The sequence below is a fragment of the Malania oleifera genome, chromosome 10 (genome assembly GCF_029873635.1).
Source record: "Malania oleifera isolate guangnan ecotype guangnan chromosome 10, ASM2987363v1, whole genome shotgun sequence".
Taxonomy (NCBI): Eukaryota; Viridiplantae; Streptophyta; class Magnoliopsida; order Santalales; family Ximeniaceae; genus Malania; species Malania oleifera.
Window position 1 is genome coordinate 21,331,657 of NC_080426.1, and position 56,529 is coordinate 21,388,185.

The 56,529-nt window shown below is 36.5% G+C and overlaps 1 protein-coding gene across 1 annotated transcript; it reads right to left on the bottom strand.

Annotated features, from left to right (window-relative positions):
* Window positions 1-20,166: 20,166 nt before the first annotated feature.
* On the bottom strand, window positions 20,167-38,848 carry LOC131166210 (uncharacterized). Its single transcript, XM_058124556.1, has 4 exons — window positions 38,593-38,848; window positions 33,402-33,491; window positions 32,153-32,414; window positions 20,167-20,617 (listed from the first exon to the last, which is right to left on the bottom strand). The coding sequence occupies exons 1-4, from the start codon at window positions 38,633-38,635 to the stop codon at window positions 20,350-20,352; spliced, it is 663 nt and encodes a 220-aa protein (XP_057980539.1). The 5' UTR covers window positions 38,636-38,848; the 3' UTR covers window positions 20,167-20,349.
* Window positions 38,849-56,529: the final 17,681 nt, after the last annotated feature.

The following is a 56,529-nucleotide window of genomic DNA, read 5'->3' on the forward strand; positions in this document are numbered from 1 at the left end:
AATTCTCCACCTGAGGGCTTACTGAGTAAAGTGAGTGCTATGGTAGGTATCTTTTAGGTACCAGAGTAGAGGGAAGCCACTTGTATGGGCGGGTAATCTTCCCTATCCTCAAAGACTTTTGCCTGCACAAAAATTATGTACTTGTGCATATTGGATGTGTGTATGATATTAAATGTCAGTGATGTTATTGATGATATGTTTTCCCAATTGTTATTGATGTTATATGAAAAGCAGTTTATTTTGATATATAAATATTAAAACTCATTTGTCATACACTATTATAATTTATTTCACCCTTATTAAGAAGTGTGGCACCCTAGTGGATTAATAACTTTTTAGGTTCTTCTGGAGATTGGACTTAAAGGCCTAGGTTAAGACTGTTTTTGGTGGTTTCTTTTTGGGATATTGTGAGATACTGATATATATACAGATATATTTGTATTGGGTTATCTTTTAAATATTGGTTGTAGATACGGATATTTGGATGTTGTAGTGTTCGTTTTTGGATTGTTGTATAGAACTCTGGTATTTATTTGAGGTTATTTATTTGTATTCCGCTGCGTGTATGTTAATTATGGTATCAGATACAGCTAATTGGAACACATGGCACCCAGACCCCATTTAACGAGTTCGGTGCGTCACACTTATGACCCATATGCATATTTTCAAAATCAACTTGTCTAAATGTTAGAATTAGTTGTTCTTAATATTTAATTGTTTTACCATTACAATTGATCTAGGGTTGATGTTAGCATTTTGTGAGGTGTATATATTTTTTTTACTATGGGAAACCAAAAATATCAGTGTTGATTTTCTAGGATTTCTCAAGTGGACCATACATATTTGAGAGATACCTTTCCCTTTCTTTCCTTTTCCATTAAGTGAACAGAGAATCTATTCAAAATTTCCCAGAATCATCAACCCATTATGCATGCTTTTTGACACGTCCAAAACCCTAGTCTTGTCTTGGTTCAAATCCAACTCATTTCACCAGCATGCACACAAGCTGCTGAGTGCTTCCTGCCCACTGCCCAGCGACCATTCAATTCACCAAAAGCAATAGTACTCCCCCTGTTCTTCACCATTGTTGTTGGCACATACCCCACAAGAAATTAATTGAAGGCAGCAACTTTTCTTTTCAGCTCTTAAAAAAAATCAAATGTAATTCCACAGAATCAATTTCACAACTTGAAATTCATACTCTTTAAGCATAATTTAAGAGCTCAAATGTAATTCTCAAATCCCAAAGTTGTCAGCTATCCTCTATCATGAGATATGGTCTCCACCCTTCTACCAATATATATGTATATACACATATATGTGTAGTATGATCTTCTTCTCTTTTTTTTTTTTGGATTATCTTGAGGACTCTAGCCATCGACAAGCCACTCTTTGGACCCTCCGATGTGACACCAAATTCACGGGTCGGCGGCCTTTCCCCTTGATTCGCCAGCCGAGTTAATCAAATGCTACTACGGTTTTTGGCATCGATTAGATGTTTGTCAAATCCGAAACCAGGAACACCTCGAGGCATCAACTGGGAACACCTTCAAGAATGGCATCACCAGGAACACTCAAGGGCATCAATTGAAATTGAACACACGATTCCCCTACTGGAATGTCAGTGCTTATCCACCGCACCAATGATTCTTTTATTGACTATCTGTGGCTAGTTTTCTTTCTTTATAATTGATGATTGCTCCTTCTATTGAAATCTAAAGACAATGTTCTTATACATTTAGCTTCATCAAAATATTTAGCTAGCCCAAAGTGGTTATAGGATAAACTTCAAATAAGCTAGCCTAGCAACTAGGTGGGAAGGGGAAATTAATTCTCCTACAAGAAGACTCCTCTTCATATTCATATTCACATGTCAATTTCTGTTGCTTCTATGCACTGAATTTAAAATGAGAAGTGACTGCATGCTCTAAGGAATTCTTTAATTTTTTTATGTGTGGATATTATTATTGTTTTTTCTATTTCAATGAAATTGAGCATTGCTTATACAAATGGTTGAAAAGTAGTGGTAAAAGTTTAACAACAATTTGAAGGAGTTTGGTCATTGAGGATACATTTGATTCAATGATCAGAGGAAGATTTTCAAGAGACGGCTCCACAAAATTAAGAATTGAACTCTACCAAATGTAAGATGTCACATTAACACTTAAACACATATGTACTAGTGTGAGGTAATAGTGATTGGGGGGTTTCAAATCCACTACATTGAATTGGTTACAAAAGTTTTCATGTCCCATCTAGAAAGAAAAAGATAAATGCATGCTAATTAATCATTTAAAAGACTAACATGCCTTCAATAAAAAAAATCATATTTTGAAATTCAATTATATTAGCCAGTTTTTTATTTAGCTATCTCTACCCATCATCTATCATAATCAATCGAGCCACCATCCACATCAATTGTATATCATTGTTATTGTCAATCAAGTCATTATCATTATGAATTAAACCACTGTAGTCATTAATTGAGCCTCCACCTCCCCAACCTCTCTCTCTCTCTCTCTCTGTAAAAACCCAAAAAAGATATATAAAAAATTAGCAGATTGATTTCCAAAAATAAAAAAAAATAAATAAATAAAATAAAATAATAATAATAATAATATATTATTAATTAATTAATCAGATTTTAAAAGAAAAAGAAAAAAAATATAATTAATTAAAATTTATTTTTATTTTATTAATAAAATATATTATTATTAATATAATAATAATAATAATTATTATTATTAATTAATTAATTAATCGGATTTAAAAGAAAAAGGAAAAAAAATTAATTAACTAATTAAAATTAATTTTTATTTTTATTAATAAAATATATTATTATTATTAATTAAATATATTATTATTATTATTATTATTATTATTATTATTAAATTACCTGAAGCTTGAAGCTTTAGGTAACTTCCTTCCCCCCCCCCCCACCTTTCTTCTTCTTCTTCTTCTTCTTCTCTTTTCTCTCTTTTCTTGCCCTCTCTCTCTCTCTCTCTCTCTCTCTCTCTCTCTCTCCCTCTCTTTCTCTCTCTCTCTCTCTCTCTCTCTCTCTCCTCACGTTCTCTCTGCCTCTCTCCTCGATTACGTGACGGATTTTCGCCCAATCGAAAATCCGAAGATACCACTGGACTCCATTCGTTGCTGCCGTCATTTCTACCGAAGCGGATCGGTGGTAGGAGCGGCAAAAGCGTATTCCCTGGGGTAAGCCATTTTTCCCTTTTTCTTTAATTTCTTACAAAATATAAGTCCAATTGACGAACGGACACCACCACGAGAATCTAGGGATGATTCTCTATAGGTCTAGTGGGACGGAATTCTCGTGGGGGTGTCGGGCCAAAACCCCAAATTTGGGGTGCGGCGATTATTAAGGGGCTTATTTTTAATTAATTAGCATTAATTTAGAAATGTTAAAATATTAAGCATCTAGGATTGAAGTAGGATTTCTAGAATTTAGGGCCCAGGTGAGCGCCGCGGGTCTAATTTTGGGACCCGCAAGCAAAATTTGGAAAATTAAGTATGGATATTAAATAATAGGTTAAATATTAATTTGAGGTATATGGAGTCTAAGGAAGGCTAGATGAGTATTATTTTGGAGAAATAGATTAATTAATCTGGGGAAAATGTAAATTTCAGGAATTAGATTTCGCGTGCCAAGGGCGTGAAATTTTGGGTCCTAAGGAATTTCTCAATAGTCAGGTAAGGGAATAAACTAAAGCAGTAATTTTCCATACAAATTATTATTGATTATGAGTAAATTTATTTTCAGAAAAACATATGTTATATTGTATATTACGAATGAAATGTACGTTGGGAAAAATACTGCTATGATGATTAAAATGTATATGTATGTATGAGATGTAAGTAATTCACGATTTTAGAATATGAAGTATGACTTTTAACAGCATATGTGTGGCATGGATATTATTTTATGTGAAATGTATTATGATGTGAAAGATTTTACGAACAAAGCATGATTTTAGGTATTATGAAAATATGAGTTATGTTGTGATGGTTTTGATGATTATGTGATAAATGATGTATTTTCAGTATATATATACCTGAAACAATTTTGGCGCGAGGCCATATATTTATGTTATCGGCACGAGACCATATTTATGTTTTTGGCGCGAGGCCATATATTTATGTTATCGGCACGAGGCCGTATTTATGTTATTGGCGCGAGGCCATGTATTTATGTTATCGGCACGAGACCGTATTTATACTATCGGCACAAGGCCGTATTTATATTATTGGCGCGAGGCCATATTTACTATGATTTTGGCGCGAGGCCATATGTATGATTTCGGCGTGAGGCCGTATCTATGTTTTCGGCACGAGGCCGTAATGATGTTACGTATGATCATGTATTATATGTTTTCACAACCAGGATGTTAGTTTAGTTCAGACCAAGAGCTCGGTACCGTAGCTATGGGTTAATTTTGGCACGAGGCCTTATTAATGCTACCGTCCCACGAGGGGATGGGAGATGGATAGTCGATATGGCTTTCAGTAGAGTGTGGACGTCCACCTGGCAGTCCGGACCAGGGTGTGGCGGGCTCATCGTACTTACAGACATATTTGATTCGGCAGTGGTCGGCCAGCCATTGTCGGGTCCCGCCTTTGGGCTGCACAACCCGTCATGGGGGGTAATACATGACACCAGCTAGCTATTCATCCTGTGTTTGTTTTCAGTACTACAGTTATAATAGTTGATTTTATATATGTTATGATTTATTAACAGATGTGAAAATATATGTTTACCCAGTACGATATGATGATGTTTATAGATTTATGAAATGTACTATATACGCATAAATGCATTAAATATTCATGTTGCCACACAGCTGTATTTAGTTTATTTTCCCTTACTGAGAAGTGTCTCACCCCCGAACATTAAATGATTTTCAGGAAATCCAGTGAGACCGGCGGGCTAGAGCCGCCATTGAGTGATTGGAGCTTCCCTACTAGAAGGGTAAGCATTGAACTAGGATCGGGAGTTTTTGTTTTTAATCCTAGTGTTATTTTGACTTTTGGAGGTTGTATATAATAATAGTATTTTGATGTTATAGAAAGCTCTGGTATTATATTTTATGATTGGATATTTGAGATTTTATGTTTACTGCTGCTAGATTTTCCGCTGTGTTTGACAGGTGTCCCCGCTACCCACGGGTTTGGGTTGACCACTTTATTTATTATGTGATATTTTATGTTAAGAAATTGAGGGACGTTACATTTGGTATCAGAGCCTAGGATACTAGGTTCTGTAGACTCTAGAGTGCAGCAGTAATAATACCAGAGTATAGGATAAGAGGATTTGAGGTCTGGTTTTGTAGTCTAGATGCAGGACTTCCGTGGTGGTTTGTATGATTTTCCTGGGGTGACGATTTCAGGAAATTCATTGTAAACTATCGTCGGGTTAGGTATCTAGATTTCATGATTGAACCTTGAATTAAGATCAAGAGTGACAAGTTAATTAGAAAAAAAAAAAAAATACCATATGAGTTGAGTGATATGTATAGAGATAGGTTGAGTAAATTATTTCTTCTTCATTCATTCACAGGATGGGACCATGGTGGAAATCGTGCCCCACGCCAGTGGGAGTGAGGGGCTGGACCTCAGGCCGCTGCGGGTAGTGATTCAAATGCAGTCTTACCAGCGTGCACAGCAGGTTATGGCAGAAATTGCCAAAAGTTCGAGAGACAACAGGGTGGTCCGTCTGTAGGCCACGGTTGTCGATCGATGAAGTTTCATAAGATGATCCTCCAAGCTTTCTCAGGAGGAACGGACCCTGCATCTCTGAGAATTGGGTGGCAAGGGAGGAGATGGAGAAAATTTTGCAGTACTGCAAGTGTTAGAGGAGCAAGGTGCTGTTTGCCACCTACAGACTGACTGGAGAGGCCAAAAGACGAAAAGCAAGGGGTGGACGAAAAAAGGAATAAAAAGCCGAGAGATGGTGGTCAGCAATGAGATTGTTAGAGCAGCAGAGGACTATACCTGTAGAGATGACTTGGGAGCGATTTAGAGAGATATTCTCGACAGGTATTTTCTTCCAGCCTCTTCCAGGGAGGGTAAGATTACGGAGTTCCTGAATCTGAAGCAGGGACAGCTGTCAGTACAGCAGTACGCGGCGAGGCTCATCGAACTATCTCGCTTCGCCCCGTACATTATTCCAGATGAGACGAAGAAGGTACGCAGTTTGAAAGAGGCTTGAGGAGAGAAATTTACAAGCAGTATCGAAGTGAAGGTGCAGGACTTCACGAGTTGGTGACCGAGCCACTATTAGCAAAGATTGGTGAGCGATGGAGGCTGAGGAGCAGAGGCAAAGAAGAGAATCCTACTTCTGATTTTCAGCAGGGAGCCGACCGTGCCGCGTGGAAGAGAGGGGTGACTAGTATAAGATCCGGATACGAAGACAGGGAATCACGGTTTCCAGCGTGCACGCCATCTCCCGCTTGCCCATATTGCGGGAAGAGACAATTGGGAGGAGAGTGTCGTGCTGGGCGAGGTGTCTGCTACAGGTGCGGGGAGCTAGGACATTATGATGAGGGAGGTCGACACAGATTCGTACTGTTCCAACACCTACACGAGGAGGTTACAGGCACCAGAGGAGGCCAGACAGAGGAATACGGCCCAGCCAGAGTTTTTGCTTTGAAAACAGGTGATGATGAGGGCGGCCAGGAGAAGATGTAAGTGGACAGGTACTGTTTCAATCTGTCATTTAAAAGCTTACTGTTTTGTTTGATTCTGGGGCGAGCATTCATTTTCGCCTGGGCATATGTTAAATTGTGTGGGTTGAAGCCCAAGCAATTAGAAATTAGTTGTATGTTTGTGGCTACGACGACTAGGATTTGGGGGTATGTAGAAAGTTACTCAGTGGACTGTCCAATGGAATATTCAGGAGGAGGTATTTGGTAGCCTTAATTTGGTGGTTTTAGAACATGCATGGGGTTTGAGGTAATATTGGGCATGGATGGCTCTCTGACTTACTATGCTAGCATTGATTGCCATAGAGAGTGGTAGTGTTTAGACCTCTAGAGGGACAGGGTACAGATCGTGGGATCACGTGTGCACACCCAACCTCCATTATTATCTGCTATTCAGGCGTGTAGATTCTATCAGAGGTGTGTCAGGGATATTAGCCTATGTGAAGGCGTGTCCTCTGGTTGTTTGTAGCCGAGGGGAACTGAGGGTGGAGGGCTATCCTAGTGGTGAGGGGATTTTCCGATGTATTTCCCGAAGATTCTGCCAGGACTACCTCCTGTAGTCGTGATGTAGAGTTTTGTTTATTGATCTGGTTTCGGGGACAGCGCAATTCGAAGGCGCGTATAGAATGGGCACCGGCAGAGCTGAAAGAATTGATAAGAGCGTTGCAGGAGCATGTTAGATAAGGGGTTTATTTGGCCCAGTGGTCACCCTGGGGAGCACCGGTTTGTTTGTGAGGAAGAAGGATGGCTAAATAGAGTATGAATCGACTATCGAGAAATAAATAAGTAACTATCAAGAATAAATACCCGCTCCCGCGTATGGATGATGTTTGACAAGGTACAGGGGACACAGATCTTTTCGAAGATAGATTTACACTCGGGTAACCATAGGTGAAAATCAGGGCAGAAAATGTTCTGACGACGGCTTTAGAACACGGTATGGTCACTATGAATTTCTAGTTATGCCGTTGGGTTGACGAATGCTCCTGCCCCCAGTGTTTATGGATCTTATGAACAGGGTTTTTCACCAGTACTCTGGATCGATTTGTGTAGTATTCGTGAGATATACTAGTGTATTCGAAGAGTCTAGAGGAGCATATGAGGCGCATCTGAGTATAGTGTTGCAGATATGCGAGAGAAGAGTTATATGCGCAGCTTAAGAAGTGTGAGTTTTGGCTTGGATGGAATAGGTTACTTCTTGGACACGTTATATCCAAGGGTGGTATTTCGGTGATCCGAGTAAAATTGAGGCGGGGGGTGGTTGATTGGGTACAACCAAAGAAAGTTGCATGAGATCAGGACGTTTCTGGGATTGGCTGGGTACTACCGCAGGTTGATGAGGGCTTTATTAATGTCAGGCCGTTAACCAGATGAACAGGAAAGGATGCGAAGTGGTGGTCTAATGAATGCGAACAGAGCTTCAGGAGTTTGAAGCAGCGAAATCATCACTGCGCCTGTGTTGACGATTTCCTTCAGGAGAAGAGGGGTTCGTAATTTACAGTTGACTGCGCCCATAAAGGGATCGGAGCGTGGTTGATGCAGCGGGGGGAGAGGGATAATAGCCTATGCCTCACAATAGTTGAAAGAATATAAGAAGAACTACCCCTACCCACGATTGGAGTGGCGGCAGCAAGTGTTACGCGCTGAGATTTGGAGGCCATATCTTATATGGGGGTAGGTGTGAGATATATTGACCCTAAGAGTTTAAAGTATTATCACGCAGACAGGAATGAAATATGAGGCAGAGGAGATGGGTTGGGAGCTAGCTAATAAAGGATTACGACTGCACTATAGCTATCACCCGGGAAAGGCTAATGTGGTGCTGATCTTTGAGTTGGAAATCAGTGGGAAATCATCTAGATCTGCAGTGAGATTCAAGAATCCGATTCAGATGGATCTGGGAGAGGCGCGGATGTGGAGCTGGTAGAGGGCGATCACCAGCATTCATTGCTGACTTGGTTTTGCAGACGACTCTAAGGAGAGGATTAAAGCAGCTCAGAGGAATGATGCAGAACCAGTAGAAGCTTTTTGGGAAAGGTGACAGGATGGTCAGGACACCAGAGTTTCAGGCATTCCAGATGATGGAGCCCTGAGGTTCCATAACAGTTATGTGTTCCTGCCGAATCCTGAGGTAAAGAAAGAAAGTCATTCTGGAGGAAGGAAGGCACATCCGATCCTTATATAATGTATATCCGGGTGGTAGCACCTAAAGTGTACAGGGATCTCCGAGAGTCTTCTGGTGGAGACAACATATGAAGAGGAGATTAGCTAAGTTTGTGGGTCAGTGTTTGACGTGCCAGCAAGTGAAGGGCTGAGGCATCGCGACCGGCGGATCGTTGCAGCCACTCCCCACATTCCTGAGGGAAGTGGGAGCATATAGCGATGGATTTTCGTCTCAGGATTACCGTCTGCATTGCATGGACAGACGGCTTTTGGGTAGGGTGGATCGATTGATGAAAACTACCCACTTTTTCCGATCAGAGTTCTGATACTCCAGGACAGATTGGCTGAGTTATATATCCAGGAGAAGTTAGACTCCACGGACGCCCAGTGTCCATAGTTTGATAGAACCCACGGTTTACATCTCGTTTTGGAAGAGTTTGAAAGGAGGCCATGGGTTCTTAGTTGTCGTTCAGCCACAAAACTTTTCATCTCAGACAGATGGACAGGACAGACGAGGACAATACAGATTTTGGAGGATATCTGCGAGCATGTTGTGCGGCGACTTGGAGGTCGTTTGATGCAGTATTTGCCAATGGTTGGTTTGCGTAAATACACAGCTACACCAGGCCAGGCCATGGGATGGCACCGTATGAGGCAACGGGATGGTAGAGGGCGATCCCGGTGTACTGGGAGAGGTTGGAGAGAGGACAGGTATTGGGGCTAGAGCGGGATACAAGCAAACTCAGGATAAAGTCAGACTCATTAGAGACAGGATAAGGACAGCGCATGAGCGGCAGAAGAGTTATGCTGATACTCGTCGGCGAGAATTGGGAGTTTGAAACAGGAGATCACGTGTTCCTAATAGGTGGTACCACTGAAGGGAGTTATGAGGTTCTGGCTGGAGAAGGGTATAAGCTGAAAGCCCTAGGTATATTGACCATTCGAGATTCTTAAAGAGAGTGGGTCAGTTGCCTATGTTTGGCATTACCACCGGTCTTATCTTAGGAATCCATGACATATTCCACGTGGTCTATGCTGAGGAAGGAAATACATCCCAGACCCTCCCATGTGATTAGATATTGAAGCACTGAGTTAGGTGATTTACTTTAGTTTATGATGAAAGTAGGCCAGTGCCAGATTCTTGACGGGAATGAAAAGGTTTACGTACGAAAAGAGATTCCACTTGGTAAAAGATTTCTGTGGCGCAACCATGGCCATTGAGGAGGAGGCTTCCTGGAACTAGAGATCAGATGCGCTCAGAGGAGAGAATATCCGCCACTATTCAATGGAGTTAGAGGAGTCAGTAATTGTGAATGGAGAATAGTATTGTAGTTTTATTTGATAGTGTTAACGTAAGATAGATAGAGTTTTTAGTTTGAAATGTGAAGGTTTTGGGAAAATTTTGAGTAGTTGTGATCTCCCAGACGCCTCATTGTAACCCGGTATTCCTCCGCCAAAGGAGGGTAATCAATAAAAATCGAAAGTGTTTTGCTAAGGAGGGAAACAGAGGAAAATGACCAAATTTCGAGGACGAAATTTTTAAAGGGAGGGGAGAATGAGAAGGTAAAAACCCCAACAGATATATAAAAGATTAGACAGATTGATTTCCAAAAAATAAAAAACTAAAAAATAAAAAAATAAAAATAAAAAAATAAAAAATAAAAATAAAAAAAATAATTAATAAATAAAATAATATAATTAAAAATTATTAATTAATTAATCAGATTTTAAAAGAAAAAGAAAAAAATAATTAATTAAAATTTATTGTATTTTATAATAAAATATATTATTAGGAAGAGAAGAAGAAGTAGGAGGAGGAATGAAGGAAGGAAGCGGAGTGTGAAAAGAAAAAGGAAAAAAAAGGAATTAAACGAAGGAACAGTAATGGTTAGTGTGAGGAAGAAAAGGAGGAGGAGTATTAATGAAAGAGATTAGGAGGATTAGGAGGATGAAGGAGTAAGGATAAAGGACCGGAAGCGAACTGCCGGCACCCCCCCCCCACCTGGCGCTTCTTCGGCGGGTCTTTTTCTGGTCTTGTTCTGTGTCTTATGCAATCTCTCTCTATCTCTCTATCTCTATCTCGCGTCCTCTCTACTCACGGTTCTTCGGCCCTCTCCTCGATTTAACGTGACGGATTTTCGCCCAATCGAAAAATCCGAAGATACCACTGGACTCCATTCGGGCGCCGTCATTTCTACGAAGCGGATCGGGGTAGGGCGGCATAAGCGTATTCCCTGGGGTAAGCCATTTTTCCCTTTTTATTTAATTTCTTCAAAATATAAGTCCAATGACGGATACGGACACCACCAGCGAGAATCTAGGGATGATTCCTATAGGTCTAGTGCAGGACGGAATTCTCGTGGGAGGTGTCGGGCCCCAAAACCCCAATTGGGGGTGCGGCGATATTAAGGGGCCTTATTTAATTTAATTAGCATAATTTGGAAATGTTAAAATATTAAGATCTAGATGAAGTAGGATTTCTAGAATTTAGGGCCAAGGTGGCGCCGCGGTCTAATTTTGGGGAACCCGCAGGCAAAATTTGAAAATTAAGTATGATATTAAATATATGGTTAAATAATTCATTTGAGGTTATATGGAGCCTAAGAAGCCTAGATTTTTTTAGATTGAGTATTATTGGAGAAATAGATTAATTAATCTGGGGAAAAGTAAATTTCAGGAATGAGATTTCGCGTGCCAAGGGCGGAAATTTTGGTTCCTAAGGAATATCAATGTCAGGTAAGGGAAGATTTAAACTCTAAAGCATTAATTTTCCATACAACTTATTATTGATTATGAGGTAAATTTATTTTAAGAAAAAAAACATATTTGTTATATTGGGTATTACGAATGAAATGTACGTTAGGCAAAATACATGCTTATGTGAGTAAAATGTATATGTATGTATGAGATTGTAAGTAATTCACGATTTTAGAATATGAAGTATGACTTTAACAGCATATGTGTGGTATGGATATTATTTTATGTGAAATGATTATGATGTGACAGATTTACGAACAAAGCATGATTTTAGGTATTATGAAAATATGAGTTATGTTGTGATGGTTTTTGACGATTTTACGGGATAAAATGATGTATTTTCAGTATAATATACCTGAAACAATTTTGGCGGAGGCCATATATTTTATGTATCGGCACGAGACCAATTATGTTTTTGGCGCGAGGCCATAATATTTATGTTATGGCACGAGGCAGTTTTATTATGGTATTGTGTGGAGGCCATGTATTTATGTTATCGGCACGAGGCCGTATTATGACTATCGGTACAAGGCCGTCGTGTATTTATATTATTGGCGCGAGGCCATATTTACTATGATTTTGGCGCGAGGCCATATGTATGATTTCAGAGCGAGGCCGTATCTATGTTTTCGGCACGAGGCCGTAATATGTTACGTATGATCATGTATATATGTTTTCACAACCAGGATGTTAGTTTAGTTCCGGACAAGAGCTCGGTACCTTAGCTAGGGTAATTGGCACGAGTTATTAATGCTACCGTCCCACGAGGGGATAGTAGAGATGGATAGCGAGGTGGCTTTAGTAGAGTGTGGAAGTTCCACCTGGCAGTCCAGACCGGGTTGTGGCGGCTCATCGTTACTTACAGACATATTTGATTCGGCAGTGTCGGACAGCCAGCATTGTCGGGTCCCGCCTTTGGGTGCACAAAGCCCGTCATGGGGGGTACTACATTGACACCGCTAGCTATTCATCCTGTGTTTGTTTCAGTACAGTAATACAGTTATAATAGTTGGGAAAGTGTTTTTTTTTTTTTATACTGTTTTATGATTTATTTATAACCGATGTGAAAATATATGTTTACCCAGCTAAGTATGATGATGTGTATAGATTTATTGAAATGTATATACGTAATAAATGCAATTAAATATTCTGTTGCCACACAGATGTTATTGAGTCTATTTTCCCTTATAAGAAGGTCTCACCCCCGAAACCATTAAATGATTTTCAGGAAATCCAGTGAGACCGGCGGGCTAGAGCCGCAATTGAGTATTGGAGCTTCACTACTATAAGGGTAAGCATTGAACTAGGATCGGGAGTTTTTGTTTTTAATCCTAGTGTTATTTTGACTTTTGGAGGTTGTATATAATAACAGTATTTTGATGTTATAGAAAGCTCTGGTATTATATTTTATGATTGGATGTTTGAGATTTTATGTTTACTGCTGCTAGATTTTTCACTGTGTTTGACAGGTGTCCCCGCTACCCACGGGTTTGGGTTGACCACTTTATTTATTATGTGATATTTTATGTTAAGAAATTGAGGGACGTTACACTCTCTACCTTCCCTAAGCGTAAGTCATGACCACGTATGCCCCTGGGAATGCCCAGGTTAAGTGTATTAGTTTTGTTTTCTTGATTGGTAGTCTTGGGCTCCCCTATCTCGGGTATGCCCAGAGTTTCTATACATATCCATTTTGGTCAATATAATTTATCATATACTGATAAAAAAAAAAAAAACAAATGTCATGACCACGTGCACTAATTTTAGGTGTCTGGCGGTGTGGGGTGTGCCAAAGAAGACAGATAGGACAAACTGATCTATTTTTCTTCTTTTATTAGTTAATGTTAGTCTGTGGCTTAAACTGGTTAGCTCTATCCCACATAAAAAAATCAATTCTAATCTTACTATTTTGCTACACCAAACATAGACTAAGGCGCTTTGGCTTCTCATTATCTAACCACCGAACTAAACATATCTTAACGAACTAAATTCTATTTCGTTTCATATAAATTCACACAACATTAAATTCAAAACTCCAAATCCACTTACGAACATAAGATTAAATTTACATAGATTCCTCTTCAAATCGATCTTCATCGATTTCACCTCAAAAGTGAAAAATAAGCGGACAAAAAACGATTATGGCCACCATCCCAGAAGTGATGGATAATGTTAAAATTTTGGTGAGAGGTGGGAACTCTTCTTTTTGGTTCGACAGGTGGCTATCATCAGGCCCGTTATCTGTGAGCACTGAGGATATTTTGAACAAAAAACTGTGTATTAAGGATTGCTGACTAAATAATAATTGGAACTCTGATTTAGTACGGGAATTTGTTGGTGCTGATAAAGCAAGGGAAATTTTACAACTGGTGCCGACAGATAAAAGTGGGCGGGATATTTTTGTCTGGAAGCCTACCCCAGACGATAATTTTTCTACAAAAATGGCTTGGGAGGCAATGAGGAGCAGAAGTGATAATGTTTTGTGGAATGAATGGTTTTGACTTTCTTTATTGCCCAGAAGAATCTCAATGTGTTTATGGAGAGTCTAGTTTAGATACTTAGCTGTAGATGATAGAATTCAGACCAAAGGAATATCGATGGTTTCAGCCTGTGATTGCTGCGTTCAGAGAAACCAGGAAAATATTGATCATATTCTTTCTTTAGCAAAGGTGGCTTCAGAGGTTTGGCGTCAGGCTAGTGTGGCATTGGAGATTCTTTTCCAACGATCTCTTCCTTGGAAAAATAAAATGGCAAATCGGTTCCACTATGCAAAAAAAAAAATCGTCTATTAAAGGTATTTTAATCGGGTTGAATCCATGTTTGATTACGTGGTGCCTCTGGAATCGAAGATGTAAAGCGAGAATGGAAGGAGTTTATCAAAGTGCAGATCAGATGTGGAGAAGTGTTCGATTCAGGGTTAGTTTTATTGCTGAGAGCATCATTTCTTTTCAAAAATTGAAGAAGTCAGACATAAGGATTTTGAATGAGTTTCAAATTAAGCATTAGGGAGTTTGCGATAGGCCTGGAAAAATTATTTCATGGGTTAAACCTCCAGTAGGGTGGATAAAAGTTAATTGTGATGGGAGTTGTAGGGGCAATCTGGGTACTTCAAGAGGTGGAGGAATTATTCGAGATTGACATGGCATGGTAAAAACGGTTTTTTCAAGTTATTTTGGCAATGGTACGAATAATAGTGCGGAATTAAAAGCAATCAAGAAAAGAATTCGTTTGTGTAAATGTTTGCATTATGTTAATGTGATTATTGAAAGTGACTCGTGAATTGTAGTTAATTGGTTTCGGAAAGGTAGATGTACTTTGTGATATCTTTGGGAATTTTGGGAGGAGCTTGTGGCAGAATTAGAAAGAGTGAATGTCATGGTGATGCATCAATGTAGGGAAGATAATAATGCGGTTGATTTTCTTACTAAAAAGGGAGAAATAAAAAATAATGTAATTTACGAAGAACAATACTTTCTACCACATTATCTGAAAGGTATCTTTTGGATGGATAGGTGGTTCTTGTTTCCGTTCGTCGTTAGTTCATCTCTAGAGTTTCGTTTGGTGTATTTCGTTTTATTTTTTGTTGTTTTTATGTTTTTAACTCCTTTGTTAATTATGTTTAATTTTATTTGTCCTAATTTGGTTGGTTGATTTTAACTTGTAACCACGGTATTCTTTCGCCAAAAGTGAGGGTTTATTAATAAATAAATGGAGGTGTCGTCTTTTACCAAAAAAAAAGGGGGACAAGAAACAAATCACTTTACATCCAACTAAGTTTCCTCTTAGGAATTTTGGGGGAGGGGGGGAGGGTGGACCCTAATCTAGACCACAATTTCCTCATATTCAATAAATACCATTTAAATATTGAGACTCTGATACTATCTAAATCATTGAGAGTGCTTTGAAAAAAAAAAATGTGGAATGATTTCAAAGCTTTGTGGTCCTTCCGTGCAAAGTAAAGCATCATGAGGCCAAAGGAAAGAAGCTCATAAGGGGTCAAATATTTTAACTCATCAAATCCTGATTTTATAACAATTAATTCACAAGAGAATACATAAATGGGGAATCTGTTTGTTTCCCAAGAAATAAAGCAGGGTAGGAAAGAAAACTGTGTGCAATGAAAATGACATGAAGGTCTTTTTAAGATAGGGAAAGCTACAAACACTCATGAAAGCAATGGCTCAAATGAACACGCAAGCATACATTTCCTTTTGGAAAAAGAAAATACAGTTTACAAAAATAATAAAGCTTGATTGTGATATAGTTTTAGCAGCAGTTGGACACATGCTATGCATTTATAATCTTTTTTTTTTACATAATTTTTTTCATAATTTTATTTTTTTATCTATTTTTTAACTTGATTAAATTCATTTCATATCAGATTCACCGTGACGGAAGGAAAAAAGAATTAATTATGAATTAATTGTGGCATATTTATATATTAATTATAATAAAATATAAGCCATTTGATATTTTTTCTAAATTACACGTCCTTATTATTCAACTTAAAGGGTATTTTAAAAAATAAAAAGTGGACATCAACATAAAAATTTCTTTCATAATACTAGCTAGCGATTTGAAACGCATGATGCTTATGCATTGCAATATATTTTTAGTCATTTTATCTTTTTTAATTTATTTAGGTTTAATTTCTATGTCTCTAACACTAATGACTCATTGTTATCATAAGGGTTACAAATTATTAAACAAAATATGCTCTAATAATTTTTTAGTTAAAATATATAATTCATTAAGATATTTAGTTTGTTTTTTGCTTTGAATTGTAATTGTGGGTGGGTAGGGCTAGCGGACAGATAGTCCTACATTTCCTTTTGGTGTTGTACTAAAGGGCCCATCTACCCTACCATTCTCTAGGGTTCTACTGTGTCCTCTGTCCTGCCCCAATTGCAATGTGTCCTACTGTCCTTTAGACCCTGTTTGGAAAAGATATTTTTAAAGGCAAATTTTCATTAAAAACCTTAGAATTATGGGAATGAGAGCATGAATCATGCAATAAGTAGGGTTGAGTAGTGTTTGGTGAAAATTTATCCCACAACCAAAGGAAAGAAGTTTTGTTAAATCAGTTTAATTAAGATTTGAATTTCGATTAGTTTGGTTCGGCCTTCTAAAATTTTGATGTTTGGTGATCAATTCGGTTTAAGAGAGTGTCTTTCGGTTATTCATAGATTGTGTTGTATTTGCAAATTTTCTTATTAAAAAAATGTTACTTCTAAGAGAAAAAAAAACTTCATATTGATATGGATTTTGACATCACATTAGTACAGAATCAATCCTTGCAAATATTTTTGGTAAGAATGAAAAATAGAGAAATGATGCTGGTTGTAGAATGCCAGAACTACTGGGTGGAAGAGCTATCAAACACTAATGGGAGCGTGCAAAACCTAAATTCCAAAAAGGAGAAGTGGGTGGGGAGTACCATATTCCCATCCTCTCCCTTTCCTTTCCTTTCTTTTCTTTTCTTTTCTTTTCTTTTCTTTTCCCTCTTTTGCATTTTTAAGTCTCCCACCCGAGCCCACTTCCTAGATGCTGGAAAAAAAAAATTAATAAGGGGGGAAAAATGTTTCACTTGATTTTATTTTAAGGAGCAAGGAGTATTTTGATAAAATTAAATATTGAGTTCTAAATAAATCTCTCGATCAGCAAATTGGAATGTAATTTCAGGACTGGTCCTTGGCCATTTTTCAAACAACTCCTCTTAAAGCATATAGTCTCAAAATTGACGGAATGAATTAATGAAAAATGTCACTCCCATATCTTAATACATAAGATATGTTAAGAGTTCTTTAAGATTTACGAACGCAACTCTTTAAAAAAATTGTCTCTTATTTAGTTTAAACTTAAGACATCAGTATCTATTAAAAGGATATTAAGAGAAAATAAATGAGTCTAAATATTTATCCATTTTTTGTTTTTCAAAATTAAATTTGTCTACATTGCTTTAGGCTTTGTTTGAAATTTAAAAAATGGGGAGGAAATGAATATAACATTAAGGAGTTTACTTTTTCTTGTTAGATCATTAAGATAGAAAGGAAAAAATAGCATATATAATAAAAATCAATGACAAATTTTTGAAGGGAGTCTGGGCCTGAGAGATCTTAAGGAAGTTCAGAAATTTCTTCTCATGAAATTTGCATTCAGATTACTCACTTCTAACAATTTGTGGGCAGGTTTTTCAGGGCTAAATATTGCATAAATGATCATTTATTAATAAGGAATGGGAGATCAAATGACTCTTGGTTTTGGAAATTAATTATGACCACCATTCTAGAAGTTATGGATAATGTTAAAATTTTGGTGAGAGGTAGGAACTTTTCTGTTCGGTTTGACAGGTGGCTGTCATCAGACCCGTTATCTGTGAGCACTGAGGATATTTTGAATAAGAAACTATGTATTAAGGATTTCTGGTTAAATAATAATTGGAACTCTGATTTAGTACGAGAGTTGGTTGGTGCTGATAAAACAAGGGAAATTTTGCACTAGGTGCTAGCGGGTAAAAGTGGATAGGATATTTTTGTTTGGAAGCTTGCCCCGAACGGTAATTTTTCTACAAAAACGGCTTGGGAGGCAGTGAGGAGCAGAGGTGATAATTTTTTGTGTAATGACTGATTTTGTCATTCTTTATTGCCCAGAAGAATCTCAATGTGTTTATGGAGAGTTTGGTTTAGATGTTTGGCTGTAAATGATAGAATTCAGGCCAAAGGAATATTGATGATTTCGGCTTGTGACTACGTTCAGAGAAGTCAGAAAAACATTGATCATATCCTTTATTTAGGTGAGGTGGCTTCAGAGGTTTGGCGTCAAGCTAATTTGGCGCTGGGGATTCATTTCCAACGATCTCTTCCCTGAAAAAATAAAATGGCAAATTGGTTCCACTATGCTCGAAAATCGTCTATTAAAGGTATTTTAATCAGGCTGATTCCATGTTTAATTACATGGTGCCTCTAGAATCGAAGATATAAAGTAAGAATGGAAGGAGTTTATCAAAATGTAAATTAGATGTAGAGAAGTGCTCAATTTTGGATTAGTTTTATTGCTAAGAGCACCAATTCTTTTCAAAAATTGAAGAAGTCAGACATTAGGATTTTAAATGAGTTTCAAATTAAGCATTAGGGAGTTTGCGACGGGCTTGGAAAAATTATTTCGTGGGTTAAACCTCTAGTAGGGTGGATAAAACTTAATTGTGACGGGAGTTGTAGGGGCAATCCGGGTACTTCAAGAGGTGAAGGAATTATTCGGGATTGTCATGACATGGTAAAAGAGATTTTTTCAAGTTATTTTGGTAATGGTACGAATAATAGTGCGGAATTAAAAGCTATCAGGGAAGGAATTCGTTTGAGCAAACGTTTGCATTATGTTAATGTGATTATTGAAAGTGACTCGCGAATTGTAGTTAGTTGGTTTCGAAAAGGTAGATGTACTTTATGGTATCTTTGGGAATTTTGAGAGGAGCTCATGGCAGAGTTAGAAGGAGTAAATGTCATTATGATGCATCAATATAGGGAAGGCAATAGTGCGACCGATTTTTTTGTTAAAGAAGGAGAAATGGGAAACAATATAATTTACGAAGAACAACACCTTCTACCACGTTATCTGAAAGGTATCCTTCAGATTGATAGGTGGGGTCTCGTTTCCATTCATCGTTAGTTCAACTCTAGAGTTTCGTTTGGCGTATTTCGTTTTTTATGTTGATTGTTTTTATGTTTTTATCTCCTTTGTTAGTGAGGATATATTAATAAAGAAATGAAGGTGCTGCCCTCTTTTACTAAAAAAATAAAAAATAAAAAAACGAAACAAAAAAAAAAATGACAAATTTTTGAACCTAACAAATTGAAGGGAAAAATGTATTATTAAAGCTAAAATTAAGTCACCGATAAAAAAATTATCAAGTTATAAAAATATTTTTAATTTTTTTTATTTCTAAAATTTTTAAATAACTAAAAAAATAAATGCCTCCTCTTCTTTCTGTGTTTAAGCATCATAAGAAAAGATTGAAAAGAATAAGCAAACATTTTCAACTTTCCTATAGAATTTTAAAAAATTAGAAAATTCAGTGCTACTTGAGTAATTATTTCAAAAACTAAAAATAAAGAATAAAATTATTTTCACAAGTGAACAGAGCCTAAGTTCCTCATTTGGCTACATCTTTGTCAAACAGAGTATGATTTTACAAATTCCAAGCAATAGAAGAAAATGTCACGCTCCAAGAGATCCAGCCTCACACAAATGTCAAAGCAAAATCCCGTTGCTTCTAAATTGACCCCTTTCAGCAAAATGACCATTCAGGCCTATACCACCAATCAGCTTATAAACACATGCTCCTGCAATGTTTGGTATGCTGAAATAAAATGAATTAGAAGTAAGATTGAATGAAGATTTGTTTGAAATGTATGTAGAGATTCGAGTGACTAATTTGATTCAGTTCCATTCTATTCCTACCCACCAAACATCCTCTTATTTTGAACCAATTCCACATTCAATCACCTAGCAAAAGTGAAAAATTCCACTTTCAGTCTGACGAGAAAATGACTTGCCAATTATAATTTCCTTTAGGGCCTTTGCACGCAACAGTGCCAGCATATTACATATCCAAACAAGAATATAGCATTAAATTTGCACATAAAATTACATGAAAATGCTATTTTGTGCGTATTACAAAGACACAAAAAGAATAGGCATCGTAAGATAGAAGACGTCATCAGTCGGAGTCATGTCGTCTTCTCCCCTTATCTTTTTTGCGTGTCCTCCTGTCATCTGAATTGCGGGAGTGCCGCTTCTCACGCCTTTCGTGCTTCTCATGTTTCCTCTCTTCACGTCGCCTCTTCCGGCTGCTTTCTTCCTCTGACTTCTCTTCATCATTATTATTTCTAGCAGGTGGATTGGGCATAGCCTCCTTCAGCCTCTCAGAAGAGACATCCTTCAGGGTTCCTTCGACAGAACTTGATTCTTCCCATCCACAAGGTGCTCTGCAATGAAAAAATTTAAGCACGTATTAACATAAATGGGTTCAGAAGAGAGAGGGGGTGGGAAGGCTAGCACATGGAACAGGTTGTATGTCAAACATAAAAGAAACCAACATTTTTAAAATACTAGTTAGTTGAACGCAAGCAGCAAACTTAAGGAATTCCACATTGCAGCTCCAGCATTTCAAGCTATAACAATAATACCCTGACATCTTGAACATGGACTTTGGCTGGTGGTTCACCACCTGGCACCCTTTCGGGTGCGTCCAGGGTTCGAATTCCCTTATAGAAGATTTCTCTTTGGGGTAGGGGTAGGGGTAGGAGTGGGGGGGGGGGGGGTGGTTGGAGGTATTCTCCTATGCACATACTTCAAAAAAAAAGGACATCTCTGTTCTTGTGTGTGTGTAATTTAGTGTGGCCATGCTAAGTGCATTTATCCTTGAATGCCCAAATCTGCAGAATGTGCCATGCCTGTGCAGGGTGGTATCTTATTCTAATACATCAACCTCCGCTCTTGCATAAAGAATCACAAAGGAGCTTTGAAGGCAATTTGGAAGACAAGCATCTCTTGAGGATCCTTACTTCACATTTGGGACCCTGATGAGGGTGCATTTTGACCATTGATAAACTTCAAAGAAGGGAAGCGGTGATGGTGAAATGGTGCTACCCATTTGAGCCTATAAATCATCTATTTGATCAATTTCCCATATGCTAACAGTTATTAAGTCCTTGGAGATGCCACTGACCCGCTGGTGTGTAGTTTATCAGGCATTGGATGGGTTCATGCTAAGTTGGTGGGGGAACTTCTTTCTTGGCAAGGCTCAAAGGAAAGGGCTTGGAGTTTAGTTTAATTCCTCAATGCAATTTTTTCAGATTTTATAGAGAGAATAAAGCAAAGAGGTTTTAAAGGAGAGGAATCATTTTTTAAAATTTTGAAGGGAGATGGAACAAAACTGTTACATTTTTCTTTTTTTGGAAAAAGGGTATTCTGTTTCTAGTGCTTTGCATCATGTAAATTTTGTCAATGGTTTATATTTGAGTTGGTTGAAGGAAAAAAAAATGAATTGCACTCTCACTCCTCTCTCCCTCTACTTCCTTAGCAATCTATCATCTTTAGGTTATTGACTTCAGAACAAAATGGTGACGGATATTTGTCCTAAAACATTCCAGATTGGGTCCTTCAGTCAGAAACTGATCTTTCCTGTTGGAGCAAAATCCTTGAGTGAATTGATGGATGAGGGTCTTGTTAATAATGCTTGTTGGTCTTTCATTTGTTTTTTTTTTTTCAGTCAATTTCTGTTCGTTTGGAGCATTTTTGCTCGTTGGGAGAGATTGGGAAATGTTGGTACTAGGTGGTACTCAGCCAACCAGCAGTAGTAAATTCTTGGAGTTAGGGTAGAATTTGAGAACATGGAAAATCCATTTTCATACCTTGGAAAAAGGTTTTAAATAGAGAAATTTTGTGGTGGTATGGAATTTGGTTGTGGAATCAGCAAGAGGTAGCACTCCAGTGCAGCGGATTGGTTTATCAGATGTCAAAAAGGGAGATGGGTGGGATGAGGTAGTGAAGGGAGTTGTTTGGCCATCAACATCTGAAAAGGTCGCATAAAAATCAACTGCAGCAGCATGAAGCTATCTCAGGGTAAAAATCAGATGACTGGAGTTGAGGAGGTTGGTGACTAGGGTGTCTCCATGTCAGGCACAGCAATGTTGGGAGAAGATAATTTGAATGGACTTGGGCTTGAAACTAGGGTTTTATGGAATGGACCCAGCATGTTATCCTTTACTTTGGGCCAACTGCTAGAATTTGAGGCCAATCAAGTGCAAAGGTGCAATGCCCCACAGGGACTCTTTTAAGGCCAAACACAATTCAGCAGTCAGTCAAGTGGTCATTTATCGCAATCCCATGGTTTCATTGAGAGGAAGAAAATTGAAGCCCAGGTTCAGAGACATGGTTCGAAGGCCAGCGGTTCTCATGTACTGCTAATAGGACTCCACTTGGTTTTCATCCACTGCTAAAAGGACTTCACTGCAGTTGAACTCTGCTAATAAAGCTACACAAAGTTGTAGCAGACAGATCCCATGATTTGGTTCCTTCCACCTCAGGTGAATGCCATCTCTCTAAAAGGAATTCTCAAAACTCATTAATTGATGTGGAAGCTCAGCAATCTCTGGGTTTAGATAAGGGGGGGGGGGGGGTGGAATTTTAAAATTCACACTGGATTTGAAGGCAGATAGAACAGACAACTCTTCTGCTTAAGCTAACAGGTCTGTGGTGCAATTTGGGAAGGCAAGAGATTGTGCTGTGGAGTCATCCTCAAACAACTTCTTGGTGAATGGTGGTCTTGGAACATCATCTCATGCCAGCAGAGTTGGGACCACCATGAAATGTTGCATGAGGAAGATGTTAAGGGAACAACAGTTGCAGGGGATGTCTCATGCAGAGGTCAGGGAAACAGTATTTTCAGTTGGGGAAGACAGTTCTTCTTTTCCTTTTTCAAGTTTCCAAACAATTACAAAAGTTTCCATTTTCAAGTTTCTAAATAATTACAAAATGGCCACTTTTTTTCCAGTTCTAAAAATTTATATAGAGAACTTGAAAAACAATAAAATGATTTTTCCAACTTCCCAGTATAAATGTTGGAAAATTAGAAAACAAGGTGGCAGTTTTGTAATTATTTGGAAACCCGAAATTTGAGAAGGAAAACTGTTTTCCACAACTGTACAGGCCCTCAATGTTCTACTAAGGTTTACAATTATTAAGTGGCAATGAAGGAGGGAATTGAAATGAGATCCTTTCTTGATGGAAAGCAACTAAATCCTGTCTCCTGATTTTGGGACGACAAAAATTTTAAGAAATAATGATGGTAGTTTCTCCATTATGGAGATTCTGAATGATCTGAGGGTTGGAAGAGGTGAGAATCTCAGAAAGGGAGGTCAACCTAAGGAAAATAAGAAATGGATCGATGAGAGTGATTTGATATTGAGCTTGTGTGGTTACTACTGGATGAATTTCATGAAGAGTATGAATATGTTCTTAGATTGCTCTAAAGATGGAGGACCACCTATACTCCCTAGGCCACCCATTCGGCACACATATTTTAGGTTAGGAAGGTGTGTATGGAGGATCTCTTTGTATCTTTTTAGAGACTTCTTTTAGTATTTGTAATTATGTGTTTAGTTGGGTCCTATTTGTAAATATGTGTTAGTTGTATTAGTGGTTTAAGTGCTAGAAATGCTACTGAATGTACAGTTATTGTTTGAATCAGATGGCAGTTTCCCCCTCTCTCTCCCGCAGGTTCTGTTCTTCTTCTTCTTTTTCTTCTTCTTTTCCTCTTATCTCTCTTCCGATTCTGTCTCTCACCTCTGTTCTATTCTGTTCTTCCCCTTCTTTGTTCTTCTTTCTGTCTCCCCACTGCTGCTGCTGCTGCTTCTCCTTCTCCTCCTCTTCTTCTTCTCTTCTTCTTATCCTCTTCTTCTTCTCCTTCTTTTTCTTCTAATTCTGTCAATTCTATCTACATAAATAAATTCTGATATCTGTCCTACATCAAATTGGTACCAGAGCCTAATTCAATTCAGTCCCAGACTTCCCTGTTGCTGTTCTTCCATCAGATTTGAAACTTATACAACAATCTCCATTAAGGTTCATCCAAAAACTCAAACCACATCCACCACATGATTGCATTCTCTATCAGGTTTCCTTGCTGCAATAGCAATTCAGAAGTCACAGGAAAATCCCAGAAAACAGAAGATTCATCAGCCTGCAACTTTTCCAGGAAATTACAGTCGTGGCCCTGGGTTTCAAAACCCTAATTTTAACCAACCAAACCACAACACCTCCACCACCAAAATCAGACACCCCTGAAACACCACCCCTCAAAATTTCTTCTCCATTTGATCACCAGAGATGCCCCACGCTCCGGCTGGAAAAATTCCAGAGCACTCCTTCTAAATCCCCTATTTCCTGCATTTTTTTTTGCTGCACCTCCACCATCACTGGAATCCTTAACCCCTGATCTACCACCATCCGGAACCCCATTGTCAGCAGATCACAAACTCCATGCGCCGGCCACGTGCATGAGGAAGTTTCTGGAATTCCCCTGTTTTGCCCAGACTCGCGAGATATTGCTTCCTGCCTCGAGAATTTGAACTGTTTCCTGAGTTTATGAATCTTTCTGAGGAGAAATTGAGTTAGGGCTGCCTGAGCAAATTTCAAGGTTTTGAAGCGTCGTCAGCATTTAGATTGAGTTCCAACTACTGTTTGACGGCTGTTTTCCTGAGAATCAGAGAGTAGGGACTTGAGAAATTGCTGGACTAACATTGGAATTCAATGGTAAACTCAATTTGTGCTCCAATTCCTTGGCAAAGTGAACAAACTCTCACATTTTCTTGACTGCTGTTTGTATGACTAGGGAAATTAGTAGTTGCATACTTCCAAGTTTCTTATTACCCTTTAAAACAAAAAAAATCTGCCCTTTGTTCTGTAAATTCCCCTAGCTAACTCGTCATTGCGCCCTTGTTCATACCCATATTTAGTCAATCCCGTGTTGCTATCTAATGAGAGAGCATATCCATTCATATGCATTATGCTCTGTAGCTTTATGTTTGTGCCTTGTAGTAATCTTAGGATTCATATCATTCATAGTCCAGTTTAGTCATCCTCAGCATAATTGCAGCATATTGCATTAACCATGGTCACCAACAAAATCATTGACCCCAGTTCCACTGAACTTGCACCAAATGACACTCAGTCCTTGTCTGCCCACTTAGACACTCTTGAGGAGTCCGTGGACAAAAAGTTTGAGCATCTCACGCAGCACTTTGACCAAGTCTTGAAGATGTTCAGTAAACGGACGCCCTGTTGTGGAAGACATAGAGCCATCTGTTAGGCACCCTAACGATTCCCCAATTCAGTAGGGTCAGCCCAGGGTATCCTTCCTACTCCTGGGGTTCCTCTAGTAACTGACAATATGAGTCAGGCTCCAAAACAGACCGGTAGGCCAGTTCAGCCCCTCCAGCCTCGTGTTAATCAAGATTCTATTTCTAGGTTTGAGGAAGGTAACCTTGAGGAGTTTAATGATGTAGGGTTCCAACCTAACCCTAGGCATGCTCCACATCCCCCTAGGCAGGGTTGGGAAGACTATGGAGATGTTACAAAAAAGGTCAAGGTGAATGTGTGTGCTTATGATGGGAAACTCAACCCAAGCTCCTTTTTAGAATGGGTATTGGAGATGGGGTACTTCTTTAATTTGTACTGTATACAAGGTGAGAATAAAGTTCGGTTTGCCAAGATGAAACTTGTAGGACCGGCAAAGAAGTATTGGCAAACTATACAACAAACCCTGGAACGGTTAGGTGAACCTCCTATTACCCAGTGGGAAGTGATGAGACAACGATTGAAAGAGAAGTACATCCCTCCTTCCTTTAAGAGCCAGTTGTTCAACGAGCTCTTGAACCATAAACAAACCACTAGTCTAGCTAGCTACATTGATCGATTTGAGGAACTGATGCTTAGAAGTGATGTCGAGGTCACACATCACCATTGTAGCTAGGTTTGTGAATGGTCTTAAGGAGGATGTCAAGCAAGAGGTTGAGTTGTTCTCTCCAGAGTCTTCTCCAGAGTCTTTAGAGACAGCCTATCAAAAAGCGCTTGCCATTGAAAGGTACCTCAAGAGCTCTCGTAGGTCTTCATCTCAGGTGAGAATCCTTTCCTCACCCTAGACCTACCATCCCTCAATCTATTATCTACCCCTAGGGAGAGTTCTGCAAAGCAAATAGAGGTCATATTGCCATGCTAGAGGTCATATTGCTGCCCGTTGTCCCCAATGAGCTTTAGATGTAGAGCATGAGACTAATGATTTGCCCGATTGTGAGGATCAGGTTGTAGATGTTGTTGAGTACTCAGGAGATGAGGTGAGCTCGTAGATGATTTTGAGGAGAATGACGAACATGTTAGTGTGGTTAGGCGTGTCTTATCCACTACCATGAATAGTGAGAAGTGGAAACGGACCACTATTTTCCACATTTTCATTCATTGTAGAGAGTGGACATGTAAGCTTTGTTATTGATGGGGGTTAGTAGCATGAATGTGATGTCCAAGGCTGCTCTAGGAAAATTAAACCTTAAAGGAGAGCCACACCCTCAGCCTTTTAAGGTGAAATGGGTAAACAAGACAAATCTATCCGAAGAGGTGTCTTGTACCCATCCAGATGGGAGATTATAAGAATAGGGTCTATTATGATGTACTCCCAATGGATGTGGCCCATGTCCTATTAGGGCGACCATGGTTATTTGATCATGATGTCACCAATAGTGGTAGGGAAAACATGTGTTTAGGCACAAAGATAAGAACGTCATTTTGGGCCCTACAAAGTCCGCCCCAAAAGATCCTAAGTTAAGGAACAAGATAGTCCATCAAGCCCAAGTTCAAAGAAATATTCACTTGCTTGATCATAGGACTTTTGAGCAAGGGAGCTTAGAGAACAAGTGCATTTTAGCTGTCATCACTTGAGAGGATCCTTCTGCGGATCAATAGTCTTTATGCAAGTGTCCAACTGAGGTAGGAGAGTTTCTAGCTGAGTTCTCTGATGTTGTGCCTAGTGAGTTACCTAGTGAGCTACCACCTATGTGAGACATTCAGCATGCCATAGATCTCATTCCAGGTTCACGGCTACCTAACTTGCCACATTATAGGAGGAACCCTAAAGTGCGTGCTAAATTGAATAGGCAGGTAGGAGAACTCCTTGACAAGGGCTTTGTGTGACATAACCTTAGTCCATGTGCTGTTCCAGCTCTCCTAACTCCAAAAAAGGATGGATCATGGAAGATGTGTGCGAATAGTAGAACCATCAACAAGATCACCATCAAGTATAGGTTCCCTATACCTAGACTTGAGGATATGCTTGACATGCTAGCTGGCTCTAGTTGGTATCCAAGATTGACCTGTGTAGTGAGTATCACCAAATTAGAATGGTTTATTCGAGTGGTTGGTCATGCCATTTGGACCTTCTAATGCGTCTAGCACTTTAATGAGGGTTATGACACATATTCTGCAATCATTCATAAAAAAGTTCCTAGTGGTTTACTTTGATGATATACAGGTCTACAGTAAGTCTAGAGAGTAGCACTTGATGCATCTTCATAATGTCTTTGCCACCTTGCGGGAAGGAAAGTTGTTTGCTAACCTCAATAAGTGCACCTCCCTACAGTCTAGTTACTCTTTCTTGGTTTTGTGATTTTTGCGCAGGGAATAGCCACAAATACAGAAAAGGTCAAAGCCATTAAAAAGTGACTTGAGCCTCGGACTATTATTGAGGTTCATTGTTTTCGTGGTCTTGCTACTTTCTATAGGTGATTCATATGGCATTTCGGCACCATCATGGCTCCTATCACCGAGTGTTTGAAAAAAGAAGAGTTTCATTGGACCCTATCAGCTGCTAGAGCTTTCAAAGAGGCCAAACAAAAGATGACCAAAGCATCCGTACTTAGGCATCCAAACTTTAGTAAAATTTTTTAGGTCGCTTGTGATGCCTCTAGGATAGGTATAGGTGGGGTTTTAAGTTAGGAGGGACATCCTATAGCATTTTTTTGTAAAAACCTCTCAAATTCCAAATAGAGATATAGCACATATGATAAAGAGTTTTATGCTGTATTGAGATCCCTCCAACATTGGAGATACTACTTGTTACCCCAAGAGTTTGTACTCTTCTCTGACCACCTTGCTTTGGGATATCAGAGCTCGCAGAAGAAGTTGAGCACGAAGCATGCTAGTTGGGTAAAGTTCCTCAACAAGTACACTTTTGTTCTTAAGCATCGTTTCCATGTTGAGAATAAAGTGGCTAATGGCCTTAGTAGGGTAGCTGTTATTCTCCATATCTTGAGAGTTGAGGTCATTGGGTTTGATCGTTTGAAGGACGAGTACTCCACTTGTTTGATCATCTGAAGGACGAGTACTCCACTTGTCCCGATTTTGGGATTATATTTCAGGAGGTGAGTGAGGGCAACCATAGGGATTTTGTAGATTTCATCATTCAGGAGGGATTACTATTTAAAGGTACTAGGTTATGCATTTCTTGTACTTCCTTTAGAGATCTTTTAGTTTGGGAATCGCATGTTGGAGGATTAGCTGGTACCTAGGGAAGGATAAAACCATTGCCTTAGTTGAGGATAGGTTTTATTGGCCTTCCTTAAAGAGAGATGTTGCTAGGATTGTGTCTCGGTGTCGCACCTCTCAGTTAGCCAAAGCTAAAAGACACAACACTAGCCTTTATGCCCCTCTTCCATTGCCACAGATGCCTTGGAGGGACCTAAGTATGGATTTGTTCTTGGACTCTCCAAAACAGCTCGGGAACATGATTCCATATTTGTTGTTGTTGACACTTGACAGATTCTCCAAGATGGCACATTTCATTCCATGTAATAGGACTTCTAATGCATCTCATGTAGCTAAATTGTTCTTTAAAGAGGTCGTCAAATTGCATGGGTTGCCAACCTCCAGAGTGTTTGATAGGGATATTAAGTTCTCCAACTACTTTTGGAAGACACTTCGGAAAATATGTGGGACTCACTTGTTGTTTTCTTCTACTTGCCATCCCCAAACTAATCGGCAGACTGAGGTTGTGAATCGTAGTCTTGGTGACCTATTTAGGTGTGTTTTGGGAGAAAAACAAGGCAATTGGGACTTGGTGCTACCTACTATTGAGTTTGCTTATAATAATTATGTGAATAGGTCCATGAGCCAGAGTCCTTTTGAGTGCATATTCGGTTACAAACCCCATGCACCTATTGATCTTGTTCCTTTGCCATCTGCATACTCATTTTTTTTCTCAATCACAAAAGAAATTTATTAAGAGAGGAGAAAAAATAATTACAGTCTAAAGTGGGCAAGCAATCCTTTAAAAAATAAATAAATAAATAATTTTAAAAAAAAACTAACAAAAACTAAAAGAGAAAATCTAATCCCTTTCTAGATTCTTGCCTAACTCATCTCGAGGTTTTTTTTTTTTTTTTTTTGGGGGGGGGGTGGGAGGAAGAGAGAAAGTTGAAATTTGACAAAATAGAGAAGGGTTTTTTTGTCTAATATAAGTGTAAAACACTCTTGAGTCCTAACTATCCATGGTTTATAGGTAGCGTTCGGAAAAAGTTTTTGTTGAACTCAAATTCCAAGTTAGGAGAGAGAGAGAGATGTTGGCCTAACATGGCTTACTAATCTTGTTTTGATGATAACAAATAAAATGTTATTTAACATGTTTGAGTTGTGACTGTTAATCTTCAGGTAACAGGTATTTAAAGCTCAAGTTTAAGTTTAATTAAAGCTCAAAATCAAGTAATCACAAGAGTACAATGAAAACATACAAACAAGTGGTTTAAGCAAAGCCCAGATCAAAGGGCCGGTGACAAAGCTCAAAATTTGACAAAAACCATGAAAGCTTAAAGTCTAACAAATATCGTGGAAGCTCAAAGAATGAAGACAAGATGGAATCAAATCAAGGACATACATGAAGACTTCAAGAATTGAAGGATTTAGAGTCTTATGGAAGTCTTTTGTAAGTACTTCAAGCAAAAATCAATATAAATGCATTGAAACTCTTTAGGGATAATCAAAGGCCTAGAAACCATTTTTTAAAGACCTTGAAATATAATTTCTAAGGTTACATATTATAAAGGTCCCAAGAGAAAAGAGTTTTTAAAATAAAATCTTGAAAAACAATTTTTTTTTAAATGCTCAGGCTTCTGACATAAAACTCACAAGCGACTGACCTTTTTATATTTTTCAAGATAGGTAAATAGAATGGTGACAGGTGCCTCAGCATAGTCAGACAGGCGCCTGCCTTGTCAGTTGAGGCGACTGCTTGTGTTTTGACAGGAGTCTGCCAGTACACTGACTTTCAAAATTAAACTAAGACAGGCACCTAACTCTATGAGACTGGCGACTGCCATTCGAAACGTCTTTTAAAAATTACAAACGGGAAAGTTTCAAAAATTGGTTTCTTGGGCTCCAAACTTTGTGCAAACTTGAGAAACACTCCGAGTAAACTTGGGGAACAAGGAATTAACTTTTTAAACTCTATATATAGCCCCCAAGGCAAAGATTTCCAATACCAAGAAATATTTTCAGCAATCAAACACACTCTCAAGTGCTCTCAATTCTCAAAGGCTATCTTGCTCACATCTTGCTGATCTTTCAACTGAGTTTTTGCTGAACCTCTCACACCGAAATTAAGCTTTAAGTCTGAATCTTTCAAAGATCAAACCGGTGATAGATTTACATTGAGCTTCAATTTCATTATATTGAGTTTTACATTGAAGTATACTTTGTGCTTATACTTGTACTAACCTACTCTATCTGAGAGTGATTCTTGTACATAAATCTCTTCTTCTTGTTTCTTGTTTCTTGTTTCTTGTTTCTTGTTTCTTGACGATTCAAGGCTATTAGATCGTTGTAACCAAGCGTGGGGTATCGCTTGGAGAGGGATCTTTACCCTTAAAGAGGGACTTGAAAAGGTTTGCTCCGCCCGGATTGGAGTGCTATAGTGGAATCCTTAGGTGGTATTGGCCTAAGGCAAGGACATAGGCAGGAGATAAGTCGAACCTCGTAAAAATCTTGGTCTCACCCTTCTCTTTATTTTCAGCATATATATATAGTGTGATGTGTATGCTAAGTGCAGGTTGCTGAAAATCAAAAACCAAAATTAAGAAGACTCTTAACTTAAGAAAGTACGTTTGATTAAACTTTTGCGGAAACCGAAAAGGGAGTACGTTGTTTAATCGTTTGCGAAAATCTTAGTTGAGAGAGCAAGCCAAACTCATTCACATACACAGGGCTACAAGCAAATATCTTGAGTACTTGCAAAAGCTGAAAATTGCCAAAGAGTTGCATATCCTATCTTGATTTGGTATTTGTGGTTGATTGGTTTAGTTGTTGATTGGTTATTTGATTGATTGAATATTGGTTTGTGGATTGATTATTCAATTAATTTTTTGTTGTGTGATTGCTAAATTAATAAGAGGTTAAGATTCTTAAAAAGAGCTAAAAAAATTTTAATAACTCAATTCACCCCTCCCCCCCCCTCTTGGGACTACACCTTAGTTTTCAAGAGAGGGTGTTGAAATTTGAGTAAATAAAGAAGCGTCATTTTGTCCAATTAAAAAAGTGAAAACCTCTCCTATCCATATGTGATATATCTTTTTTGATTGATTGAATATTGGTTTGTGGATTGATTATTCGATTAAGTTTTTGTTGTGTGATTGCTAAATTAATAAGAGGTTAAGATTCTTAAAAAGAATTAAAAAAATTTTAATAACCCAATTCACCCCCTCTCTTAGGACTACACCTTAGTTTTCAAGAGAGGATGTTGAAATTTGAGTAAATAAAGAAGCGTCATTTTGTCCAATTAAAAAAGTGAAAAACTCTCCTATCCATATGTGATATATCTTTTTTGTGATAAATGAGGTGGACAGTGAAGATAAAATTGGCAAATAGAATTAGGAAAATATTCAATAACAGATCCAAAATTAATTTTACTTTTCCAGTCATACCTTGAAAAACCAAGACCTTGTACATGTGCTGCTTCAGCATGACCTTCACCTAAATCTTCTGCGGTAGAGCCTCGCTTCACAAGCTCAGAAAATTCATGCTTATCAAGTCGATTCCCTTGATGCTGACTAGAACGCTTTGGAGCTAAGCCAAGAGCCTCCCTCATGGCCTGCTCCTCCTGTTCCTTGATCCTTTTTATCTCTTCTTGTATTGCCTCCATATCTGAAGATTTTTTATCCCTACTGTACCAATGTAGATCTTTCCCTGTCGGAAATTGGTGAACAAAATAAAAAATAAAACAAAAGTTGAAGACATTCTCTATTTTAAAAGGACCATCTAAAATTAGTCAGCCAGCAAGCTGAAGACAAAGAAACCATATCTTTTACACAAAAAATATGTCTAAAACTATAAAAAGAAACTTCAAATTCAACTAGAAGGCATCAACCATGTAAAATTCTCAATTAGCTCATCCTGCAAATAAGCAAGTGATTTCATACATAAGGCACACCAGCAGCAATTTTGTAATGCATAGATATTTTGTATTTAACTAGTTATTTATCATGACTGTAAGTTGCTAGTCAGATATTCCACAAGAACCCATCATAAACCAGTACAAAATGGAGTAAATATGGACAGGAGTGAGGACTGAAGAATCCTAAATTTTAAAGAATTCAAAGATAAATTCAAAATTAAAGTCTACATTGTTTCTGAGATTTCATAATTTGCATTGCATCCAAAAATTCAATTAAAATTTTTTATCATTTTTAAGTCCATCCCATAAAACAATGCAGAGATAAACAAAATTTTAAGAATGAAGCTACAACACAAATTTGCATTCAGAATTAGTCTGCTCTTTCCGTGCATGTAAGGTTATTAAGGAAAATTGTCAAGAATTGATACAATCATACAACCCCCATGCTACAAGCAACCCAAAGGCAAATCCATTGTAGTCTCATTAATCAAGTGTTCTAGTTACACCATGAATGAAATATTTAACAAAATATTTGCTGTTGGAAAAGAGAACAAATGTATTAAAACAAACAGATATGAGAGATGTACAAAACTTGGAATAGATATTGCAGGGGGAGGTTAGCAGAAGGCAAATATTAGCAACACTGAAAAATAAACAGCAACTTCAGAAGCCCAGTATCCAAGTTAGCAGATCAAACAAGAAGACAGGTTTCATGAACATGCATGAATCTAACTGAATATTTAATGCTAAAAAATTAGAAAGGAATAACAAGATAATACCCTTCTGCCATCTACCAACAGGGGCTTTGATACTGTGACCGAGATAGTTCTCTCGATGTTTATCAAGCTTCACATCATCCCAACTAAATTCTGCACATTACAAGAAAATAATGATTTATCAAAATATTAAAACACCAACAAAATCAAGCCTTAAGTCCCACTAGGTGGGGGGTCGGCTAATTTATCAAAATATTACAAACTACAAAAATCAGAAGATGTGTCCCAATGCCTAAGGCACCAAAATAAGCATGTGAATTGAGAGTAGGGAGCTCCAGAGGCAAAGGGAGAGGGTTGCCACAATTCAAAAGAGATGTAAATAACTCGGATCATGTAATTTCAATCTACATCATGTCAAGGATCTCATATTGTCGATAATTTCCAATATGAAAGCAACAAAAACATATGTTAGCAAACAATTTTTCACTCAAAATGAGATTTTGTTAGTTTCTCCATGCATCTTTTCAAATGAGTAGCACTGTTAATTGTCAGCAAGTAACTAAACCTAAAGTAACACTCAGGTAACAAATTAAGCTTCATAAAGAAATAGTTCAGTTATCGTTTGGCTCGACTCTTCAAAGCATTTTTCTTGCTTTTGACAGCAAAATATAAGATCATAAAGACATATATGAAGTAATGAAATTAATCAACATGAAACTGAACAGTGGTGCTCTTGATGTAAACAGACTAGATAGTCTTAAGCAAGTTGACACAAGTACTACTGTGATAACAACCAATAAAAGCTCCCATTTGATTTCGCATGTGTGAATTGTAGATGCTGTCCTGGAACTACCACTCTTCATTACCTTAAGTTCCAGCTGAACATATAGCAACAGCGCTGTTTGCCAAACATGCCTAACACCACAATGCCAAAGAATATTGTGATACATTCCACACCACAGAGACAGGAATCATGGAATGTGCCTCAAATTTTCGTTTCCATCCAACCATGCATGTGGTCCCATGCACCAGCTAAAGATCCACCAGCTGCCTCCCTTTCAAAATCTCAGTCATGCAGGAGTTTTCTTGACAAACCACCAGCAACACCAACAACCTTGCCATCCTCTGGTCTCCCTTCAGCCAGTTTATCATCACCAGACGACCATATCCAGGGGCGCACACACCCTACATGCTGGCAGCAGGAGTAGAGCAGCCCTTTTTCCATTTTATATAAGTTGATTTCTTCTAGAAATGAACAACTGAGGGGTCATTTGGTGTCACGGTCTAAAATGAAGAAAACAAAAACTAAACCAGAAACAGAAACTAAAAATCAAAAACCAGCAACCTGTTTGGGAAATATTTGTAAAGCTAAAACAAATTAATTTTTAATTAAATAATGCTCTTTTTGTCTTTAAATCAAATAATATTTGTTAAAATACGATTAAAATAATAAAAGTGCAAAATAATATAAATTAAAATACTATTAAAAATAAAAATTATTATAATTATTTTACTTAATTGTTATATTTTCAAAATTCACTTTACAATAACAATTTTATTGTACATGACAATTGAAAAATAGTAAAAATACTTTACAATTGGATTTTATTATTATTTTAACTTTTTTTTAAATTTATGGATATTTTTATTTTAAATGTTATTTAAATTCATATGATCATTTTATTTTAATTTTAATTACAAAGTGTGTATAAAATAAATGATTTAATCCAAAAAACTACTTCTGGATTTTTTTTTTTTAAATTATGGCAACTGTTGCCAAAACAACATAAAATCATATAAAATCTAGTCTTCAATTTTTTCGCAAACAGTTGAAAACCTACAATAGAAACAGAAAACGGGTAAAGTAAAACAAATACATTTTTATAACATGTTTCTTCATTGTGCAGAAACAGAAACAGAAAAAGAAAACAAAAACGATACCAAACATGCCCTGAATGTTTCTTTTTTACTGCATTTGCTGATGTTTTGACTTATGTTGCGAGATATTGCATTGTCACTGTATCATCAGCATTTTGGATTACAAATCAGTGCTGCCAGCACCTACATTCTGAATTAATTGCTGTGTTCTCGGAAATTTATGCAAGATTCAAAATGCAGAGAAATTGAAGTAATTAGAAGGGAAAGACAGCACTTTTAATACTAGGCAATTGGCTTATTGACAAGATATGAATTTGGGAAATGTTAAATGGGCTTCCAAGCCTTGTCTTGAGGATATTGCTTGTTTCAATGCTAATTTACCAAGATAGAATTCATAGATTGGCTGTTTTATCTTGAATTTTATTTTGAGTACAACAGGATGCCAAAAACATAATAAACTAGATTTGCATATTAAGATCATGGCCTAAGTAGCTAGGTGGTGGGATGGAAAGGAGGTAAGTCATGCATTTCTCATCTAGCAACGAAGGTTTTTTTGTGTTGGTCAGGTATTCTCTTTTTCTTTTGATTTGAACCATCTTCTTTTAGGGATGTAGGTTTAATTTATCCTAAGTGAGGCTCATCAGTCAAGCTGTTGGGATAATTTAAAGACACAACAGGTAGATTATGACCCAACAAGTTCAGTCATGCCTAGGGTGGTGTTTTAAATGAAGCAGGACACCTCCAGCAGTTTCAAGGCTCACTTGGAGAAGATGGTATAAAAGCCCAGGACTCCAGGAGTGTGCTCGTGTTTTGAGGTAGATCAGGCTAATACATCAACTCTTTCTGCCTCTAGACCTTTAACACAGGTGGGACAAGAGAATGCTCTGCTGGGGGGGGGGGGGGAAGAAGAAGGCTCCTGACCTATTATTTCATCAAAGAATCAGGGAAGTGCCCAAGGGTTTTAGCAGAGGGGATCCAATAAGAGAGTTGTAGGAAACAAAGTGCTAAACAGACAATGTTAAAGGAACCAAAAATAGCTCCTGGTGACACTCTTAATAATGAAAAGGCATCATTGGTACCTAAGATGAAAAATGATAGTGAGAGCAAGCCTCCAAAATGCAGGAAAGCCAGCCTCGTTTATGCTCATTGAAAGACAATGCAGGTGGTATTGATTCAGAGTTGCATATCATAAAAAATTTAAAGAGAAGCAATGGTGGTAGTTTTTGTATCATGGAGAGCCTGACAGATCCGAGGAGTTGATTAGCAGAGACGGTTAGTGAGGATGCTCTATCAATGGCAAGTAAAAAATGTGGTGATGAATCTGATGAGGAGAGTGATTTTTACAGTGATTTTACACATGATGGTTGTTTATTATTGGATAAATTTTGTGAGCAATATGGGGTAGGACTCAAATTCCTTAGATTTTGTGGGGGACATTTCCCATGTGTCAGCAACTCCACTAAATGGTTTGGAATGTGATCCGGTTATTGAGGATTGATGAGAAGAATAAAGAATAGGAAACCATTGATATTGAAGGGAGGATCCTTAACCCACAACCACTGCTCCTAAGAAGGAGGTTATTGAGAAGGGCATTGAAGCTTGACAACTGATGGATAAAATGACCTTGGGGTTGTCTGCTCCAGGAGAAAAAGAAGTTAAGGTGGATTGTCATAATAGCAAGATGAACAAAGCTCAAAATAAGCTAACCAATTTAATGTCACTGTCTCTACAAACAACAAATTATGATGGAAAGGGGTTGAGAAGGGCTTTCTTGATTTAGACGTGGTAGGTTTTTCCTTTCTTGTTTCACTTTAAAGTTTTACTTATGAGGACTGCTTGACCTTCCTTAGATTGTAATTATTGCTTCTTGTCTCTTAATAAATATCTTTTGTTGCCCAAGGGGAAAAAAAAAAAAAAGCACAAATAGCCCTTTGGGATTGTTCAACCCAAAAACAATAGTTGTTGTTCCAACTTTAATCATGCTCTAGTCTGTTCTGCATTTTCCTGGCAGACTTTGCTTGTCCACACTATGTCACAATGGCGAATAGGAGCCATCAACAACATGAAGCACCTAGTATTAAGGATTTTTTATTTTTAACTGAAAAAAAAAAAAAAAAAGATGATAGCACAAGAAATTGCAAGATTTTGCAGCACCTCTAATAATCAATGAAATTAGCTACAGGGAATATCTATGCCAAAACAAAGGCCAAATGCAAAAACAGAGAGGGGGCAAAAAGCATTTCCTTGAAAAGGTCAAATTTGATGAAATCATGAATCACCAACCTCTCCCAACAAAGGAAGCAAGACAGTCATAGGATCACCTCAAGATGACACCTAGCCATTTGAAAAATTGTCAGTGCGGATCATTTCATTGGCCACATGGAGCACCAAAAGCCCCTGGCTACGTTTTATCCCCTATGGGAGGTGACCCAGAAGGAGCTCTCTGTTGAGCCAACAACAGCACCACATTGGCACCTAAGAGGTGATGCTGGTTACGGCTGGGGCAGGGTTCTTGTGCCCTATGCTTCATAAGTCTCCCAGGCAGGGTAACAATGACAGCAACACAGGGTTCCATCAGGATGGTCCCCCTAGCCCTACCATCATCCTTTCCAATGTTCTCTTTGCCTTGGATAGTTCGGGATAGCTTGCAATCTCTTTTCATTCAAATGTGTAGACCTATTCACACCACCAAGTCCATAAACCAAATATCAAGCTAAAGTTAATCACCCAAGAGTCCAACACACCCTTCAACTTGCTTGTCAACTAATGAAGGAATACGGTCACCCAGATAGCACATATGTCCCAACCTATAAGTTTGAGTTCGAAGTTCAATCTTGAACTGGTCCCCCGCCACAATAATAGAAGAGTGCATAAAAATTTTTCACCAAATTATTTGGATTTAAGGAGATATCTCAGCAAGAGGCATCCAAAGAAGCCCATAAACCCTAAATGCATTCCTTACCAACAAAACGTTTCCCATTCATCACTTAGATAGCAAAAAGAGAATGCAATGCCATCCTCCTTTTCCTCTTACACGGTAAAAAAATAACTAAAACGCAATTCCTCTTGAATAGCTATCCCACATCTTCCTTCCCCAATCTTAACAAAGTTCATCTTCAGTAATAATAATAATAATAATAATAATAATACTAAAAAAAACCCCAATTAATACCAAAAAACCACCGAAACATGTCTAAATTCACGAAATTTTCGACCAGCAACACGTTTTCTTTTTTTCCTATTCAAAGGGTAAATAGACGCTGCCTCTCTGATTTCTTCAGAATCTCGAAAAGCATCTCACATACAAACAACATACATCCACAATTGCATACCCGTACGCATATGGAAATCAGAGAGAGAAGGAGAGAAAGCTTACGGTCACGACCGCCGCGGACGCCACCCCTGGTAGGATGATACATTTTCTCTGGCTTTCTACGCTTCGATCTGCTTTAGAAGATGAACGAGGAGATCGACGACACCGCCCTCGCAGCCTCCCTAAGGGTTTTGGATTGCTGATTTCTCGATTCTCTCCTCTCCGCCAATCTTCTGTTTCTTTGCAGAAGCAGCGATCCTGGCGATGCCCCTGGAGTTGCGTCTTTTTACGTTCAGACCCCAGGATTTTGAAATCTGTCGCAGATAGACTCCGCATACATTTATTATATCATATTATTTATCCTAGAAACAAAAAACTTTTTTTTAAAAAAAATTATATTACTAGTACCAAATTATGTATTTAAATTTCTTGTTTCCAAATTTTGATTTTTCTTAAAATCAATGGATAAGAAATTTAGTCCCCATTTAGGAGTACTTAAAAAAAAATACTTATAACACTTATTACTTATAATAAGCAATTTTATAAAAATAAAAAAAAATGGTGTTAGGGTAGATTTTGTAAATATAAAAAAATTAGTAACTATTTCATAATTTAAAAAATACATTAGAAGATAATCATATATTATTTTATAATATATTAATTATTAATGAAACATAATCCACTTTTAGAGTGAAGAAGAAAAATCATATATTAATTTAAATTAATAAATACTAATTTAATTAATAATATTACTTTAACATTAATTAATATAATAATCATATGTTATAAATATAAATTAAGAATAAGATTATTATTAATCAAAAAATTATATCATATTATATTCACTTAATAAAAATATTTAAATGTTAATTAAAAATAATAGTTAAAATAATTATTAATTATTTTTTTAGTTATTTTATTATACATTATAACCTATTAATTATTCACAAAATATAATTAAATTTTATAATTAATAAAAAACCATCTATAAATTTAAATTAACATTAAATATATAATAATTTTTAATTTAGTTATTAATACTATTTTTAACATAAATTAATAGCATAATCATATATTATAAATATACATTAATAACATGATTATTTTTAACTAATAAATAATATTGTATTAGTTTAATTGATATAAAATTTTTAAATTTTAAATAAAAAATTAATATACCTATTTTAAATTTTTATCATAAAATATTAATTTATTTAAAATGTCTTTAAAAATACATATTAGTTATTATGGGTCAATTATGGACTAAGCAATAACTACTTATTCATTTAAATTAACATCAAATAAATTAAAATTTTAAATTTAATTAATAATATTATTTTTATCATAATTTAATACAATAGTAATATGTTATGAATATACATTATTTATAAGATTTTTGTTAATTAAAAATAAAAATCATATATTCTTTTAATCAAAAATATTAAAATTTTAATTATTTTAATTAAGATGAAAGTTCAAGTTAAACCATTTTACTAGTTGACTATGTTAGATAATAGTATATAAAATTTACCAATTTGAGAGTTTAGCCTCTATTTGAGATTATTTATTAAAAAAATTGCTCATAACACTAATCACTTTAAATAAGTATTTTTATTAAAAAAAATATTTGGCTTATATTTAAATAAGTACTTGTGAAAAAAAAAAAAAAAACGTACTATAGACCCACCTATTTAAGAAGATGAAAAAGTAATTTTTAAGAAGGAGCAAATAATAGTTTTTTGGTGATTTATAAGTGGCATCGTGGAAAAGTAAATGACATAATTTTAAATCTAGCGAAATTTAATGACAATCTTGCAAATTTTGAAAACTTCATCCCCCTCTCTTTCCCTCTCTACTCGACCTCTTTCCTTCTCTTACTGCTACTTTGCCCTCTATCTATTGTCTTTGTCATTGTCGCTTCCTTTTTTATTTTTTTTTATATACGTCGGGTTTCTTGGGCTTACGCATCAGACTAATCTCATGCCTATGCCAGTTGTACCCACAACCAACACGTAAAAGGTAAATCCGAATGTATGCTGCAAGTGACAAGGTTTGAACCACAGATTCACTGTTGTAAGTGACCTTCTAGGAAACCTCCTTTCCACCTAAGCTTATGTGTGGGGGCTGCCATAGTCGCTCCCTTGCCTACTATTGTCGTTGTTATTCAATAGTAAATGAAATCTTGCATAGTTGTCTCTTATTTATTATTTATTAAAAGTCAAAACAACTCATTCCTTTCCTAAGTCTTCTACCAACACTTGTTTTTTTTTTTTTTTACTTTTTATTGGCCTCAATGGAGGGGAATGTTTCTCCATTTAGAGTTCCCATAAACATTCGCTTGTATTGTGATAAGTTAGCTGAGCCAAAAAAAAGTAACACCCAAGACTTGGGACCTTCACTTTAATTTTCTTCCCATGCTTTTGTTTAGTAATTTTTTCAAACAAAAATTAAACATTTACTATAAACCATAGACTTTGAGGAAGGTGCTAGTCTCAAGACCTATTTAGTATCGTTGTTATTTTTTATTTTCTATTTCTATTTCTATTTCTCCATAATGAAAAAATCGATTATAAAAACGTTTTTATTTATGTTGTCAATTTTTTGTTTCTATTCTTAGTTGTCAACCGTTTATCAAAAAATTGAAAACCAAATTTTACAGTTTTCAATTATTTTGAAAACCTATTGTTAGAAATTTTAATATCCAGAAATAGTTTTTTTTGGATAAAATTATTCATTTTATACACTTTTAAAATAAAATAAAAATTAATTTTTATAAATTAAAATTTGAAAATAGAACAATTAAAGTAAAATAACTATAATAAATTTTATTTTTATTATAATAATTTGTTTAATGTGTATTATTTATAATTTTATTATTTTAATCATATTTTTATAATATTATTTTATTTAAAGATTAATATGAATATTTTTAATTTGTATTAGTTTAATAAATATTAATTACAAAGGTTATTGGTTTCTAGTTTTTAGTTTCTGTTTCTGATTTTTGATTTTCATTTCTCTAATTTTTGACAATGATACCAAATGACCACTTAGTTTTTCCCATTCTAGAGTATTGTCTTCGTTAACAAAACATAAACTCTTTCTCGCCAATTTCATGCACGAGCATGATAAAAGTGCAAGTCATTAACAAATATAATCACAAAATAGTGAAAAAAATCATATTGCAAGGAGACTTTTAACAAATTGCACTTTAAATTAAATGGTTATGAATAGTTTAGTTTTCAGTTTATTCACTTTGATTTGTGATCAATTTACAAATTAAACAAGCCAACACTAAACAAATCACATGAGATGTAACCTAATAAATGATTTTGGTTAAAAAAAATTTGATATTATTCTGTTAGTTTATTCAATAAGATCGTTGTTACAAATACCGTATGATTAGAAGATAGAAAATTCTTGTAAATTTGAATTTTTGTTAAATTAAATAAATATTAGTATAATTGTGTGCATTAATTACACACTAAAAAAAGAATAAAGTTTTCCCCTAATTCCATATTCACAAACAAAGGTGATGCAATAGATTTTGACACTTACTTGCAAGCTATGTGATTTTAGCTTGATTAGTTGAGTATAGTAAATAGGTTATCACTTCTTCTTTATTTTTCTTAATTTGGTAGGGAAATTTTGAAGTGAACTTAGCAGAATATTTTATTTGTACTAGTCAATATCATGCAATTTAATTTTAAGTGGTTATGATCTTTTGGTTTAATATGTACTAAAATTAAGGTTTTGTTTTATTTTTAATTCTAAATTATAAATTTTCAAATGTAATGCTTAATGCCCAAGACACTCATGTTGGAGGTCTTGTATTTGAGTTATTGGTCCTAGGAGGAGCATGGGTGAGTTTGAAGTAAAAATTATATGAACTTATCCAATAAGTGATTGTTTAGAACTATTTATGAAAAATTATTTTTTTTAAGTGTTGAATTAGAAAAGTTGGGAAGGTTTTAAGCAATGATTGGTTGTAATATATGGAAGCACGTTGTGGAAAATTTGGTTGTAATATATGGAAGCACCTTGTGGAAAATTTACTTCTAAAAAAAAAACTAAAAAAAAAAACATTATAATGTTTACTTTTATCAAAAGTAATGTATTGGTCTATATTATTATCCTATGTATTGTTGGGTTTCTTTCCTATGTGGAGGATGACATGCATATATAAAATGATCCTCTTGAAAGTCTTGGTCAATGTCTAAGTGGAATCAATGTCCAAGTAGAAGTGAAAATCTTGTACTTAATGGTATCCCACTTGTTGTCTTGGAATGAAGTGGTTCATTAATGAGTGGGTTGTGGCTTCCTTTGAAGATGGGGGGTCATTTTTGGAGAAGCAAAAATACTTAATTTGGAAAGCCATTGCTACAAAAGAGGAAGCTTCGTGTATCCTTGGGTCAACCAAGAAAAAAGAGAGAGAGAGAGAGAGAAGAAAAAAATAGTTTGCTAAAATTTCAGGATTGAAGGTGTCTTTGTAGTCGGCTTGATCTTGACAATCGGATGATGATTTTTCATCCGATTGAGCTAAAATTTGATAAGTTGTTCGTGATTCATCATTCTTTATTCTAGTCTGTCTGATTGTCATTTGGAGCTTTATGGCTTTTAATTTTGTGGCTTAGACACCAGCCTTTGTTTTAGGTGAGACTTCTTCATTTCTCATTCAAGTTTGATTCTAACTTGATGGTGATGGCTCATATTATTTTTCTATACCAAAAATTTGTGATTCTTTATGATTTTTGTTGATATATGCCTCTAGTTTTAACTAGGGAACACTTATTGTAACCTACTATTTTGAAATAATGGAAGATTGGAAGTGGACTTTTGTCCCGCAATTTTTCCCTTCACATTGAAGGGTTTTCCACGTAAATCTTTGTGTTCTCTTTGTGATTGTATGATTGGTTTTGCGTGTTTGGTTGCTATGTATTTCTATTTTTGAACAATTAATTATTTTACTTAGTGTTGATTGTACTAGGGGAAGATTTAATTTTTGGGCCATTATGTTTTGGACATAACCTCCATAATCCCCTCTTGCCCAACAATGGTATCAGAGCTTAGTTTGTTTGTAGCCATAGAGGTGAACACTAGTAGAATGATTAATTAAATGGGAAAAATTATGTATCACATCTAGAAAGGGAAATGGAGGACCTACTTCATTGCAAAAATTATCATGCTCCTATTATTAGTGAGTTAGCCAAGCCCAGTGATGAAATTGATAAATATTGGTGTTAGCCTTGGTGGCTATACCATCATTGTTTAAAGTGTTTTGATGATATTAACCTATATATTGTTCCTAATGTTTTTCTATCTTTACAGATCATGTTTAGTACATGTACTCATACATGAAGCACTGGATCGAAGGCAAAGACCGAACCGAGTAGACGTCAAGAAGGAAAGATCAAATAGATACGTACTCTAAAGGACCCAAGCATGACCAAAGGAAGCTTAATGTAGTCTTATATGTATTTGGGGAGTGTTTGAGATAGTTTATGTTGTAACTCTTGTGGGTGTGTTTCTTGCATGATTCTTGAGCAAGAGTTGAGCATTGCATATGCATACTAGGTGTAGGAACCCGAACCAAGAAAAGAAAGGAAACAGTTTGGTACAACACCAAACCGTCGACAGTTTGGTAGGACTCAGGAAAGCCGTCGACAATTTTGGAAATCTCGGGAAAATCGTCGACGATTTCAAACTACTGAGGGGTTCTGAAGAAGAGACACGAGGTTTTTTTATGGGAATCAACATGCCTTATGTAACCCTTTTACTAATATGATGACACATGGACGACCTCCCGATGTCCACTCCTTTACTGACATTGTGTGTAATGACCTCAAAAATCTTAATATAAAATGAAATATAATAAATAGAAAAGTTAACCCGAACCCATGGGTAACAGGAACACCTGTCATTCACAGCGGAAACCTACGCAGTAGTAAATATAAATTACATTCTCTAAACCGTAATATACATAATACCAGAGTTCACTACATCACTAAAATACTATATTTATATACAACCTCCAAAACATCAAAATAACCCTAGAATCATACAACAAAAATCATCTGATCCTAGATCAACACTTACCATTCTAGTAGGGAAGTTCAATTCACTCAACAGCAGCCCTGACCCGCCGGTCTCTCTGGGTTTCCTGAAAATCATTTAATGTTCGGGAGTGAGACACTTCTCAGTAAGGGAAAATAAACTAAATATAGCTATGTGGCAACATGAATATTTATTGCAGTTATACATACTCAGTACATTTCATATATCTAAAAAACATACATCATAACATGGTAGAATAATCATATACTTTCATATTTTCTAATAATTCATACTGATCATGAAATGTTTGTTATAACTAATAATACTGAAAACACACCTAGGATGAATAGTTAGCTTATGTCATGTATTACCCCTCATGACAGGTTGTGCAGCCCGAAGGTAAGACCCGACAATGGCTGGCCGACCACTTCCGAGTCAAAAATGTCTGTAAGTACGATGGGCTCGCCGCACCCTGGTCCGGACTGTCAGGTGGACGTCCACACTCTACATTGAAAGGCACATCGACTATCCATCTCCCACCCCCTCGTGGGGTGGTTAGCACTAATCTGATCATGGATATATGATCTATAAGTTACGGCACCGAGCTCCTGAAACTGAACTAAACTAACATTCGGGTTCTGATAACATATAATACATGATATTATAGCATTTTTCATCATTTCATAAATACGACCTCACGCCGAAAATCATTTCATAAATACAGTCTCGCGCCGAAAATCATTTCATAAATATAGCCTCGCACCGAAAATCATTTCATAAATACGGCCTCACGCCGAAAATCATTTCATATATATATACGGCCTTGTGCCAAAATCATTTCATATATATATCATTCTGAAAATAAATCAATTATCATGTATTTTCAGCATCATTTTGTACTGTAACATTTCATATTCCTAAAAACATGTTTCACTCGTAACAAAGTCATATCGTAATACATTTCACGTAAAGTAATATTCATGCCACACATTTGCTGTAAAAAGTCATACATTGTATTCTAAAAATCATAATTTCTGGCATCTTATACATATATATACATTTCAACATGATAGCAGTATTTTCCCAAACGTGCATTTCCTTTGTAATATACGGATATAATACATGTTTTCCTGAAAATAATAATAATTTGCATAGAAAATAAATGTTTTAGTTTATTCCCTTACCTGACTACTGAGAAAAGCCCATGTAAATTATAGTCTCACACCCGTAGGATTTCCTAATCAATACCCTGAAAATGAAAACTCGCAGAACTAAATTTCAGTATTTTCATGCGAATATCATTTCCTATAACTATAATAGGACCAAATTCGGCATAAAAAACCTTACCTCAACTCAAGGATGATTTTCAAAGGGGTTCCACCAACGATCCGCTTCGGTAAATATGTAGAGAACTTCTCCAAGAGGGTCGTGGTGGCCTCAAATCCTCAAACCGACGACAATCCGGACCGAAACCGAAGGAAGAAGAGGAGGGAGCCAAAGGGAGAGAGAGAGAGTGAGAGATTTCTTAATTTTTATGTTTAAATCCGGATTTCTACTATTTATAGGGTCAGATTCGATGACGAGACACGTCACCTCGTCGACGAGTCCTAAAGAAAGTTCATCGACGAACCTGCACCTTCGTCGACGAATTTCAGACTTCCCCGAAACCCTCTCTCGGTATCTTCTCGTCAACGAAACTTGGCTTCGTCGATGAGACCCTCTTATACCCTCGTTGACGAATCCCCTATGTTCGTCTACGAGACCCTAATAATTTCCCTTGATTATTATTTCCAAAGTGCAATGTCGTCGACGAAGTCGACTTCCTCCTTCTATTACTGGTTCCATTTCCATTCCTCTCTATTATTTAAATACCATTATTATTCGGGTCGTCACATTGTGACACATGGACGACCTCCAAATGTCCACTATTGTTTATATCTGTTTTGCGTGAACACACGAGATCAATTAAATATCTTCTACTTCTTTGATGGAAAACTTTTTTTATGTGAAGACTTTGTTATTGTGTTAATTTATATTTTTCGTGGATATGTTATTTCAAGATTATTAGGTGCTTGAAGACTCAAGTGAAGTATACAAAGTCCAACTCAAAATTCATGTAGTCCCCATATGGTTTCTGGGCCCCACATGGCTCCAATGGGTCCCACATGGTTTTGGCATTCCTTTTAGAATATGTTTAAATTTCAAATTTGAATTGTAATAATGTAAGACAATTAAGCTTGACTTGTGTGCTTATGAGTTGAAGTTCCTTATTTTTTAGTAAGTATTATTTGTGTTAGGTTAATAGTTGTTGAAAATTGTTAAGAGTTGTTGTTGAAAGTTGTTGAGAGTTGTTGAGTGTTTAATGCTGTAAAGACCCAAAAATTTAAAAGGATTAAAATAATTTAAAAAAAATAATAATAAATAAAATAACAAATAAATAAATAAAAGGAATGACGTGGAAAAAAAATTAAATTAAATTAAGATAAATTAAATAACTAAATAACTAGTTGTTAAATTAAATATTATTGCATTGGATTTAAAAATATATATAATACTTAAAATAATATATATATATATATATATATATATATATATATATATATATATATATATATATATGTAAAGTTACTAAAAGAAGATAAGAAGAAGAAGAAGAAGAAAGAAGAAGAAGACCTGCGGCCCTCCCCTGCACTGAATTTTATAAATTCCTGCACCAGCCATTTCCATCTCCGTCTCTCTCCTTCTTTCAATTTCTCGGTAAATTTGCAGCGGATCGGGAAACGGAAGGTGTCGTTGGATTCTTGGTTCCGCTGCCGACATTTCTATTAGAGCAGATTGGTCGTGGGAACGACTTAGGCATTACTCCTCGGGAAAGGTAATTTTTTCCCATTTTCTCAATTTTGCTTTAAATCTGCTATTAAATCGGCGAATGGGTACCACCATGTGGTCCTAGTCGTCGTCGCCGTCATTTTGACGAATGTAATTTTTCAATTGGGATTTTCTAGACCTTACTCCAAAGCGAGAGTGGGATTTGAGAAATTTGGCAAATTGTTAAAAATGCGGGTATAACTGTAAATTGAAAATTATGACCCTAGAAAATATGTAAATAGAATTTTATTTAGGAATAATTTAAATGGAATTAGGATTTTGATTTAGGGTTCAGGTGAGCGCCGCAAGTGTAATTTTGGGCCCCGCAAGCATAATTTAGAAAATTAAGTGGGAGTATTAAATATTAGTTTAAATATTAATTTGAGGTGTGTGGAGCCTAGGGAAGGCTAGATGGGTAGTATTTTGAGGAAATAAAATAATTAATTTGGGAAATTTAGTAATTTGACTATATTTAAGGATATATTTATTTATTTAGAATTTATGGGCCTAGAAAATATTAAAATAATATTTTATTCGGGATTAATTACATGGAACTAGAATTTTTTATTCAGGATCCGGGTGAGCACCGCAGGTATTTTTCCAGAGTCCCTATCGGTGTAGTTCGAGAATTCAGGTAAGGGAGAAATTTATATATTAAATTAGGTTTTTCATGAATTAAAAATGAACATGTGTTATTTATGTATATATGTTTTTTTTATGTGTGTTTAAAATGCCAGCCATGAAATTTATGTTTTCTGAGCCTAGGATTGTTGATATAGTTATGTATGTGTGAAAGTAAACAAACAAAAGTGAAATGAATTTTCTAAGGAATTATGTAAGAAATGAAGTGTATTTTGAGCATGTAAATGTTAAATGTGGGTTGGCTTATTTTATGACAAATATGTATGAATTTTACTACTAAATTGCGTGGCATGAGAATCTGTGCAAATTATATGTTAAATGTATGAGATGCAGGCTAAGTAAGTAAAACAATGAGAATAAAATATGATATGGACAATGTTGCCTGTGTATGCTAAATGCAACCATGTAAATGTAAGACAACTGAAAGACAGCCATGTTAGCAGATCTAGCACACTTCTGTGTAGACTAATTGATGACAGCTAAAAGAAGCTGTGTTAGCAGATCTAGCACGTTTTTACGTAGACTAACTGATGATGACTAAAGACCAGTTGTAGTATGAAGTAATGAAATGAAATGTTATGCAATGAAATGACGATGAAATGACAATAAAATGAAATGACAAAGGTAAATGATGTAAATGGGAAAGAGTCACTTAAAGTGAAATGAAATGCAAAGTTAAGTTATGAACAGGAATGAATGTGCATGAATGTATAATGACATAACAGAATGATGTATTATGATAATAGAAGTATGTATGTACGTAGAACATGTTACGATGGGGCGAGGCATACTCTTTGCCTGAGGGCTTGCTGAGTAAGACGAGTGCACTAGTAGTTTCAGATGTGGCAGTAGCTGCATAACACACTAGGGCAAAGGGAACCTACTTGTATGGGCGGGTAGGATTCCCTATCCTTAGGGCCTTTGTTGGTAAACTATTGTTGAACTGTGTGAGTACGGGATTAATCTACCACTTGAGGGCTTACTGAGTAAGGTGAGTGCTCTGATATGTTTTAATTGTGACCTTAGGGTTACCTAAGTATCAAAGCAGAGAGGTGCTACTTGTATGGGCGGGTAATCACCCCTATCCTTGGGTAATCTCGTGAGTTAAATATTTGCATGTGATTGTTTAGGTTCAGAAAACGATTTCAATGTTATATGATGATTTGCAAATGAAATAAAAATGATATCTATCTATCTCATGTTGGCCACACGCTGTTTTAATATGTATATTTCTTCCCTTACTGAGATGTGTCTCATCCGAATATGATTATTTCTTTTTCAGGACATCCTCAAGGTCGAGCTTAGGGAGCTCAAGGGTATTTAGCATTTCGAGGGACTTAAAGAGAAAGGGTATATTTTCAAAACACTTTGGGGGAATGTAAATATTTATGTTTTAAGTTTTTAGGTTTTAAGCCTGTTGAGAATAGAATGGTTGTGAAAATACTGAAATGTATTTGGAGATGTATGTATATATGGGAATACAGGTGTTGGATGGATACCTTGGATTATAGATAGAAATTAGTAAACTCTGGTATTGTGTTATATGGAGATTTTGTTTATGTTTTCCGCTGCGTATGTTATGTTAATTATGGATTATCAAGGATTTTATCTGGTATAACGCGCCAGACCTGGGTTTAAGGGTTCGGGGTGTTACAAATGCTTTGTCTCCCAGGCTATGCCTATAAATAGTCTTCTTATTGTAAGAACAAGATGAAGTAAAAGTTGAATATTAAAGAAGCATCTCTTTGCTTGAGCTTGTAAAGCTTGTCCCTCTCCTTGTGAGTGAGTAGTGTGAGGCTTCGACATTCTCTTCGGAGATCTAGTGGTGAGAGACCACTAATCTACCCAACTACTCCATCATCCCCTCCTTTATATAATACTTTCACGACCTCCATCAACACCACATGGCCAGCACCTTCATGCACCCACACGACGATCGTCATCTACACTTCATTACTACGCTCATCTTGTGATTCAAAGCTTGTACGAAGGACCTGCGGTGTGACCTAACTACGTGTGGAACAACGTCAAGTCATCCAAATCAATCCCTTGGTAACTTCAGTACTTGTGTTTGAATCCTTTGCTATATCTTGTGAACCCTTGCTAGTAGATTATAATCACATCTTTGAATAACCCATTTAATCCATAGATTGCAATTTTGGTACTTGTTAGTTAAAATCAATTGTATGAATATTAGTTTGCTAATATAGAACTTATATTCTTGAATCTTTGAAATAACAACTTTTCAGCATATAACTTGATTTCTTTGTGAAAGAACCAATTGGGACTTAATTGCTGGACAAGTCATATACCTTTTCAGATTCCTTAAACATGTAAAATAAAGCATGATTTATTGTGTTTATATTCAGATAATTAAATTCTTAAATTAAAGTGTTTAAGTGTATGTGCTTGTGTGAGGGTTGAATCGTAGGACATAGGTTGACCATTCCCGTCCTACGTCATTTTTGGTTTGGTTAAAGGCCAAACCGTCGACGATTTCAAGAAAATCGTCGACGGTTTCGTCCCGGGCTAGAAAATTATAAATAGAACTTAAGTGATTTAAAATCATTTCATTCCATTTTCTCTCCTCTCCCATGTATCTCTCTACTAGGGTTTCATCCCGGCGCGTGTCTCTCTCTCTCCTAAGGTCTCCCGAGGCTCCGACTAGCCCTCTAGTCATTTCCCTCTTCCTCCTTAGCTTGCCGGCGACATTCTCCTTGTCGTATTCAGGAACCTGGGAATTGTTCCAGGTAGCGTGGTAGGCAGTTTTTCAAGATCAGGTAAGGGGAATAGATTATGTCAGCTTTTCTCGTATTTGAACGATTTAAACTTAAGTATATGGACTTGTATATGTGGTATATGTTTTTCTGAACAAATCAGGCATATGAAATTGACGATTTTGAGTATTATTTGTATTTGGGGAAAACCCAAAGTGAGTAGGGTTGATCATCTCCTTTTTCTTATAAAACATGTATTTTGCGTTAAATAAAATTATGGAGATGAACATACCTAGTTTTTAGCAAAAATATATTTTCCTCGGGCAGTTTATTAAGTTATGAAATATCACTCAAATCGTGTGGCATGAGAATGTTATGGTTTTTGCATACTTAAACCTAATGTTTTTATGATATGAAAGTTGTATGTTGGGTTGTGAAATTACAATTGTATGTCGGGTTATGATATGACGGTTGTATGTCGGGTTATGAAATGACGGTTGTATGTCGGGTTATGTTATGACGGCTTATGCCGAGATACGTTATGACAAGTTTTAAATAGAAATGTGTACATAATAGGTTTTATACTGATTTATGAAAATGAGATCATAATACTATTTTTATTACTTAAATTGCATTATATCGTTTAAAAACCCTGAGGACCAAATGTGATGAGAGCACGGTATCGTTGAGCAGCCACACGATAGTGGACGTGTAGGCCTTCAGACAGTTGATTTGACTACGAAGAGTTGTTGTAACCCTTTGGAGTTCGGACTAGACTGGGTAGGCAAATCGTACTAACAGACGAGATTTCACCGACTTAGCCTGGTGGTAGGTCAGCCAGGGCTAAGTCCAATCTACGGACCGCATAACTCGATTATGTGGGGTTATTACATGATGATGTTGTTTGTCCAAAATGGGGTTTCTTCTACGTGTATATGTGAATTTATGTAAATGATATTATTTACTGAGCTAATTCATATTATGAAGGAAAGGTGTATTTTCAACTGTATAGGTGTGAGTTATACTACACAAATGCCTTATTTGTCAGATAAAGTAAATTAAAGAATTTGTTGATTTCACTAAAACTCATGTTAGCCACTCATTGATAATAATATATTCCGCCTTACTGAGAAATGTCTCACCCCAGTAAATATATCAACTTTTCAGGGCTTACGGGAAACCGAGCCTAGGAACTCCAGAGCGGTACCTAGACGATCTAGCTGAGAGTGAGTGTTGGTAAAACACTATTTTGTTTATATCCAGATGTTTTTGGTCATTATGGGTTGTAATATGAATTTCAGGTACGATAGATGTAATGATTGTGAGATAGTACTCTAGTAGTTATGGAATGGATGGTCTTTTTGCTTCTGCTAGATGTATTTTAATTATGTTATGGAAGATTGTACCCAGGGCCCCTTTCAGGTTTGGGTTATTTCGTTTGTGGTATCAGAGTTATTGCATGATGATGTCAATTTTTATATTTATTATGGATTTATTTTGGGGGCGTTATACTAGGACACTTGAGTTTATAGGATTGCACTAAAGTCACAAACTTACATTCATGGTTTTCAAAGTTAAATTCAAAGAATTTGTCAAAAACAATCCTAAACTCTAAATATATTTTCAAAGAGACTAGTTTTTAACATCCTAGTTTTAAGAACATTCATATATTGGTCCCGATTTTGTCAAAGCATGGTTAATGTCCTAAAGCTTTAAGAAAGGTAAGTATATTTTTGTAAAATGACATTCTAAGTATATAATAAGATATCAAATGATCTTTCAATTGTGTTTTCATAAATCAAGATATCTTATATTTGAGGAAAAGCTCACTTGGACAAGTTTTAATCTTCATTAAACTTTATATATTTTATATACTTTTGTTTAATAATGTTTTAAGTGATTAAAAGGCTTTTTGGTTGAGTTTAAAATCTCAGTTATGCACCTATCAAATTTCCTAAACACCTTTCGATATTTGGGACATAACTTTTGCTAGAAAAATTCAAAAAAGGGCGATCTTGGTGTCTATGGAAAGTTAAGAAAAACTCCTAGAACTTTTATGTTGATGACTTTAACGATTTCAGGAAAATCGTCGACGGTTTGCATCGGTATTTCCACCCCAACGATTATAAACGACTAGTTTGCATTGTTTTTTTTATTGTTTTAAATGCCCAACGGCTATAAAACGGCTAGTAGCCCATTTTCTCCTATAAATAAAATTCCAAAGACTTGTTTTATGATTGATCTTAATAGTTATACATCATTCCTAAGCACACTTCATTTTTGTTCATATTTCAAGTGCTCAACTTCTCTCTTGCTCTATAATCCTTGTGTTGATTCATTACTTTGAGAGAGTTGTGTGAGGTTTTGTATTGTATTAAATATCCGCTCATTCAAGGAGCATTTTCTTTGTATTATTCTCATTCTTTTGTTGTAAAGGGATTGGTTCCCGTGTGAAGGTTCTTGGTGAACCAGATTGCAAGGGTTCTTGGTGAACCTTGCGGCTCTTGGTGAGCAAAGTGTAAAGGTTTTTCCGCTAGTGAAGGAGGTTCACAATGGATTGAGGAATCCTTGAGTTGATCTCAAGGCGTGGACGTAGGCTTGGTGCCGAACCACGTTAAAAACGACGGTGTTAAGCTTTTTCTCCATTCTCTTTTATTTATTGTCTTGTGCATGATTTATATATTGTATATTGTGATATAATTGCTAACCATCTTGTCAAGACTATTGTTTTGTAGAGAGAATTTTTTAATATACAAAAAGAGTCAATCACCCCCCCTCTGACTCTACATTGTATATCCATTGCGGAGCACATGTATATACTCCCGAGCTACGACATCTAACAAGTGGAAATTGTTAAATAGGCAAGTACGTGGTTATATCCGGCAATGGGTTGATGACAGTGTCCATAACCATGTGGCCAATGAAGTTGACGCATTCTCACTTTGGACAAAGCTAGCCGAGCTTTATGCAAGAAAAACAGCGAGAAATAAATTGTATATGGTAAAAAGCTTGTGAATTTAAAATGCAAGGATGATATTCCTATTACTGATCATTTGAATGAAATGCAATGAATTATAAATTAGCTGGCATCTATGAAAATTCCTTTTGATGATAAGGTGCATGCTTTATGTCTTCTTAGTTCTTTACTAGATAGTTGAGACTTTTAGAGTTTTCATCACAAACTCAACTCCCGAAGGAGTTTTATCTAGTTTGGTACAAAAGTAGTTTGTCGAATGAAGATACAAGGAGAAAAATTGCAAGTTCTTCATCCTCTCAATCAGAAGCTTTTATTACAAAAAATAGGGGGGAAGCAAAAACAGAAGTCTTTTGAACATTGTTTAGCTAGAAAGCAACACAAAGTATCTTTTAAAAGTGCTCCTTCATCTAGAAAATTTAATGTTTTATATTTGGTACATTCAGATGTGTGTGGTCCTAAGAAAACTATAACACTTGGCGGTGCATTGTATTTTGTTACTTTTATTGATGATAATTCTAGTGTAGACACCCCAATTTTAACCTGACCTCCCCGAAGAAGTCCGGTTAAATGAGATTTGACTTTGAGCCCTGAGTAACCCTAAGTTTCAAAATTAAGGTTTCAAATCCCCAACTGAGTCCTTTTGATTTCAAAAAATCAAGCCCATTAAAATGACACACCCAAGTTTTGAGTTTTCAAAATAGAGTCTCTTAGTTTAGGTCCTTTGATTTTAACCAATTCTCACAATTAGGTTAGTTGCAAAATTAATTTGTGTTAGTCAAAATCCCATAATAAGTTTTTTCTTAATCATAGTCTGAGTTTGGCTGGTTAAATTGTTTGAGTATTGAAATTGAATCCTTGTGAGTCTAGGTTCTTCAGTTTGGTTAATTCCAGAACTAAATCTCTTTCATCAGTATTAAGTCCCATAATTGTGTGTTCTTAAAACTTAGGATGAAACTCTTCAAATTTCCAAATTTTGTTTTATCAAAATAAAAGTCCAATTGAGTTTTGCAATTGATTTTTGTTAAGTTCAATTTTTTTTTATCAAAATTTTGTTTTATTGAAATCAGGAGTTGTTTGGTCAAACTCTGAAGTCAAAATTGAATTTCATTAAAGGGGGGAGGGGGCACATATGCACGTGTGAAGTACAAACAGGGAATGTAAAATAAGAGCTACAGATAAAGGTTACGATAGGTAAGTATAGGAAAATGAAAATACTGGTACAAAGAAATGTTGCAGAAAAGAAAACCCGAGGGTACATACATTTACACAAAAATTACTAAAAAAAGAAGAAAATTCAGAAAGAAAAAACAAAATGGAAGATCCCATGCCCTGCTGCCAGCTAGGATTTTTCCCCAAATTCACCTAAGCACATGAGAGGAATGGCCTGGTTAGTTAACAGAAATTCAGAAAATTAAATAAATCAAAAATAAAATCTCACGTGGGGGTTGTTAAAGAGAATTATTCCCTACCACAATTTGTTGGAGGGGAATATTGTTAAGGCAATTGGCGTCAAAATGTACTCTCAAACTCCCTATAAATAGGGAGTCCTGACACTATTGAAGACACATCTGAGAGAGCATAGAAACCCTGTGAAATTTGGGAGAGAAAGAAGTTAGAAATAGAGGGGAGGTTCTACCAATTGAAAAAAAGAGCAGAGAGCATAATTTTTTTGTGAAATTGAGAAGAGGCACATTTAGAGAGCTGAGACCGGAGGAGGGAGATTCAGAGCACCAAGAAGCAGAGGAGCAGAAAGCGAAGCTGAGGAATTGACTCAGAACACCAGAGTAGACAATCAGAGAGAGAGAGGCTTAAACTCGTACCCGAATGAAGATTTGGATCACCTAATCCGAACCTCCAACCTGAATCAGGGTTTGGATTTTCTGACTCGAAGTAGATTCGAACACCTCAGCTCTCGACCCAAACTTTAACCCGAGCCTGGGTTCGAGCCCTTTGAAGGGACCCAAGCTCCTTTTTAAAACAAATTGGGGCTCACCTTAAGACTCCAAATCCAAATCCTTTTTTTTAGATAAGGCCCAAAATTCATTTTAAACATAACCGGCCCATTCGTGTTTTAAACCAAGACCCAAATTCTTTTTTGAAAATCACTCGGCCCACTTGTGTTTTAGACAAGACCCAAAATCCATTTTTAATATGACCGGCCCACTCATGTTTTAAACAGCCCACTCATGTTTTAGACAAAGCCCATATCCATTTATGAAAACTACTCGGCCCATACTTGTTTTAAACAAAGCCTATTAAAATATTTTCAAAACCAAGCCCATTAAAATATTTTCAAAGCCAAGCCCATTTAAACATTTCCAGAAACAAAGCCCATCAGACATTTGCCCAGCACCCGAGCCCATTGAGCCTGACTCGGGCTTAACCGAGTCACATAACTCGCTAGTTTGACTCGTGCGAGTCAACCCTACTCCCCACTCACCAGGTTTGGACGAGTCAAGCTCGTCTCTGAACCCCAACTCTCGAACTAGAAACCCTAATCCAAACAATACTACAAACCTAATTCAAGTTTCACAAAATCGATGACATTCACCACATTCGAATCACAGACTCTCACTCACAAACACACAACTGGGAAAGCAACCTGAGAATTCACATAGCCAAAGTGGAAACGGGGGAGAAAAGGAAACACTTATCTCTTTTTTTTCGTAACCTCTAAAGCTTCAGTTGGACCTCTCCCCGGTTGCCCGGTTGCTTCCTTTGGAACATCCTCGGGGGTCTGAC

Bases quoted from the DNA above. Each gene is read 5' to 3' on its own strand.
- LOC131166210 (XM_058124556.1), bottom strand. From the start codon at position 38,635: ATGTATCATCCTACCAGGGGTGGCGTCCGCGGCGGTCGTGACC. The intron at 32,415-33,401 runs GTATTATCTTGT...AATTTCCGACAG, and splicing joins TGTTGGTAGATGGCAGAAGG to GGAAAGATCTACATTGGTAC. The intron at 20,618-32,152 runs GTATGACTGGAA...TTTTCATTGCAG, and splicing joins CAAGGTCTTGGTTTTTCAAG to AGCACCTTGTGGATGGGAAG.